Raw genomic sequence first — 70,789 nt, 5'->3', positions numbered from 1 at the left:
CAATAGTAATAAGATAAAGACCATTGAATTCCCCTAAATCTCTTCCACTCCTGCCAGTGTCCCCACAGTCATGTTATACAGCTGTCACCAGCACTCTGGGACCATTTGAGGGACACCTCTTATGGTTTCGGCAAAGCCTACACACAGGTCCGGATGGATTCACGTGGCAGTCTGAGCCCCATGTTTGCTGAAATGCCGAGGGCCTGGGCCAGGAAAGGGAGGTGCTCAGACCCTCAGAGCAGCGGGCCAAGTGCTAGTGGGGAGTCACATGCTCAGGAGATGGGGCACGACTGTGGAACAGGGTGACTGTCATGCCAATGAGTTTGGGAGGATAGGGGACACTTCCCTTTGATGAAACTGAGGTACCCATTGCTGGGTGAGCCAGAGGCCACCTTCTGGGGGGTCTCAAAGCCCATTCTGGGCCTCTTGCCCTCTGCAGCTTTCCCTCCACTAGGTCACCCTGCACCCAGGCCCTTACTGACTCATTTCTGGAAGAGACGTGCCCAGACTGGAGCCCAGTCAAGGAGCTAAAGAGAGGGTCTCGAGGAGGAGGCCCTTCCACAGCAACCCTCGGCACCACTGGCCCCTCCGTGGGGGCAATCCCAGTTTCTGCCCTGAGTCTGGGTCCTCAAGGCTCAGTCTCCATCCCAGGGCCCTAAGGACAGCCAGGTAAGGGCCCAAGAGGGGGGACAGAACACTTATCTTTGCAAATGAACATGTACATGCTTTTCTGCATTTTTCTGAGAGTCTAGGAGCTTGGGTTTCCAGCTGGGCTACTCCATCGACCCTCTGGGGAATCAGGAACCATCAACCTCAGATAATTTTTTAATTCATTAATAAGCACAGTTATTACAATGGGTCTATCTCTATAATGTTTGATTTCCTTTGAGTACAAAATTATACACATACATGCACACATACATGATTTAGAAATTTGAGAAACTAAAAAATATATGTATGTGTATATATATATATGTATGTGTATATATATATAAAGAAGAACTAAAGATTGCCACAATTTCACCACCCACATTCAGGCACCACTAACTCAGGATGAATAACCCACTAGGTTCTTTCTCTGAGGTTACAGTAGAACTGCTATGGGTAGCTTTTATAACCACAGCTGCATTCTTATTAAGACCTTAGCATTTGTTCAGGGAATATGTGTTTAAGCAACAACACTGTTCAATAATCAGGGCCCCACTGCAGCAGTGAGCCCCCTTGCAGGACCCTCTTCTGCATCCCTATTCTTCAGCTGCTCTAACCTGCAGTTTGTGCCAAGTGCTTTACATTCTTATTTCATCGAATCCCTACAACCACCTGAAAATATGTTTTATTATGCCCATTTTATGGATGAAGACACTAAGACTCAAAGAAATTAAAGAGTCTGCCAGAGGCGGCAAGTGGAGAGCCCAGGTCTGTGGGTTCCAAAGCTCATGCCCTTTCCACGGTAGCATGCAGCCTGCTGAAAGCCCTCTGGGGATTGCCCGGGCCGGAGATGAAGAGGCTGAGGGAAGATTCAGGAAACATCTTCTGGTCCATGTGGAGGTTTAAGTGGAGGGGCTAGTGACTATTCTGTCCTGAGAACAAGGCTAAGCATATGGCCAGAGGCATGGCTAAGCATCCCCCATTGGAAAGGGAACTCTATTATAAGCCACGGTCTGTACTGGGAGGCAGCTAGGTGGGTGCTAGAGTAACCCAGATCTGAATTTGGATTCTAGTACCATCTCTATCTGTGATTTTGAAAAATAAAAAATAAAAAATCACCTAACCCTTCTGAGTCTCAGTTTCCTTGTCTGTAAAATGGGACCAATAACATCTAATTTGTGGGTTTATTGTATTAGATGAAATATGGTCTGTGAAGGGCCTCCTGCTTAGTAAATGCTCCATAAAGGTAGTGCTGGTCTCTGAGATGGAGTTTGTGGGTGGTAGGGCTGGGGTCCTTGGGGTGATGCTAATTAAGTAACAGGGCCAATGCAAGTTTTCTAGATGGGGATAAATCCTTGATTGGCCCATGGCTTTCTCCTATTTGTACACCCTCAGGAGTGCGAATCTGAGAGGCAGATCCCCTGTTCTAGTCTGAGGCCTGCTATTTGAGACCCTGAAAGGTAAAAGATGGCAGGTGGATCGGGGAAGGAACCCAGACCCCAAAGTAACAGCGAACCAGCAGCGACACTTACTTTTTTTTCTCCCTCTAGCATCTCCTAGCTTGAAAGACAGCTGAAAACTGGAATTGTGGTCTGGGCGAAGACAGAAGGAGTTCCAAAGAAGCTCTCTACTTCTGGTCCAAGGAATAGAAGAAGGACTCATGGGTCTGAGTGAGGGGAGGAAATCTACACTCGTTGTCGCTCTGTCCCCGCTGCCCAGCAAACCCACACCAGCAGGGACGGCAGCGGCCAGAGAGATAACCACAGCTCCAAGCGAGAGAACTCTGGTCCCTGACCGGATAGCCTGTGGTCCTAGAAGGACGGGGGAAACCTCATTGCTTTGCCCCCTCTCCATTCCCTCTTTGCTTGGTCCCAGGCAGGTGCAGTCATGGGAAGTGACGATAGAGCAGACAAACTCAAGTCCTGGCTGTCACGCCACAGAATCAGAAAGGGGGGTCATGGGAAACAAAAAGGGCCAACGAGGGGTGCCTGGGTGGCTCAGTCAGTTAAGCGTCTGCCTTCAGCTCAGGTCGTGATCCCAGGATCCTGGGATGGAGTCCCACATGGGGCTCCCTGCTCAGCGGGGAGCCTGCTTCTGCCTCTCCCTCTGCAGCTCCCCCTGCTTGTGCTCTCTCTCTCTCTAATAAATAAATAAAACCTTAAAAAAGAAAAGAAAAGAAAAGAAATACACCAGACTAAATGCTAAACACTGAGAGAAGTTGATTAAATAGGAGAAAAATGGGATGTTAAATAGTGGTTGTATTCAAGTGTCAGACTACATCTGAGCTAAAAAGATTTTATTTTCTTATGTTCCAGAAATTCTAAAATGAGAGTGTTCTTGGGGCGCCTGGGTGGCTCAGTCGTTAAGCGTCTGCCTTCTGCTCAGGTCATGGTCCCAGGGTCCTGGGATCGAGCCCCGCATCGGGCTCCCTGCTCCCCGGGAAGCCTGCTTCTCCCTCTCCCACTCCCCCTGCTTGTGTTCCCTCTCTCGCTGTCTCTCTGTCAAATAAATAAATAAAATCTTAAAAAAAAATGAGAGTGTTCTTTTGGCAAAGAAGGAAATGTTTTTTGGGGGAAGGACAAAAAGACCACTCTTTTCCTTTTGGTAGGGGGCGTAGCTGGAACATCTGACGTTAAGCAAATGTCATGCCTGGTAGCGCATTCCCCGTTTTCTCCTGCCTGTACCTAGATCAGTATTAGGTCTATAGTAGGAATGCAGTGTTGGCTGAATAAGTGGATAGATGACATATTTGGAAATATTTGATACTTGACTTTTTAAAATACCTAGTAGAGACATAAAGGAGTTGAAAATAAGAATTATTCCAAATGGGAACTATGTAACTGAGACAAAGAAAAATAAATGCACATGAGAGGAAGCCGTTAGCCTCCTCACCCTAGGGAAACAGAGCGTAAGCATCAGACAAGACACAGCACTCATAACCCCAGGGCTTTGGGCAGCCAAACCACTTCTCCAAAATACAGGCCAGACATGGAGTGCTCGCTTCGGCAGCACATACACAAAATACAGGCCAGACATGGATTTTCTGCAGCTCTGCCATCCCTCTCTGACCAGCTCTCCCTTACCTCCATGGCCAGAGCCTTCCTGGGGTTCTGAGGGGAAGCAGGTAAGTGAGAAAGGTGGGCAGCTGACAGGCCAAGAACAGAGAGGGTGGGAGGCTTCCCCTGAGGCTGAGTCCTTCTGGAGGTCTGCCCCTGACACAGGGGGCTCACTGCGCCCAGGGGCCTCCCTGGTGCTGGCAGGGGAGGAAGGGACTGGGGAGCCAGTGATTTCCCATGATAGACGGGATGTCTTACATTAATACAATTAATGCATCCTAAGTACCTCAGTTCCAACAGGGAGGAAGGGGGAGGAGGGGGGGAAGAAAGGAGGGAGGGAAGGGAGGAGAGAGGGAAGGGCGAGGAGAAGGAGGGAGAGGGGAGGAAAGGAAGGGAGGAAGGGCTGGGAGGGAAGAAGGGAAGGGAAGAAGGAGAGGGGGTTGGAGGGAAGGGAGGGAGAAAGGGAAATGAAATCAAAATGCTAACCTGAAAACAACAAAAGCAAGTAATTGACACACTTTCCTGGAGCACATGAAGAGGAGTAAGCTACAAGTCGGCTCTCTAGAACTTAAAACCTAATCATAGAGACAAAACCATCCCCCGAGGCCACCTTCCAACTCTTTTTTCTGGGCTCTGCCTGCTGCCGGGCACCCTGGTCCAGCCACCATTTCCTACCACTCAAGTGCTTCTGTGATTTCAGATCTTTGTTCCTGCTAAGCTGCCCTTCCTCTCATCACCGAGAGCCCAGAGAGCCTCGTCACTGCGCCAGAGGGCGGCTCGAGGCTACAGGGGACCGCGGGGGGACAAGCGCCGGGCCGCGGGCCGTGCACGCATGCACCGGAGGCTGCCTGGCTCGGAGGGGCTGGGAGACGAGCGGCAGGACTGCAAGCAGTCCCTGGACAGGGGTAGAGGCGGGCTGGTGGGGGATGCCAAGAGACCCGTGCACGGTGCTGCTCCTCCAAGAACAGGCTGATAATTCCCTCAAACAAGAAACAGCCGCGACAGAAGGCGCTAGCGTGTGTGGAGGAAGAGCCAAGCCCGCGCCCCATGCTTGGAGAGAGGAGAAAGGCCGAAAGCAGTATTCCCAGGGCCAGTGAAGCCAGATGGTGAGAGATGAGGCCCAGGTCATGGTATCTGGCAAAAGGGCAGTTAGGACAACAAAACCCAAACAACCCAATTAAGAAATGGAAGACAGGGGCGCCTGGGTGGCTCAGTCGTTGGGCGTCTGCTTTCAGCTCAGGTCATGATTCCAGGTCCTGGGATCGAGCCCCGCATCGGGCTCCCTGCTCAGCGGAAAGCCTGCTTCTCCCTCTCCCACTCCCCCTGCTTGTGTTCCCTCTCTCGCTGTCTCTCTCTCTCTGTCAAATAAATAAATAAATAATCTTTAAAAAAAAAAAAAAAGAAAAAGAAATGGAAGACAGACAAGTGACCACAAGGACATGAAAGATGTTCCACATCACTAATCATAGGGAAATGCAAATCAAAACCACAAGATACCACCTCACGCTCATTAGGATGGCTGCTATTAAAAAAAAAAAAAAGCATAAGTTTTATGGTATGTGTATTTTACCACTATAAAAAATTTGGGGGAAAAAACTGTAACAGGAAGCCATTTTACAGTAGAACAGGATACAGAAGTTAAAAAAAACCCACAATCTCATATCTCAGAAATAATCAATTTTAATGTTAATTGAATATTAGTCAAATACTCTTTTAAGGATTCTTTGATTTGCTGTGTTGATTCCCATTCTGTAGATGAAATAGTTATATTTAACCAATCCCTTATTATGGTACATTTTGATGGTTTCCAATTGTTTACTATTATAAACATGGAATTAAATTCCTTGCATATATTTTTAAGTGAATTATTTATTCAAAAAAGGGCAATTAGGATGGGTGATGGGTCATGGGGGTGGGTGGGTGGGACAAGGCTGGGAGCACAGCCCTGGCCTAAGAGACCAGGGGCTCCTGGCAGCCAAGCAGGGCTACCCAAGGCCCACCAGCTCTTTGGGATTAGAGCAGAGCTGCCTTTAGTTCAAGGCTTTACACACTTGATCATTTCCCCCCCCCCCCCCCCCCCCCCCCGGGAATCTTGGTAGAACTAAGATTCTGGTTCAGTAGGTCTGGGATGGGACTCAGGTTCTGCATGTCTAGCAGGTTTCCAGGTGATGCTGATATGGCCGGACCTCATGCTATCCTTTCAGTAGCAAGGCCTCAGGACAAAGGGTGAACACGGGATGGGGTCCACAACACGGCTGGTGACAGGACTGGAGAGGTTTCCCTCAGGATTTGGTTCTGGGGTTTGTAAAACTCCACCCTGACTCTACCTCACAGAGGCCCGCAAGAGAAGGGGATTCTGAACACTCAGTGCCAGAGCCGCAAGGGCGGAAGTCATGCATCCTGGGGGCCATCCTGGTGGTGTCAGCAGAACAGAGAAACCTGCAAGGGCAACGTCAGAGAAGACAGAGGGCCCAGTGGGAATGTCCCCAGCTGGAGAACACATGCATTTTTGCTTCACTTTCTCTTGTGGAAAGGAACATCCACCATCTTGAGTACAATAACCCCTCATACCCCATCATCACCTTCAACAATTATCAACTCGTGGCTCATTTCCTCCAACCATCCAGACTATTCTCAACAGATCACTTCACTCAAAAATATTTTAAAACATATCTCCAGAATATAAGTCCTCTCTTTACTAACGTATATGCTTTGTTGTTGTTTTTTTTAAGATTTTTATTTATTCATTTGAGACAGAGATAGAGAGAGAGAGAGAGCATGAGCAGGGGGAGATGCAGAGGGAGAGGGAGAAGCAGGCTCCCGGCTGAGCCAGGAGCCCAATGCGGGGCTCAATCCCAGGACCCTGGGATCATGACCTGAGCCGAAGGCAGACGCTTAACCCTCCGAGCCACCCAGGCGCCCTTATGTTTGTTTTAATAAAGAAGAGAAAGCTTTCTGGAAAGCCATTTAGCAGTATTTGGTAAAATAATTTGTCACAAAATAGGAGCGCCTGGGTGGCTCAGTTGGTTGAGTGACTGATTCTTGATTTCAGCTCAGGTTGTGATCTCAGAGTCATGGGATCCAGCCCCACATCAGGATCCCCGCTCAGTGGGGAGTCTGCTTGAGATCCTCTCCTTCTTCCCCTCTCCCAGCTCTCCCAAGCACGCATGCACTCTCTCTCTTTCAAATAAGTAAATAAATCTTTTAAAAAATCATGTTACAAAATAAAAATGTTAACAAAACAATGTATTAAATAACAAAATTTCTGCATTTCATTTCAACAGAATGAAAACCATAGTGTTTTAAAATTTGACATTTAATAACATTTGAGAAAATGAATTCAAGATATAAAAAACTGCCTGTGGTATGAAATATTAAGTAAAAAAGGGTCATAAAACAGTAGAAGCAGGATGACCTTAATTTCATAACACTATAATACACACAACATGTATGTGCACAGGAAAGAAACTGGAAGAAAATATATCAAAGTTCCAAGAGGCTTTCTGGGTAATTTTAATTTTCTCATTGTGCTTTTCTGAATGTTCAATGAACAATGAGAAGGTATGGCAATCGTAAAAACATTAACAAAAGAATCAGTGGTGCCTGAGGCTTCCCAAAGGGCGCTGGTGTCATCCTAGGACTTGTCACTGGTGAGTGAGTGCATGTCCTCCCTTCGCCCGCAGCATCCTCCCAGGCAGCCCCTGGTTTCTTTCCTAGATTTAAGGGTGGTCTTCAGAGCCCCTACCCAGTCCCTTTTCCCTGGCATTAGATCCTAGCTGGCCCCCATCTGGCTCCAGATGGTGGGCGAACCCGTTCCCTCCCCTCCCAGATTCCCTGGGATGAGTCCCCTTAAGCACCCATGGGTCTGGGCCAGCAGCTTTTGGATTTAATGGATTTATTGGGCAATGACTTTACACAATCTTATCTCTCCACGATCTGAAATTTAGCCTGGCTGCAATGTCTCATTGGGCCAATAGGTGGTGCTGCGTAACCCCAAAGCACTAGAGCCTGGCGGTTCTGAAGACGGATTTCAGGGATCCTTAGAATAATTGCTGGGGAGGGCGTGCTGACATAGCATAGCTGCATAAGGGCACGCAAACTTACCACCTGCCACTGCCACTCCCATCATCACACAGGAATAGCCATTGCAGTGTAAATGTAAGAAGACAGAAATCTCAGAATAAAAGCACTTGCTGAACTTGAACGCATTGTACTTTAAGAAGAACTACGTTGTATGTTTCTTATTCTTATCATTTCAACTCAGACCGATGAAAACTTGACCCTAGACCAGCACAACCCTAGACCAGCACTGGCGCTGACCTGGCCTTTCGGAACCCTCCAGCCAAGGATTCCAGGGAGGTCCTTCCATTCCCCAAGGTCAAATTTCCATAAAAATTAATTTGCTTCAAATTAAGAATCCTTTGTGTTCCTTCCCAGTGTGCAGTGAGACACATCTACTAGATCTTTCCTCCACTCATGGTTAAAGTGAAGCAGTGAGCCACTTTTTTTTTTTTTTTTAAAGATTTTATTTATTTATTTGACAGAGACACAGCGAGAGAGGGAACACAAGCAGGGGGAGTGGGAGAGGGAGAAGCAGGCTTCCAGCTGAGCAGAGAGCCCCACGCGGGGCTCGATCCCAGGACCCCGGGATCATGACCTGAGCCGAAGGCAGACGCCTAACGACTGAGCCACCCAGGCGCCCCAGCAGTGAGCCACTTTTAAGCAGAGCTATCTCTCTTAAAAAACACAGGTTGGGGGCGCCTGGGTGGCTCAGCCAGTTAAGTGTCTGCCTTCAGCTCAGGTCATGATCCCAGGGTCCTGGGATCCAGCCCCGCATCGGGCTCCCTGCTCAGCGGGGAGTCTGCTTCTCCCTCTGCCTGCAGCTCCCCCTGCTTGTGCTCTCTCTCTCTGACAAATAAAATCTTTAAAAACAAAAACAAAAAACACAGGTTGACTACATCATTCCTCTGCTTATTCTCCTCTGCTCTCTCCCTTTGCCTACAGTCAAAAGGACTCAAGATATCACACCAGCAGCTTCATGATCCAGGCCTGCCTCACTCACCAGGATCAGGATCGCATAAAAGCTACCTCCAACTCATCCCAGGAACACAACAAAAGGATGGCCTCCAGGCTTACCGAACTTCAGCACTTGAACCCAGTCTGTTCCCTCCAGCTGCAATGTTGGCATGCCCCTCCCCTTCCTGACACATGCCTATTCTTCCCCAACAAGTCATCACAATGTCACCTACTCCAGGAAGCCACCTCCTCTGCTCCCAAGGCACCTGGCACATAATGATCTTAGAGTCCTTATCACCCGGTTATAATGCCACCGTCCTCTGGGCAGACTGTCTGTTCAGCTTGTGTTCCCTCTTCAGGACTTGACTCAGTAAGGTACCCAGCGAATCCTTGCTGATTCATTGATTCTCCTTGTTGGCAAACAAGCCTGGTCAGCTTTTTCAAAAGCCTCCCTTAAGATCTTTTCAATAAACCCAGGAGATGCTGGCTAAAGCTGGCAGGCTGGTTGGAGTGAGAAAAACAGCAGGAATCCCTGTGACTTAGGGAACTGGGGATCTGGCAAAAGTACATTGTGTTTCCTGATACTCTGAGGAGCCCCCAATCCTCTGGCGTCACCCTTGCGAAGTGTCTTCCTGAAATGTACTACCTCTGCCGTTGCTTACCAAGAAACAGCATTTTAAGAAATGGAGTTGAAAATGTCCATGATCAGGGCACCTGGGTGGCTCAGTCGTTAAGCATCTGCCTTCGGCTCAGGTCATGATCCCGGGGTCCTGGGATCAAGCCCCGCGTCGGGCTCCCTGCTCTGCGGGGGGCCTGCTTCTCCCTCTCCCACTCCCCCTGCTTGTGTTCTCTCTCTGGCTGTGTCTCTGTCAAATAAACAAAAAATTTTTTTAAATCTTTAAATAAAAAGTGTCCATGATCTATAAAAAGGAATGAGTCTGTAGCCAAAGAACAAGCTATTTTTTTAAAAAGATTTTATTTATTTGACAGAGACACAGCGAGAGAAGGAACATAAGCAGGGGGAGAGAGTGAGGGAGAAGCAGGTTTCCCGCTGAACAGGGAGCCCGATGCGGGGCTCGATCCCAGGACCCTGGGATCATGACCCGAGCCAAAGGGAGACACCCAACAACTGAGCCACCCAGGCGCCCCAAAGAACACGCTATTTAAAAAATAAAATGAAATTAAGGGAAATGGGAAGAGAAGACAAGTGTGCACAGAGTTGTGGTCAGTGAGTAATGTGAGCTACTGATAGAAACGGCAGGAACATGAAAAAATAAAATGTATAATGATTACAGTTTATTGGGTACTTGTCATGGTCCACGCACTAAGCAAAATACTTGATCTGTGCAACCTCATTTAATCCACACAACCGTTCTAAAAAAGCAGGGATGACTGTCCCCCAGCTTATAGGCTCAGAAAATTTAACTTTTCCAAGATCAAGCGCAACTAGAATGGAATCCAGGTCTAACAGCAAAGCCCAAAATGAACTTAATATTACCTTCTTTTCTTTGGTGATATATTGTGACCAAATATTTTTTAGGGGCGCCTGGGTGGCTTATTCAGTTGAGCGTCTGCCTTTCGCTCAGCTCATGATCCCGGAGTCCTGGGATCAAGGCCCCCCCCCCCCCCCCCCCCGCCTGGGGTCAGGCTCCCTGCTCAGCGGGGAGTCTGCTTCTCCCTCTCCCTCCCCCCACTTGTGCTCACACACTCACACATTCTCTAATAAGATCTTTAAAAATAAGTATTTTTTAATTGCAGTTAAATATAATTGAACTCTTGACTTAGTACACAGGGTACGCAGAACACTCTAGATCTGAAGGCTCCAGACCTCCCAGGCCTCAGGGCCAGCTTGGAGTAGCAGACAGACAGCGCCCAGGCCCATCCGAAATGGTCTTTGTGTTGTTTTTAACAAACCTAAACCATCAACTTCCTCTCTCATGATTTAGCTCTCTTCCTGCTCAGAGGCATGGTGAAGCTCAAAGGGCTAATTCCCTTAATCCAGTCATTTTCTAAAAACCACTAACAGACTAGTCATTTACTTTTTAAACGAGCCAAGGGTATTAATAGGTGGCTCACAGAAGAGGAAATATAAATGGCCCAAATCATTTTTTATGCATATTCACTCACTGGAGAAATGCAAATTAAAGCTAGGGAGACCTGTCTCACTGGTAAAAATCGGAAAGCCTGCAACACATGGAAAGCTCTCCCGTGCTGGTGTCTGTGGCTGCCGAACCACCCCCACCACCCCGCCCCCAGTGGACAGCCGTTCAGCAAGGCCCATCGTGAGAGCACATACTCTGACTGTGGAGCTCCACTCCGGGGAACACAGCCTTCAGACTGACTTGCAAGTGAAAAATAGTCCACATGCGCCATTTATTGCAAGAATGGTTGTAACTGTAAAGGACTGGAAACAACCCAAAGACCCTCCAATCAAAAGGGGCCTGGTTAAATAGAACCAGGAACCCCAAACAAGAATGACTAGGAACTCTTCAAAATACTGTAAGCAAAAAACAAAACAAAACAAAACAAGACTGATGCTGAAGGCAGCCTCTGGGCAGCTGCCCCCTCCCCTGCCCAGAGACTTCACTATACACGCCTCGATACCTTCTGAGTTTTGTACCATATGAAATATTCAGAAAAACAAAATTAAAGTATACATTGAAGCTTTCCTTGTTACAGAAGTTTCTGGCTTAGCTCCAGCTCTCTCCTGCAGTACACCCTGCCTCCTGGGAACTCGAGAGCAAGAACATGGGCACTGTGAGACTCAGCCCCTCTACCAGCCCTGAAGGGCAGGGGGAGCCCTGAGGGTCACCCCGGCCGCACTTCCGCCCTCTGCCCACAGGTGGCGCCCCAAGGCCGGCTGCCTGACAGATGGTGGCCTGGGAAGCCCTGGGGCCTCGGGCTGCTGACCAGGAGGCAAAGAAACAGGCAGGCACAAGTAAGTAACATAAAATAGAAACGAGCTTTATTTCTCTGGAAGAAGCAGGGAGCCACAGCTGGGGCAGCAACTTTAGCGGCAGGGGCTGGCAGGAAAACAGGGAACAGCACAGGGGAGGGGCTGGGTCAGAGAGGAAGCTCTGGTGTCCCTCCAGGGCAGCTGCCCCCCTTGGTCTCCTGCCAACCCTGGGGCCTTGGGCCCTGGTCCCTGCCACAGAACAATCTGGCACCCTTGCTCTGCTTCCAGAGCCACTTAGGGCTATTTCCAGGCACAAGATCCTAAGACCAGCCAAGTCCCAGAACGAACGTATCCACAGTGAGGTCACAAATCACATTCTCTCCGACACCCCAACGGCCCACCAGGGGATCCCTGGAGAAGGGCGCTCCCCTGGGGAGGGCCTGCTGGGTGCTGGTCCACCTTTCTGTGCGGCCAACACAACCTCCCTGCGCGGGTCAAGCCTGGCTTCCCTGCGGGCAAGAGCCTGGGGACACGCTCCAGCCACAGGCCCCACACCAGGGGTTGGAGCCCGAGGCAGGCCGGCTGCAGGGCCTGCTGGGGCCACCACCAGGCCTGCCTTCACAGGGCTTCTTCCCATCCCTTGGCTGAGGGCACCAAGGGCTGATCCAAAGCTGCAGGGACAGCACTGGGTGAGGGAGGGACGGCAAGGCGGGGCTCCCAGTCTCCTGCTGCCTTGGCCTTGCTCGGCCACTAGGCACAGCGAGTGGCAGCAGGTCCTCCAGACCCAGATGGGGTGTCTCCTCGCCCTTGTCAGATGGACAGGCTCAAGTGATTCCTTCAAGGCAGACCCTCTGGCTCTCCGGACATCTCAGCGCCTAAAGATGGGAAACAACCAGAGAGCCCCTCTATCAACAGAGTAAGGAGCGTCTAAGGTGAGTGGGCACAAGAGGGCCTCTTGATGCTAGGCTAATCAGTTGAAAAGTCGGCAATAATTTTGGAATTTATCATCCTGGGATGCCTTTAATCTTTAATAATAATAATAAAGAGAACAGTATTGCTCATTAGACTATCAGAGGGTGACAGGCATGGTAAACAACCCCACCACTCATCAGTTCGTTTGAACCAAGGGGCTAAAAAGTCTGATGCACTTAGGAGAAACAGTGTCCCCCCAGAACTATCTGCATCCCGGCATCGGGGCTGGGGAGCCCCATGTTCCCTGGCCGTGCGTGGCCCGCGAGGTGCCGGGCTACCCCCTAGCACAGTATACTCCGGGACATGGCTCCTCGGGCCCGGGACTCACTCACTTGTGGTGGGCGGGGCCGCAGGAGCCTAGGAGGTGGCAGCCGGCTTGCTCCAGGTTCCAGTCACACATCTCCAGCACTTTGTGGCACTCACTTCGCGGCCGCAGACCCAACCCGAAGAGCTGCTCCACCTGAGGAGCAGAGGGGGGGCGCCATGGGACACACTGGGGCCAAAGGGCACGGGCCACGGGTGGGGGCAGAGGAGAGCCAGAGGCAGGCTGGCGGGGAGGGGCGAGGGGAGGTGAGAGCAGCGGAACCAGTCCTCAGGGTCCCTGAAAGCCAGAGCGGGCAGGAGGTGGCGGTACCTTCAGATACTGGGCAGCCCGCTGCACGCTCCAGCTGTGGCTCTGCAGGGCCGCCTGGCACTCCTCTGTGGTCACCCCATGCACCATGGCCTGCAGCTGGGCACACCCGCCCACCGACCCGTCAGCACCACTTGGGCCCGCTCCTCTGGGGCCCTGGGGGGGCCCTGCCCCTCCGTCCGGCAGCCAGGCCCGGTCCTCACCATCTGGATCTTGTCTGCCGGCCGTCCAGCCTCTGGCCCGTCCCCAGGGCAGCCCCTCTGTGGCAGCCGCGCCGTGGCCCTCGGGGCTGGTGGCCGGGCCCCTGGGTTGCTGTTGTTGGCGGAGAAGTTGGCCTTGGGGTCTGGGGCGGCCTGGGGCATCGGTCGGACAGTGGCCGTGGGGGCGGCAGGGGCTGGGGTGCTGGGCGGGGGCAGCAGCAGGGGCACAGGCAGGGGGGCCGGCTCTTCAGGGCTCTGGGCCTCACGCAGGAAGCGCTGATAGCGGTCCAGGTAGGGCGGGCGCTCGGGCAGCAGGTAGTAGTGGGTGTTGCTGACCTTCTTGCCGTCGCGGACAATGGGTAGGATGCAGGGACCAGCCCGAGGGCCGGGTGCCTGGATCACTTGGGGCGTGGCGTACTTGGGGTCGGAGGCAAAGCTCTGGGTGGTGGGCATGGTCTTTCCCGGTGAGCTGGAGAGCCGGGGTGGCAGCGGGGAGCTTCCAGGTGGTACCAGGGGGCTAGGGGTCCTCGAGCCTTGAGGGGACAGGGGCTCTCGGGGAGGCACCCGGGGAGGAGAGGCAGGTCGAGGCCACCGCCCTACCTCCTCCTCGCCTGAGGGGGCCGGAGACAGCTCGCCACGTGGGCGAGTGGGCCTCGGGGGGATGGGCACGCGGGGGGGCACCTGGGGCTTGTCCTCACCCGCTGGGGCCGGGCCAGGAGAAGGGCCCAGGGAGCCCGCCGGGACCTGCAGCTGCCGCATGCACTCCTGCTGCAGCGCCTGGAAGATCTCTGCGGTCTGGGCCGAGCTGGGCGGCTTGCCCCCACCCTGGGGTGGGAGGAACAGATTGTCCTCCAGGGGAGGGAGCAGCTGTGCCTGCTCAGGCACAAAGGCGTAATTGGTTTCACCCTGGCTGGGCCCAGCACAGACCCCTGCACCCACCAGGGTGCTGTTGATGGAGCAGACCTCAAAGTCCTCCTCATCCTGGGCCACATCGTCGTAGGCAGGAGGCGGGGGCAGCGGGCGTGCGTCCCAGTCCACCACAGGCGTGGGGTGCAGGGGCCGGGGCAGGGCCCGCGTGGGGCTCTGCGGCGGGGTCTTGTCCAGTAAGGAGCAGGCGTCCATGGCCAGCTGCGCCAGCGAGGGTGCGCAGGGCCGTGGGGTGGGCACGATGGGCTCCTCGCCAAAGTCAATGAGCGTGACCTCGCCCCCGCCACCACGACCCGCCTTGGTGCCCGGCACCCGAGCGGAGGGCTTCGCTAGCCACAGCCCACGGGTCAGGGCTGGTTTCCGGAGGCCCAGCCTCTTGAAGTCGCTGGACAAGGGGTCCTGGTCCTCACTCACGGGGTCGTAGGTTGGCTCTAGGATAGAAAGGAAGACCCCGACAGGAAGGCAGTGTCAGGCAGGGGGACAGGGGAAGAGGGGCAAGTATCTTCCACCAACTCCCCACTCCCACTGCCCCCAGAGGTTAGCCCCCGGCTGCCAAAATTCTCAATGCACACCAACCCTATTCAAACAGGAGGACAGAACCTGCTCCGGACACTGTCAGCTCTCCACGGGGGCTGATGAGCCCCTGCCTCCATCTCAGCTACAGCAAGCAACACCCCACAGCTGCCCGACACACAAGACCCCAAAAAGCTCGGGCTCCTGGGCCCCGGTTAGTCATCGCTTCTCCCCACCCCATTACAGCACACCATTAGTGCAGGCTGGGGGCCATGGGCAATCGCCCACCGTCCAGGGCAGCAGGCGCTGTCCTTGCAGAGCACAGAACTCCTGACCAAGCACCACGAAGGCCCAGCCACAGCCTCCGCGGGTCCCAAAGGGAGTGGGGCAGGGCCAGGTGATGGCGGAGAGGTGGGCGCTCGGACCACACCCTTGGTCCAGAAGCCCAGGCTTTTGGGGGCCAGGGGGAGAGGCAGGCATGCTGGGCCAGGTCAGCGGCAAAAGCTCACAGCAACACACCCCACGTCCCCTCCCACCCAGCCAGCCCACCAGGGCTCTGTACCTTCCAGGAGAGGAGGAATGAGAGGAGAGAGGGGACGGGGGCAGGGGCCAAGGCATCGCGAGCAGCCCCACTTACTCTGAGCGAAGATGGCAGGCTGAGGTGGGCGAGGTGGAGGCTCCCCTGCAAGAAAGGCCATGCGGAGAGTAGAAGGGGCAGAGCAGGAGAGACAGAGGACAGGGGAGGGAAGACAGCCAGACGAGAGGGCAGAGTGTGGAGAGAGACAGAGAGAGGGCAGTGAATAGGGGTGCGTGAATGTACAAACCCAACAGCAAGGGGAAGCAGTAGGGCGGCAGGATGGGGGGAACCGTGTTCCGGAACGACAGGCACAGGATCCGGGAGATGGATGAGGCCCCTGGCCAGCGTGCAGCCCGTGGGGTGGTTTTGGCTCGGGAGAGGACAGCAGGATTAGGGGGAGTGAGGAAAGCCAGGATCTGAGCATGGCGGGGAGGAGGGAGGAGGGAAGCTGAGGTGGGCAGGCCAACACAGGACTGGCCGAGGATGCCCACCTCGGCGGATACAGCTGCCTCTCATCTTCCACCCCACAGCCAGCCGGAGCCAGGGCACAGCTGTCCCCCTGCGGCCCTGACCCAACTGTCCCTGAGCCAGAGCAGCCGGCTCGGCGCGCCCAGAGGGGACAGTGCCTCTTCCTGGGCAGCTGACAAACTTGGGGGGAGCTGGGCTCTTACTTTTCACCCTTCCTAGATGCTGGGTGGGTCGGGAGGTGCTCAGTTCCACGCTCAGCAGGTCAGGGGGATCCATGGGGTTTCCCAGGTACAGTCTGTGGGGGAGACAACCGGGTCAGGGGGGGAGGCTGGGGGAAGGGTGTGCAGTGATGACAGCTGGGAAACCTCAGGAGGAGAGACCCAGGGCCAGGCAGAGAATAAAAACCCGAGTGCGTGCAGGGAATCATCTTGTCCAAGCCCCCACAGAGCTGGGTCGGGAGCATAGGCCTTCCAACTCCCCACAGCTCCCCGAAGACCATATGCAGGGGACGTGTCATGGAGAGAGGGCAGGGCAGAAGTCCTTACTGCAGGCTGAAAGGCCCGGGCCGAAGGGGCTCCGAGAATACCCCCCAGGAGCAGCGCTGGCCGTCTGCAACTGTCAGGGCCCCCCCGCCGCACCTGCAGCCACCTGCCGGCACTCTCCTTGGCCGCACCGGGCCGCACTACCCTGTCACGGTGGGCAGGAGGCACGCTCTAGCCCCACTGCCAGGTGGGAAGGGGCTGGGCCACCTGGCCTGCTCCCGATTCACCCTCTCCAGCCCTGTGCTGATTGTCAGGCCCCAGGACTTAGTCACTCGGCTGATTAAAGCCTGGAGGAATGGGGCTGGGCTGGCCACAGCACGCCAGGAGCAGGGCAGAGGGCGCCGGGCCTCCTTCTGGAGGGCGTCTACATACCTCGCCCCAATTCCCTCAGGCCCTTGCCTGGCTCTTGGGAGGTGAGAGCCACCAGCTGCTCTCCCAAGGCTTTGCGTTCTGGTGTGTGAGGGCAAGGGGGAAGGCCTGCTTCACGGTGCCTCTCAGGGCAGAACCGAACGTCCGAAGTCAGAGGAGAAAGGGCTGCCTGCAAGCCCCCTGGGGCCAGCAGAAAGGGGAGCTGCCAGGTGGCTCGCCGGGGCAGGGCGCTCAGGAAGTGACTAATTCTTCGCCATGTCCTCCCCAGATGCCCCCCAGTGACCTCATCCTTTCGCTTAAAGGGGACTGAACCCCCCTGCCAGGTACAGAGTGAGCAGGCAGGTGGGCGTGCTGCCTAACCTCCCTTCTGGAGTCTCCCCGCAGGGAGCTCTTTCTCTGCGCCCCCGGGTCCGAGAACACCAGCTCCCATGGCCGCTGGGCCAGCAGGCTCAGTCTCCAGGATTCCAGCAGCCGAGCGGAGAAGCTACTACACAAACACCAGGGAGCATGACCGCTCTCCTGCTGAACTCCTTCCAGAAGCTGTTCCCAAGTCCCAAGCAGTCCAAGGCTGCTGCGCCGGGGGGGGCATTCCACCAAACAGAAGTGGGTCTCCATCCTCCGAAGCTCCTAACCCCAGTTCTGCCTGCAGGGAGCTTCTGGGCAGTAAAAGACCCTCTGCCCCACTGTTGTGACAAGGACGTTGGAAGCCAGCGAGAGCCTGTGTGCCCAGGGAGGGGCTGCTGACTCTGGAGCCACAGGTGACCGTCCCATCCCCAATCGCACTCACTCGTCAATCTTGTCGGGGAAACCCCAGCAGTGGCGGGGGTCACTGTCGCCATGTCCCGTGTGGATGAAGCTATTCTGCAGGGGTTGACTGATGTCCTGGGCCGACAGGCCAGCCACGGAGGTCACCACATTGCGCGGGAAAGGCCCCACACACAGCGTCCGCGTGTTCTGCCCACGCCACCAGTAATTCTCGGCCCTGCTCAAGAGAGATGACATGGTGAATGCTAGGGCATGGTGGGGGAGCCCCAGGGAGCAGGACCCTTTCCATACCAAGCTCTCTAGCCATGATATCTGACCACCTTGGCAGAAAGGGGCCCAAGGACTACGGCCCTGAGACCAAGGGGGTGTGCCATGAGCCCGCCTGTCCCGCGACCGGTCACTCCCCGGGTACAGGACCCAGCTGTTTGCACACACCTTACCCCAAGATACCTAGGTGGGTCAGACAGCTTTTCCTGCAGTTTACAAATAAGGAAACAGGTTCAAAAAAGTGACAGGACTTGCCTACAGTTCCCAGACAGATCATAGCAGACCCAGGATTCAAACTCAGTTGTTACTCTGCAAGCCCTGCACCCTTACTATAAAGCTGCCTCACCTCCTTCCTCCTGGCAAGGCCTGGACCCCCCACCCTCTGGCCACCGGACGTTGCTCTTCAGCCCAGTTTCCTGGCATCCTGAGCTGCAGGGTCCAAAGGAGCACCACGGCCTGAGCACTGGACTTGGAGCCAAGCCCTCCAACCACACTATATCTCCTGCACGCAGCCCCTCGTGCATTTGGAAGCACTCAAAGCAATCCATGCCATCCCATCAGCCCTTCTGTATCTCCAGTGCCTTCCACAACCTCTAGGCAGGGCTGTGGGCCCACCAGCCCCTCACTCTGATCTCAGACAGGAAACCTCTGCTGGTGTAGCCTAAGCCCGAGCCTGGGTTGGGGGTCAGGGCAGGAGGGGACCCTCCCGGACACTTCGAATGGCAAGCTGCGGCTTCTGCATCTGCCACTGGGATCACTCACACCTGACAATGAGGGCAGAATCTGAGCCAAGGCAGACGGAATGACAGCCTCATGCCGCTGTGGCAGATATGCGTGCGTACCCAGTCAACCCCCATCCGTGCAGCCAGGAGCATAAAGGTCTCCTCCAAACTGGAGTCAGACCGCAGGAGCCAAGGCGGGATGGAGGCTGAGCTCCTGGACCCTCCTCCAAAAGGGGACGTGACCCACTGGGAGCAGCATGACCTCAAACCGCCTGCTCTGGAGATCACAAGTCGAACCCCATGAGTACAGCAGCGCTTGGGAAGCCAAGAGGTGGGGCAGGGAAGGGCTGGGAGCCCAGCCTCCCTATAAACAGGGCCGCTGACCAGCCCACCACCACACACAGCAACCCTGTGATTACACCCTGCCCTGGGGTGGGAAGGGCAGGAGAGGAAGGAAGAAGAGAGGACAACACCCAAGAAAGGACAAAGCCCATCGGAAAACAGCAGGGCCATTCCCAGGAGAGAAACGCCCCCCAGCACCGCAGCCCCTGGGGGCCGGTTGTGGTGGATGTCCTCCCATGAAGCAGGGGACCTTGTTGCTGCTCTCTCCCTCCCCCCTGTACCCACTGGCTCCCAGGGGTCCGCGTGCCTCTCCACGGACTTTCTCAGACACCCACCCCAGGCTGGACGTTGGACTCTGCTCTCCACCCATGTTCAGAGGCGCTCATTAACCTGGGTGAGAGAGGCGGCCAAGGTAGAGAGCTAGTTCAGCGGAGAACAGACTCATGTCCAAGGCCAGGTCCACCCTGTGACCATGTCCTCCCTGTGGACCCTGAGCAAGGCCAGACTGCCAGGAGGTCACTCCCTCCCTCCACCCCTTTCCTTTTGCCAGCACAGCCCAAGTCCTCACATAGTGGCTCCCTTGGACTGGCTTCGGAGAGCGAGAGACGCCAGTCCCCCTCCCTTTATTACAGGGACAGCCGAGGCAAGAGCCCCCATGCCTGCTGGGAATCCTGACATCATTTCCCACAAACACTGTGCTCCTGGGGGAGGTGAGCTGGGAATGCAGGGCACGTGTAAGAGAGAGAGACACCCTCGGGAGTCACATCCCAAGCACACTCAGAAGCAGCGTCCTCCCGACGAGGCTCAAATGTAACTCCTGAGATGGCCGATGCCCTACTGCGCTGCCCGCCTACCCCCTCTGAGGTTTGGTGGGACCTAGGTGTCGGCAGCTCAGAAAGGGAGCCCACCCTTCTCCCCCGGCCTGCCCTGGCCACACCCGCTCCCCCCACAAACAGACCAGAGTCCACAGCAACGGGAGGCTCAGGCCCACCATGGGCAGACGCTGCGGCGCAGGCAGAAGTCCCTGCGGGAAGAGAAAAGGGCCCAGCACCTCCAGCGTGAACTTCCTATTTCCTGCTGCCTGTCAGCATCCTGGGACAGGTAAGGAGTGGAGTGGCACCTGGGAAACCAAGGCCTGAGCTGAGAACTGCCTAAGGCTGCCCCTGCTCTATTTGGGACCAGCTTCTGGAAATTGCAGCCCCCCTGTCCCAGTCCTGGCCCAAGGTAGTCCAGTCCAGAAAGGGCTGATAAATGTTGCTTAAACATTCTGCTCAAAACATGGCCCCACTAACTTCTCTCTGAGCGACCCAGGCAGCCCTGGTTTCGAGGGACAACCCAGGCCCCTGCTTCCCCCTCCCCTACCTGCCACCGGAGGAAGAGGCTCCGGGGACCAGGCCAGGCCAAGGCCCCAAGATGGATTTCAAAACCTGTCTCCCGTCTCTGGTTCTATAAAATCGGAACATGAAAGTGCTGCTGGCCATCCCAGCTTCCAAGCAAGGCCCCCCCCGGAAAAGACCCATTCATCATTTGTCCCTCCATCTCGACAGCACCTCACAAGCTCGACAGAACATCTGGGTGTCCACTCTCTGCCCAATGCCTGGCGCCCCGAGAAGCACGGAGCCAGGGACGAGGGGATCCCAGACTCGACCTGGAAACGAACACCAGCACTGCTTCCACAAGGGGAATCCACGGTTGACAGAGGAGCAGACATAGAGCAGAGAGCCAGGCTAAGAGACGGGGAAGCAGAGACCCACACGTACAAGCCCAGAACCCAGAAGGCACAGGTGAACAGAGAGCCCCTCCACCCGGAGACATGGAGACAGCCAAACAAACACAGAGACATTTGGGCACCAAGAAAACAAGGGGGCAGAGCGAAAGCACACAGGCCCACCCCCAAAGCCTCACCAGCCGTTGTGGCCTCCTGCCCCTCACCTCCCACCTCCTGAGCAGCTCCAGGAACCACCAGCAGGCACTGTGGTCCAAGTGGGCCGTGGCCCTGGAGGAGGAGCCCAGCGAGCCCACACTGGCAGGCAGCAGCAGGGCCTGGGACGCAAGGGTGGGGCAGGGCACGGCCACGGTGCCTCCCAAGAGGAGTGGCTCCCCCAGGGCCCCACCTGCTGCCCGCCTAGCTCTGGTGGTAACCCAGGGCACCAGCTCCAGAGACACACAGCCCAGAACACAAGGAGCAACTGAGTCACCCCCTGGGGAACACTGGGCCCCCACTGACAGCAAGGGATGGGGGGAAATAAAGACCCGAGGGCTACGGTGCACAAGAAGGATCAGGTCCAAGGTCCTCGGGCTCCTGGAGGTGGGAATAGGTATAGGTCCAGACTTTTGACTTAAGGCCCTGCCATGCCCCCCCCCCAGACAGGCCCTCATCCTAACCTTCCTATTTCCAAGAATGTTCCCCAGACAGCCATGCCTATAGTCCCGTCTGGTCCCCAGCCCCAAACTCACAGACTATCTTCCTTCCTGACCCCTGTGCCTCTCTCCTCCTAGAAGCTTTCTGCTTTTCTGCACTAACTCCCCAAACCTCCACCCCCACAACTCATTGCTATGTCCTTTGTATTCCCAGATACTGGGCCCAAAGGCTAGGGGAGCCCTGGTCTGGGGAAGAGGTGCTGGGGCCACAATGAGGGCAGGTCATGTTCCTCCAGAACCACCCTGGGCTCCAAGGCCTACTCCATCACTCTGACTCAACCTAGAGCTCTCCTCTCTTACCAACCCCCATGAGGCACAGGATTTAACTAAAAGCCCCAGACCCCCAAACCTGAGGCCCGGGTAGAAAGGGCTCTGTGGGAAGCGACCCCTGCCCCTATCCCTGCCTGGCTCTGAGTCACAGAAGCTGGGAGCACAGGGGATTTCCTCTGCCTTGCTCCTCTTCCTGGTCCTCCATGCTCACCCCCTACCCCAAAGGCACCTCAAGCCTGCCCTGCCCCAACCAGTTTCTCAGCCACCCTGGGGATCAGATAACAGAGGGTGGGGTGAGTGGTGGGTAGGGCCTCCTGGGCAGAAGGGCTTCAACAGGGGCTGCAGGAAGGAGACATGACTCAGGGCCTGGAGGCAGAGACAAGCATCGGAGGTGTCTGGCAGGGGGAGGGGTCAGGAACAGAGGGCCCTGGGAGGGGGACTGGGGGCGAAGGAGCCCAGGTGGGCAGCCCAGCAGAGAACAGAGGGGAGCCCCCGAGGGGGCAGTGGGGCTCAGTGGGAGGACAGAGGCTGCCAGGAAGATGGTGGGTTGCTCTGGGGTACTCATAGGCACCCAGGTGGGCAGTCAAGAGTCCCTGGAGGAGGAGGCGGGAAGGGAAGGGAGAGAAGATGAGAGGAATGTTCAGGAGCTCCAGAGTCCCTAGTCGTGGCCCTGAGGCCCAGCTGAGCCACTTCCTAGGCCTCACCATATGGCAGCTTGGCTCTGACCCACACAGCCAGGGCCGGAGCCGAGTGGGAAAAGGGTAAAGGAGGTGGTGCTGGGCAGGGAAATTCCCTTGGAGCAGAGGCATCTGGTACTTAACCCCAGGCGCTCCAGAGTGAAGCCAGGCCCGTCCTCCCCTTACTGCACGGCCTGCGACGTCATGGGAACCCTGGAGGCAGAAGAGCGCTCAGCCAGCAGGCCTCTCCATCCCCACCCTGCACCCTTCAAGGCAGTGCAGGCGTGGCCCCGCACTCCCTACCTTCCCTCGATGACGGTGATGACGTCGTTCATCTGGATGTGCAGTTTGTCTGGTTCCTCAAAGTCCTGAAGGGCCCGCATGTCCGTGGGCTGGGCCTGGGGGCAGAGACAGGTCCAGCCTGGGACTGACGCCTGCCTAGATATCCCAGCCCCGGGGCGCAGACGGGCCCTCACCTCCAACAGGAAGTCCCGCAGGGCCACAAAGGTGGGCCTGTCCTCGGGCTTGTGGGCCCAGCACTGCACCATGACATTGTAGACATCCTGGGGGCAGTCCTCCGGCCTCGGCAGACGCTCTCCCTCCTTGTCAATCTTATGCAGAATCTGGCGGTGGGGCGGTGCAGTTTGAGCACGAGCAGAGCACCCAGCTCTTCACTTCCCACCTGCCCTCCAGCCCATGGAACCACTGGAGCTGTGGGCTACCATGCCTGCACCCCAAAGAACAGGTGTGTCTCCAGGAACCTATCCCGGGGCCTCTGACCTTTAGCCCCTGGTTGGGGCCTCCGGGTAGGTGGCCATGGCAAGGAAAAGAATGAGAGCAAGCCCCAATCTGTCCCTCTCCTCACCACTGGGGGCCCCTCTCTCTGCTCAGCTATCTGAGCCGTCATGTGCCGACCCAGGGCAAGGGGGATGGGGATCCTAGCAAGTAAGAGCCAGTTCTGACAGTGGCAGGTTGGGAGCCAGGAATCCAATCAACCCCCACCCGTCCTGTAGGGAGCGCATCTCCAGCCCCTCACCTGACTGCCATTGAGGCCAATCCAGGGCTCCTGGCCATAGGTGAACATCTCCCACAGTGTGACCCCAAACATCCAGGTGTCACTGGCATGGGAGAAGGTGCGTGTCTTCAGGCTCTCAGGAGCACACCTGGCAGAAGCAGGGGTCAAACGGAAGGCCTCTCAGAGCATGCCCACCCACATCAGCCCAACGGACAGAAAACACTCACTCAACAACATGTTGGGAGCCTGTGGGCCAGGCTCAACAGTAGGTATTGGTGACACGTGTGAAGTGAACAGGGACAGGACTTACTGTGCGATGCACAGACTGGGAGAAAATCATCTATGCTCATGTCTTTATTCCCATGGAGGCTGGGCAGGACGAGGGTGAAGTCTGGTAGGTCAGGGAAGCAGTGGGGGCAGAGGTCAGAGGCTCCAGGAGTTGGTGAGGGAGAGGACAGGGGATAAAATCTCGGGCTGTTTTCTAATCGTGGTGGGAGGATGACAATTTCCGGATTTGGGGCAGGATCCTGGGACTTGGGTCATTTCAGCAGGAAGGCGTGGGTGGGAAATTTGGATAGGGCCTGGGGAAGAACCGAAATGGCTGGAAACAGTTACACCGGCTTCACCCAAATACCCCACACTCCCTCTGGGACTCCCTTTTGGGTGAGACAGAGAACCGCCACCGCAGTGAAGCCAGCAGGGGTATTCCCAGGGGTCTAAGGTGTGGAGTGACAGGGAAGCCGACCGAATGGAGAACCAGAGACTCTCTCCTGGGACTGGAAACCTGGCCCTGCCACTCGAAGGGGATGGGATCCAGGGACAGTCACTCAAGATCCCCAAGCCTCATGTTCTCATCTGTGAAACTCGAGTAACAATCATCTGCTCATCACACAGTGCTGTTGTAAGGGGACTTTATCATTTACCACCCAAACCAGGATGCTTGGGTATGAAGGGGGTGCTAATAATTGCTCCAGAATAACAGGCATAATCCGGAATGTGTGGTCACCCGACATATAAAATCAGTTATTAATTGGGGGGGGTGCATCCTGGGTTAGAAGGATTTTCTGGCAAGAACTAGACCTATTCCTCGCACCCCAAAGCAAGGGACCACACTCCTTCCGGTACGTCCAGAACCAATGGACCACAATGGTCTCAGCACAGGAGAAACTCACACAGGGGCCAGGGTGGGGCCAGGTACCCCCTTAGCATTCAGGTGAATGTCCCTGGTCAGCCTGCCAGGCCCGGCATGGTCCAGCCCTGCCTGTGGCTAGCTCTACATGGAACATACTTGCCAACCAGTCTGCCTGGCTAACTGCTGATATTTCAGGAGCTTCCCATGGAGTCCTCTAGGAAGCCTTTCCAAGCTCCCACAGCACGCATCCCTGTGCATTGCAGTATCCGGCACATGGGCCCAGAGAATTCCTAGATGGATGAGTGGATGAACTGCACACAAGGGCACCCCAGGCCCAGAAAAGACAAAGGCTATGTGGTGAGACTCTGAGGCCTGGGGCACGCAGGGACTGGGATGGGGCAGGATGGGGTCCAGGCCCTATGAGGCGGCAGCACCTGTCCCTCACCAGGCAAAGGGCACCTTGCGATGCTCTTGCATGACATAGTGGTCATCATTCTGGGGTAGCGCACGCATCAACCCGAAGTCCCCAATCTTGACCAGGTCACGGGTGGCCAACAGCAGATTTCGGGCAGCCAGGTCACGGTGAATAAAGCGCTTGGACTCCAGGTAGCCCATGCCCTCAGCCACCTGCACAGCATAGCGGCTCAGAGTACCCAGGAGGAAGTGGCCCTGGTGCTTTCGCAGCCGGTCCAACAGCGATCCAAGCGGTGCCAGCTCTGTCACCTGAGGCCACAGGGGAGGCAGGAGGAGTAAATGTGGCTGAGCCCTGCCCCTCCCTCAGTGCCCCATGCTCGGCTCCCAGTCCCTCTCCTGAAGGCCTGAGCCATGCTCCATGCTCCTTCCTGGCCTGTACTCTGGGGACCTCTAGGACTTCTCCAGCTTCCCCAAGCCTCTCCCTCCAGGTAATATGGGAACGGAGGCCCAGAGAGAAGCAACCCACAGAGGCTCAGATTAGAAATTCTAAAAATGAAACTCTAAGGCCAGCCCCTCCTATGAGTACAACTCTCTGCCAATGAGCACAAACAAAATCCAAAGATGGACCTGGGCTCCAGTGGACATGGTACCAGGCTAGGCCCCTAGGAGCCACTCTGCCATATCAGTGAGGGACCAAAGCGTCCTTCATCAGAATGGAGGGACGAAGCACAGCATAGGCGGGGGGATGGGCAGATCTGGGGCCCCAGAGACCCTGCCTGAGCACCCGTCCACCACCCGCAGCACTCACCATCTTCATGGGCGGCGTGAGCACCACACCATAGAGGCGAATGAGGTTGCGATGGTCAAGCGAGTGCATGGCGTTAACCTCCCGGATGAAGTCGTCCATGGCCTCAGGCTGGCTCAGCACGTCAGGCTTCAGGCACTTCACAGCCACACTCACCTGCCCAGAGTGGGGATGGAAAGGAGTCAGGACAGGCCCCTGGCCCCAACACTTGGAGGCCACCTGCTCCTCCCTCCAACTCAGTCCCAACAGCCCTGTCTCGGGTCTGCTCGTCTGGATAGGTGAGCACGTCACAGGGGCCTGTGGCCCGGCTGGAGCAGGGCAGCTTACTGACCTACCCTGGACCTCCCCTTCCTGGGACAATGCCCAGGTTAAATAGCAAACCTACAATAAGAGATGATCAGTGTGATGCGAGAATATTAAAATGTTGTCATAAAATGCAATACTAGAAATGTTTTCGGTGTGGAAGGAAAATGTTGTAAATAGAATGCCAAAAGGGGCACCTGGGTAGCTGGCTCAGATGGTTAAGCATCTGCCTTCGGCTCAGGTCATGATCTCCAGGTCCTGGGATCGAGCCCCACATCTGCTTTTCCCTCTCCCTCTGCCTCTCCACCCCCCACCCCCGCTTGTGCTCTCTCTCAAATGAATAGTCTTTAAAAAAAAAAAAACCATATATATACATATATATGTATATATACACACTACATACATATATATAGCCCAAAAACGAACCTATGGTGAGAGAAATCAAAAGAGTGCTTCCCTTGGAGGAAGATACACTCAGTGGAAGGGGCAAGAGGGAGTCTTCTGGGGTGCTGGGACCGTTCTCTATCATGACTGGGGCAGCGGTTACATAGGCCCATGCATACGTAAAAATTCACTAGGCTGAAATAACTCTGCTTCCTCTGAGCGGGGGGATTACAAACCATTGTTTTCTTATTTTTAAAAAATTTCCAGTTTTATGATAAGTAAATTTTTATAATTGAAAAAAAAAAAGAAACAGACATGTCAAGTTAAAGCTGAGCGTGGAATCCGGAGCACGCCCCTTTCGACCTGTGCCCAGCCCCATTCACATCCCAGTAGAGGGGAAAGATCTGCCTCAGAGGCAGAGTGAGGGGGACTCTGCCAGAGTCTCTTCGAGGCCTGTCCCTCCACCACACCCCACAGGACCCAGAAGCTCACCGTCTTCCCCGAGGGGGCGTCCCACTCGCCCCTGCGCACCACGCCAAAGGAGCCATCTCCTAGCTTCTCGAATAGATGCAGGTCCTTCTCCCCAATGAGGCAGGTGAGGCTCTGCAGGGGCCCCTCCCCTGCCGGGCCCCCTGGGGTGGGTGAGGTCTTCCGGAAGGTGCTCTGAGAGTGATGAGGGGGGAACTCAGCCTCCAATCGCTTTCCACTGAACACCTGTTTGAAAGCAGCCAGGGGCCAGACGGAAGCCTCAGGCGCCGGAGCTGGTCACTCAGTCCTGCCCCATAGGATCCTCGGCTAGGCCTCCAGAGGTCCTGGCTTTGCCAAAGTGCCAGGGGGCAGCCTGGCTGGAGGCCCTCCCCTCTTCCAGACCACACCCTCAAATGGGAATCCACAGTCTCAGTGTGGCCTCGGGGTATGTGCCAGAAATGGACTGACAGGCATGTGGCTTGTGACTGCTGTGGCCCCACACCCAGCTGCGGGGTCAGGGAGAGCCCAAAGCCACTCCAGACCCATCTACTGCACCACTTGTCCCTCCCTGTCCCCCTACCCAACACAGACTCCGGCCCCTAACCCGAGCAGATGGGCAGGAGCCCGAGGGGCCCTCCACAAACACCTCCCTTTCCATTTTTAGCCCTGGCCCCCTCTCTGGGGTGCCCATTTGGCGCTGTTTGTCTCCACCCTCCCTGGGGAGCTGACTGCCCTTCATCCTGCCAGGGGGAGAGGATAATTTGAGCCTGAGGTTGGACCGTGAATGTGTGTATGTGGCGGGAGCGGGGGGAGGGGGGGGTAGCGCAGATGAAGCAAGGTCTTGCTGGGGAAGGGCCTGGGAAGACAGCTGGGCTTCTGGAGGGGTGCCTAGAGCTGAGAGCTGAGAAAAGAAGGCTGGAGGGGACTCTGCAGCCTGGGCTATGGAGGGAAGGGGCCAAAGGTCAGGCCCTGAGTAGCAGAGTTGGCCCCGTCGATCTGACTTGGCCACCACCACTGGGGCATCCAAAGCCTTGGCCTCAGGCCACAGACTCTGTCCATTTGAGCCCCTGCCCCCCAAAGGTTGGCAGGGTCTTATCTGCATGGGGTAGGGGGTGTCTCCACTCTGAGGGCCTCTTCTAGCCACTGCTTTCCTCCCAGTAACTAAACTCCCTTATGTTTGCAAGCAGTGCTCAGCTAGCAAGGCCCTTCACAGCCTTTATCTCAAGGGACCTTCTCTACCACCCAGTGAGGTGAGCTGGACAAGTGCCACCAGCACTCTTGCTGAAGACCCTCAGGTCTAGAGAGGTTCACCGACCGACCTGAAGACTGCCTATGTGGTGGGTCCACGACCCCTGAATCCCGGCGCGCTGCACAGCTCTTCCCTCCTGCCTTCATCCGCCCAACAAACCCAGCCTTCCCTAAAACCTGGGCAAGGGACCAGGAGAGTGTCCCCAGAAAAGGCCACAGGCTCCCAAGAGACAGCCCCTTGGCCAGACCAGAGCCAGGAAATCTCTGCTGCCCAATCCTGGTCCAGCTGTTCTGCCCTGCCCACTCCCCTCACCCCCCACCCAGCCCTGAGGCCAGAAGCAGGGAGGGAAGGCCCTGGCTGGTTCACTTCCTCTCGCATTGTCTTCCAGACAATGGGCAAAGTTCCACTGAGTCAGAACAGGGACTCACCACTCACAGACCTAAATTAGGGCAAAGGGAGAAGGGGGGCAGGCTGTGGGGAAGGAAGCTGTGAGCAGGGCCAGATGACCAGAGAAACCCCTGCAGACTAGGGAGGGTGGGGGAGGAGGGGAGCGAGGCAAAGATGTCCCAGGTCCAGACAGTCCCCACCACTCTGCCCTGGACACTGGCCCCAACAGTCAGAGCAAGGGCTCAGGTTACGGCGCACCTGTCAGCGAGCGCCTGTTCCACGCCCAGCACGACTGCACAGCGGGAGGGGATGGGAAGCCACCGCGGTGCACAGGCTACTCACGTGCCATCTCTGGTGGGGATGAGACACTTAGCCGGGCAGTTCTACAAGCACCCTGCCCAGGAAGACCCTGGAGGAGGGAGGTCTGGACCAGGTACAGATTACACCTGCCTGGGAATGGGGGAGTTTCCCAGGACTGACATCACAGGGAGGCCTGCGAGGCTGCCCACCCCATCTTGCACCTCGTCCACGCACCTTGCTCATCCAAGACTTGCGTTTGCACATGGCCTTTCTCCTCTTCACCGCCTCCCATAACCGCCGCTGGCCTGTGGGGAAGGAAGGGGTTCAAATGTTAAGGTAGCTCACATCCCCCAGAGAAGCTGCCCGCCTGCATGCTTCCTTGGTCACCCTGGGGTGGTCCACTGCAAGGTACTGCCCAGCACAATGACACCAAGGAAACAGACCATTCCAACCCACCAGGGGCCACAGTTAACCAGACGGCACTCCACGTCTAGGCAGTGGTTCTTGAACTAGATGGAGGTGTTTAACCACCAAAATTGAACAGCAGTGGTCTTTTTCCAACTCTCAAGGAAAAAAAAAAAAAAATCAAGGTAATGGGTAGAATTTGCCCACTTTTGAGTTTTTTTCTCCCATAAAATTTTTTTATGTTCCTGACATCAGATACCAACTATCCAAGCCAAAACTAGCATATGTCGATGTCTAATTTAGCATGTTATTATTTAGCTATTTTAAGTTGAATGTACTAGTAAGTTTCTAATGCTCTACAAGGAATACCATGGCTTCTAGATGTTACAATCAGTACTTTTAGGATAAATACATAGAAAAAAAATGAGTTCAGCTGATACAGCAGATCTTGGTGCACGGGAACGAGACAGAAGGAGCTCAGTCTACAGCAGATCTTTGAGAGACAGAGACAGATTAAGAGAAAATTAGCAAACCCTCTGAGGGTTTTTATCTTCTCGTGTTCATACGGGGCTCTCTGGACACGGACCCTGGCGTTCAGAATGATGAACCGGGCCGACTCAATGCCACAATCACAGCAGAGGAGGAGATGGAGGAAATGCATCCTCCAAATGTCTGAACAAGCCAAAAGGGGTGTGTGTTTAATCCTGAGTATCCAGAGCTAGAAGACTTCATTCTCCTCCAACTCCAGGTCACCCTTCCGACTGCCAACTGTCCTCCTGCGCTCATGGCGTGCGGCATCTACTGACGCCCCCTACCCCACCTTGGGGGCTCCTGGGCAGGCCACGGCCTCCCACCCGATGGAATAAGGGGGAGGGCTCTTCCATGCAGTTGGCAGTCCTAATGACAGAGGAGGTAAATGGTCAGTGGGGAAGCAACCGGCAAGGCCAATGGCCCCACCTACCGGGCCGGCCCATGCCAATCTTCTCCAGGTCCTCATTCTTGACATACTCAAAGTGGGACAGGCGGGTCACGTTGAGGTCATCGCGGAGCCGCAGGAAGTACTGTTGCAGCTGCACCTCGGACAGCAGCTCCAGCAGCCAGCCCGTGCCCTCCTCTGGCTGCATGCTGCTGCCCCCCAGCCTCTGTGGGGAGGGAAGAACAGCTCAGGGACCAAGGCGTGCAGGGAGGTAGCAGGCGAGCCCGCCCTAAGTGCCCTGGGCTCACCCACATCCTACTACGCTGCTTCAACGAAGGGCTCGAATCACCTTCTTGCTCCCCCAAACTGTACAGAATGCCCTGTACCCCTGGGCCCCTCTTCCCAGCAGCAACAAGGATGGAACTGGGCCAGTTGCAATACAGCCCAAGCCCTGGCGTCGGGGTCTTAAGCCCAAACTTTGTAGTGACCAGAGATCAACCTCTCTGTTCTCAGAGCCACAAACCCTTTGAGAACCACAAAAACTACCGACTGTGCCTCCAGGAAAACAGACACATTCTTACTCATAAAGTTTGCATTAAAAAATTGGGGAGGAGTAGCAGGCTGGCTCAGTCCGTAGAACATGTGACTCTTGATCAGGGTTGTGAGTGGGAGCCCCACACTGGGTGTAAATATTACTTAAAAATAAAACATTTTTAGGGGCGCCGGGGTGGCTCAGTTGGTTAAGTGTCCAACTCTTGATCTCAGCTCAGGTCTTGATCTTAGGGTTGTGCGTTCAAGCCCCACACTGGGCTCCATGCTGGGTGTGGCACCTACTTAAAACAGATACATATTTTTAGTTGGGGGGTGGTGGTGCAGGGTCCCTTGAGACCCATCCATAGGTTCCCCAGACCTGATGGACCCCAGAGAAAGCACTGTGGACCAGATGAGCTCTAAGTTCCACCCAATACCTGACATCACCAGAGCCTCTCCCCCCAGATCCAAAGACCATCCCACAGGAGACCGCTCGAGTGCCGTCAGGACCACACGAGTGGAAGACAAAAGGGGCGCAGACGCTGGGGTGGGCTTTTATTTTTTTTTAAAGATTTTATTTATTTATTTGATTGATAGAGCACACACAAACAGGGGGAGCGGCAGGCAGAGGGAGAGGGAGAAGCAGGCTTCCCGCCGAGCAGGGAGCCTGATGCAGGGCTCGATCCCATGACCTGAGCCCAAGACAGACGCTTAACGACTGAGCCAGCCAGGCGCCCCTGGGGTGGGCGTTTAGATGCTGGCTCAAAGAGGCAGCCTTGCTTACCTCCCTCGACAGCTGTCACCGCAGACCGCTGCCCTGTGTTGTTAAAGCTTTCAATTTTTTCGGGCGCCTGGGTGGCTCAGTTGGTTAAGCGACTGCCTTCAGCTCAGGTCATGATCCCAGGGTCCTGGGATCGAGTCCCGCATCGGGCTCCCTGCTCTGCGGGGAGCCTGCTTCTCCCTCTCCCACTCCCCCTGCTTGTGTTCCCTCTCTCGCTGTGTCTCTCTCTGTCAAATAAATAAATAAATAAAATCTACAAAAAAAAAAAGCTTTCAATTTTTTCAAGAAATGCTGGAAATCTGAATCTAGATGTGAAATCTCGCCATTAAAATTCTTTTTGAAAAGGTAATATATGCACATGATAAAATATTCAAAAGGCACACAGGAGCCATGAAGTCTCATTCCCTGCCCTATTGCAGAGCCCCCTAGCCCCCCATCCCCAGAGTCAGCTGCCATAAAGGACTTCTAAATATCCTTCCAGACTGTTTTTCCCCCACACAAACATTCACCCATCAAGCACACCATTCTGTTCCTTGTTTTCACTTAACATTCTCCTGACTTTTTTAATTATGTCAACCAATTCAAGTTTGAAATACACACACACACACACACACACGTTCTGTGCTGGCCAAGCAAAACACAAGTGCAGGCTATCATCAGCCAATGGGCCACCAGTGAGCGACCTCTGACCTACACTCTCTGCGGCCCAGAGAAAGAGGACACAGGGGCACCCCTGAAACGAAGCAGCCTGACCCGCTGGACCCGAACCCATCCTTGTCCAAGTCAGACACCTCAGAGCTGAGGGCTGACCCGCATTCAGTCCCCCACCAAAGAAGACCCACAAGAGGGAAGAGGCCAGCAACCCCTCAACGCCCCCCCAACAAGTCAGAGGCGGTCTCGGCCCCCGGCTCTGATCACAGTGCGCACTCAGAGAAGCAGACTCTTGCAGCTCAGGCCTAGCATGCGCCACCTGCCCCGACAGCTCCTGGCGGCCAGTGCCAGGACTTCAGACCTTCCCAGGCAGCTCAGGACAGTACAAAGAGTGACACACGGGAGTGGGAGGCCCTCAGTTCAAACCCTGGCTCCTCCACCAAGGCAGCTGGGCTACAGGGGGGGTTTCCAAATTTCAAGCTGTGACCCTTTACCCAGACGGTTCTCACAAGGGCTGTACGGCCCCCTAGGGGACATTCTTGGTTGTCATCATGTTGGGGGACCTCGAGTGGCATTTAGTGAGTGGCTGGGAGACAAGAACACAAGTTATCCTGTAATGTACAGAGCAATCTCACCCACTGTCCCAAATCCCACACAACTTAGTTCATGCAGGTGAAAAATTGGTTTACAATCACCTGACCCTAGAACTGAATTCCATCTTACATATGAACAAAAAAGTATTTTGCAGTCTAGATACACAGTGAATCCTCCTAGAGTGGAACTAATACGTACACTGAGGGAAAACTGGCCTTTGTTTTGTTCAGAACTTACCAAAAGCTGTTTGCTAGTCCGAAAAACGTCACGGAAGGCAACCCACCTTTATGATTTCCAAACTCCCCTATCAGTCAGCACTTGCAGGCGCTGCCTCCACGGTGGTTCTGCTGGAGGGCTCCGCACTGACTACTTCATGTCAGAACGTCCTGACATATCAGAATACCTGAAATGTTATCCTCACTTTCCTTTCATTTCCCCTTCATACGATAGGTGACATCATGTTGACTGACTATATACACACACAGTAAAAAGGACATATTTCTATTAATTTTATTTAAGAAGAACAATAAAAATAACTCTAACACTTGATACTTACTATACGCCAGGCATGGTTCTAAGCATCTGGCTGTATTAACTCACTTATCCTCAACAAAACTATCTGTTCCGCACAAAGCAGTGTAGACATAAGAGGGCAGGACACTGCTGCTTTCCAGAAGGCGGCCCCAAGGGCGCACTGTGAAAATCACCGACCCAGGCTGGAGCTCTCGGCAGCCTGGCCATGCAGGGCCGGCCAGGACTTCCATCATCACGGCCCTGTCTCTGAGGCAAAGAGACCGCACCCCCTGCATGCCCTAAGTTGTGCCTGCCAGTGGGGCAAAAGCAGTCCACAGACCCCCTCCTCTTCTTGACCAGTCTCCAAGTCTCAGGGCTCCAGGCTCCCCACTCCCACCCTGCTCTGGAGGCAGCGGCTCCTCAGAGCAGCTCAAAGCCATGTACCGGGTGGTCAGGACTGGGGGAGACACAGAGCCCTTCCCCTGAAGCTGCTCAGAAAGCACAGTCTGGCCTGTTTCTTTTCCCCAAGACAACAGCGAACAGATCTCCCTGCTCAGCTGGACACTCCCCTCCCCGCTCTCCAGCCCCAGGAACAGGCTTGCTCTGCGGAGGGGTGTGCAGGGAACTGGAAGAACACCGGGATCCCAGTGAGAAGCAAGCAATCAGGGTCTCAGTCTTGTCTCTACCGCCTGGCCCCGGGTGAGCCAGGACAAACCCCCCCCCCCTCTGCTAACTGCCCCTTCCACAGCCAGTTTCTTTGTCTGTGGAGCACAGGGAGGGCACTGCCCCGGCTTCTCCCCAACCCTGCTCACACTCTCCAGTTGTGGGTGTGCCTGGCCCCCGGCACACCCGCAGTCCCACACCTGTGTCTGACGCCTGGCGTGGGGCTCTCCTGGTGTGCACACTTCCTGCGTACATTCTCCTAACACACTCACCAACCAGAATGCAGCAGCCGAGGGGAGAGGCCCCGAGCCCAGAACCCCTATCAAGCCCTCAGCCATTGCCAGTCCTGTACTCTGCCCCTCAGTGAACTGCTGGCTCTGGGGGGCTGGAGGGGGGGTTGCTGACCCAGTCCCCGGTCAGTCCTACTCACACCCCCAGCCCCCACTCACTGTGTACAGGCGTCGCCGTAGTCTGGCCAGGAGAGGGAAGGAGAGCTCTAGGCCAGGGAAGCGACGAGCCGCCGGCATCTCCACGGAGCTGGACCCCCTGACCAGGTCACTGGGGCTCTGGCCCAAGAAGTAGGAGGAGCAGGGGCTTTAGCTCCTGAATTCAAGGTTCTGCCCAGGATGGAAGCTGACCACAGGTCTGGCCCAGGAGTCCCCCAAATCCCACACCAGGGGTGGGAAATGGGACAGAAAGAACAGGGTGGGCCCCCTTTCTCGGCTGCACAGCTGTTTCCACAGCTGGCTAGTCTGGCAGGAGCGGGTTAGCTCTTTTCCCGGCTGCAGCCCAGATCCTCTGTCCTGTTTCTCTGACTTCTCTTCAGTGCAGTGGTCACAGCTCAGCCCTACTCCCGGGCTCCCCCGCCTGACCGCCCTCCCTCCCTCCCTCCCTCCCTCCTCCCTCCCTCCCCAGCTGAGCAGCTCTGACACTGGCTGAAAAAGGACCTTTCTGAATCACTGCCAAGAGGGTGGCGGGAATGGGGGGACTCTTCCTCCCAGCCACCCGCGCTGGCCCCCCTGCCTCCCCATACACAAGGCCCCCTGTCTCTGGCTTCCACCCCAGCCCCCATAGTTGCAGACAACTCCTGGGATTTTAGGGTGGGGGTTATGTGAATCAAGCAGTAATGCACAAAGAGGGGCTACAGGCTCCCACATGGGCTTGTCTGGGGCTGTGGGGGCTAGAACACCGCCTGAGTTGGGGGCTTGGGCCCCGGACAGTCATTCCTGGGCCCTGTAGGCAGACCCTTCAGAGACCCTCTCCCATCACCAAGTCCAAGCCTTGGCTGGGCGTCTGCTGGCTCAGGCCCTAATGTGGCCCTGTTACCCTGGTGCCCGACGGAAATAGGAGGCCGGCAGCCTGCCAGAGTGGGGCAGTCCAGCCAAGAGTGAGGGGGGGCTGTGGGGGTGAGGAATCTCCACCCCCTCCCCTGGGGTTGCCTTGCACTGCCCACAACATCCAGGGTGCCTCCTCCCCCAGACCAGCTGGCTAAGATCCAAAACCCCCTCAAAATAAACAAATATGTCCCTAGACCCTGCTGGGATGCCCCCACCCCAGAGCAAGGATTCCAGACTATAGGATGCTTCTTGTATAGCACCCCCACGCACAGACAACAGCCTCAGCTAAAAGGAACTGGAGACACTCCATCAAGCCCCCATAGGCCCCCCATGTTCCTGCAGCTGACAAATGATCCTTCTGCCCCCCCTCAAGAGAGCCAGCTGCCCTTACACTCCCCTCACTACAGCCCCCAGACACACCTGACAGCTGCAGGAAGTCCTCGCAGTCTCCCTCAGCAACCCCCCCCCCCCAGCAGCCATGCCCAGGGAGCCCACTTCTTGTACACTGCTCTCTTGTCCCTATCCAGCTGGCTACTGGCTCTGGGAACCCCAGCCGGCTGATGGGGCAGGCAGCTGGGTGACAGTTTTGGGGAGTTAGCACATAGGCTCTCTTTCCAAGACCTCTCTTAGTACTCGACCTTCCTCGCAGAAAGGTTACCTGAAAGGTCAGCCATTTCCTGCTCTGACCCCATGGCGGGGGGGGGGGGGGGGAGACAAGAAGGTAGGTAGGGGGTGTGGGTATTGGTGGGCACTCCCAGCACTCAGTCCCTCTTACCCAGTGCTGTGTCACCCACCACCCAAAGCGTGTGGAGCCAGCCAGGTACAGCCTCCCCTTGGTCCAGTGAATCACCAGTCTGAGGCTGGGGTCAGAGCTAATGGACAAGATGAAGTCAGGATGAGGTCACACTGGAAATGACTTTTCTCAAAACCTGGCAGACAATGCCCACGGCTCAGAGAAGCCTACTGCCTACTTCCCACCAGGCACCACTCTGAAGGAGCCCCGAAGACCTGACTTTAGGGAACAATTTAAGAAAATTACTCCCTCTACTGTAAGATAGGGACTGCTGGATCAGAATGGCCAAAATAAAAATTCTAGCTACCCCCAAAAGATGTGCCCCAAATCTATCAGAACCCCATGCCTAACTCTTCCCTTAGATGTCGGGTAAGAACAAGCCTCAGCAGCTTGTTCAGCAATCCAGCTGGAAAAGGCTGTGCGGAAAAGCAAAGCATGGTCAGAGGTCAGAGCTCAGGCCAGTTCTTGGACCCCTTCTCCTAGCCCTGGAAAACACCCTCCACCTATTCTGGCCCCCTTTGTCCTGTCAGTTACCGCCCTCTGCCGACCAAGAGAGAAAGTGCTTGATCTCCAAGAAGGGAAGCGGCCCCATAAATACAGTGATCATCTTTTCTAAAGCAAACAAGGACATTTAGCTTGATATGCATATTCGGAAAGTAAGCAGTAATGTCCAGGGAACAAGGACTCAGTGCCCATAAAAGACTACACCCAAATCCTGGCAGGCACTGCTCCTGGGGGCTCCCATGGAGAGTTGAAGAAAAGCCCAAAAGGCCATTTAATTGGGTCCCAGAGAACCCAGAGACACTGAAGCAGGTGGCAGCATCAGTAATTCACCACCACTGACTTGCCCCTCACCCATCGCACACACACACAAATACCTCTTCACCCAGCCTCTCAGCCCCCCCAGGATCTGTCCTGGGGCCCAGAAGCACAGACACCCCTCACTCCTGAGAGGCTGCTGCGGAGCAGGGCTGGGCCCTCAGCTCATTGGCAGATGATGGGGTCTAGGACCCGGGTACCTGGCTAACCCCCAGGCTTCTCCCATTACCTGCTGTCCCTCCTCACCCCGAGCCAGGCGCTGATATGCAGATCTCTCCCCCATGGCACCCAAACTCCCGGCGGTCGTGCCAGGGAGGGGAGCAGAGCCCTCCCGCAGCCCCCGCCCCTCCGGCGGTACCGGCAGCGGCAGCGTCACTGCCCTGCGTCCTGAGGGGCCGGGCCTCCAGCATCCTCCAGAAGGAGGGGCGCCTCAACGGGGGAGGCCGGTCCACGGCCCCCCCGCGCACCCGCCCACAGCCCCTCATCCGCCACTGGCTGGCCGGCCGGCCAGAGCCCCAGCCCAGCCCGGACGGTCGCGGTCTCCTGCGGTCTCCTGCGCCGGGCCCGCGGCCGGCCCCTCCCCCAACCCGGTCCCCAGCCTCCATTCCGAGGAGCCGCCGCCTCCCGCCGCCTCTCCGCAGCACCACCACCACCACCGGCTGACCCCCGGAAAGCGCCAGGTGCCGCAGCACGGCCCCACCGCCAATGACCGCAGGGCCACAGCTCCCCTCAGCCCCTGGGCCACCTCCAGGACCCCAGAGCTCCACCGCCACCAATTAGGTCCTGGGGATTCATAAAGGAGGCCCCTATTCCATAAGGAGGTCCGTCCAAGAAGCTCACGTAAGAGGAGCCCCATCCTGACTTGACCTGAGACCCCTCCCCTCCTTGGGGCCTGATGCCTATCCCTCCACCTGCCCGGCTTCCACACCACCAGGCTCCAAGCATGCGCCCACCTGCCGGGCTCCCTGCCGCTCCACTCCGCACTCCACTCCCTCAGCGCCCGCGAACCTGCCCAGCCATGGAAGCCACGCCTCCAGCACCCGGAGCGAGACCACAGCCCGCCCCAGCCCCACGCCTCCTCCCAGCCCGGCCTTGACATCTCCCTGCCGGCCCCCCCCCACCCCCCCAAGACTGCACAGGCTGTGTGCCTGGGAGCTCAGGGCAGGGCACAGGGCTGGGGCTGACCTCTGGCCTCAGAAGGGTACCTCGAGTGCCCACACTCCCCGTGGGAGAAGGTGCTCCAACACGTGCCCACACAGGGCTCTGCCACCCAGCACTGGGGTGAGGTCAGTGCTAGCAGAGGAAGTCCCACGGCAGAGGCTCCTCCTCTCCCGCCAGCCCTGAGGGCCCCAAGGTGCCCCACGCACACCCTCTCATTCTGCCGGCATCTGAAGCATCCACTGACTCCTTAGTACCAGGTATTTAGGGCTGAGCTCAGGGAACCCTCCCCTTCCGGGGTTGGGGCAGAGGAGGAGGGAGATGCTGAGATACCTGCCCCCCCCTTCCGCCCACCCCCAACAAACTCAACCTCAAAACTGAGGAAAGAGACCCCAGAAGGATACTAGATGAGTTCCTACAAGGCTCACTCTCCTCACAAGCTCCTTCTCTGCCTTGAAGCATGCTGGGGTGGGGGATGACCCAGCCAGGCAGGGGATCTATTCCAGGCAGAAGTTCCTGGGCATCTTACCGCAGCTCTAACAGAAACTAGGTTTGTGGGAGGCTGTAAGAACCCAAAGTCAGGAGGCTGTACTGACCCAAAGTTAGAGAAAAAAAGGCTGAAAATGCCAGGCCCATCGCTGGATGAAGGATCTGATCCAAATCATTCCTCCTTCCTGCTTTCTCCTTACCTCCTCCATCCATAACTCCCCTGCTTCCTAATGGCATTCTGCTGTAAGATATCCGCATGATCCAAACTGCCTCTAGGATTTGGGGAATCCACCCTACATGTATACCCCTTCGGTCTATAACCTGCCCTCTTATCTCTAAAGGGAGCTGGGAGTGGCCAGGAACCAGCTTGCCTCTGCTGTCCACTCCCTTCCCCCAGCCTCTCCAGCAGCATCAGTGAAGTGACAAATCCACACTGAGGAGCAGACATGACATGTAATTTCCGGCCAAGAGATTTTTCCAAAACAATCTACCGTATTCATGGGAATATATGCCAACCTCACCTCCAAGCCAGCCCTCTCCCACCCCTGCCCTCCTTCTTAAGACCTGGAGGGAAAACAATATATTGGGGAAGAGGAGGGGGACTTATAGTTCCTCTCCCAGTCAGAGGATTATCTTGCTTCCACATGCCAGCCCCACCAAGCCCAGTCAGCCTCAACTCACCCCTCTGTACGTAGGCCCCAAGCTTCTGGACCAAAGCCAGGCTGGCTCCCCTTGGGACCTCATCCCAGAGGGAACTGCACCAGGCAACCCCACACCTTCAGGTCAGCCCAGGTCTGACATCACACTGGTCTGGGGAGGAGGCTGGCCTGGGGCCAACGGAGAGAGGGGGTGATTCAGACACACACCATGGCTGTCCACACCCTCTCCATCTCCAGGACGCAGGGGCCCAGCCCCTCCCAGGAGAGCTTGGCAAGCTGCAGTTCTGAGGAGAGGCAAAGCCGAGGCATACTGGCTTAGTGGTGCTGGGCCCCCAGGCCCCAAGTCCAGCCCTGGAGCCCCTTCACCCTTCTCCTTAACTGCTGACATTTCCCAAAGGCTTCTGAACTAGCCCTTCCTTCTCCTCTCAGTGCATGCTCTGCTCTCTGGGTGTCACTTCCTCTCCTCCCCTGGAGCTGCAATTACCACGTGCTCTGTCTCCATTTCTAACCCCCTGAAGCTCTAGGCCCACGTTTCCAGACAGTTCCAGGGCAGTTCCACCAGGAGGATGCATAGGTACCAAACTCAGCTCATGAGCACCCCCTTAAAGCTAGCTAACACATGCCCCTATATCCTGACTGAAAATATCACAAGCCAACACTGGCCACCCAGGCTAGAAACCTCACCCCCACCCCAACCGTAACTTCCTACCTTCCCCACTAGGCAGGCCACAAAATCTTGTTTCTGCCTCCTTTTTATTCCTCTGATCAATACCAATGGGATCAAGAATCAGACAGACCTGAGCTGAAATCTTGGCTCTGTCACTTTCTAGTTGGGCAACTTTTGGGCAAATGACTTAACCTCTAAGACTCAATTTCCTCATCTGTAAAATGGGAGTAAACAGCACCTCCTTCGTAGAGTGCAGATTCAATGAGATAATGAATAGGACACTTAGCACAGCACCTGGTACATAGCTGCCTATTGCTATTATTGTCATCTGAAGTCCCTCCCCTGCTTATATCCTTCTGTAACTCCTCAGTAAGCCAAATACAAGGCCCTTCCGGATCTACTCCTTGCCTCTTTGTCCACCTCCATACCTTATCATTTTCTTCAAATGTCTCCATGTTCCAACCAAATCAGATACATGCCCTTCCCGATATAAAATCCATGCACAGAAATGAGTTGCATTTCTATACACTAATTATGAGACAGAAGAAAGAGAAATTGAAGAGTCAATCCCACTTACAACTGCACCCAAAAGTATAAGATACCTAGGAATAAACCTAACCAGGTTTAGGCAAAGGATCTGTACTCAGAAAACTATAGAACACTCATGAAAGAAATTGAGGAAGACACAAAGAACTGGAAAAACGTTCCATGCTCATGGATTGGAAGAACAAATATTGTTAAAATAGTCTATGCTACCTAGAGCAATCTTAACATTCAATGCAATCCTTATCAAAATACCATCAACTTTTTTCACAGAGCTAGAACAAAAAATTCTAAGATTTGTATGGAACCAAAAAAGACCCCAAACAGCTAAAGGAATGTTAAAAAAGAAAACCAAAGCTGGTGGTATCACAATTCCAGGCTTCCAACTCTATTACAAAGCTGTAATCATCAAGACAGTATGGTACTGGCACAAAACAGACACATAGATCAATGGAACAGAATAGAGAGCCCAGAAATGGAGCCTCAACTCTATGGTCAACTAATCTTTGACAAAGCAGGAAAGAATATCCAATGGAAAAAAGTCTCTTCAACAAATGGTGTTGGGAAAATTGGACAGCTACATGCAGAAGAATTAAACTGGACCATTTCCTTATACCACACATAAAAATAGACTTAAAATGCACGAAAGACCTAAATGTGAGACAGGAATCCATCAAAATCCTAGAGGAGAACACAGGCAGCAACCTTTGTGACCTCGGCCGCAGCAACTTCTTCCTAGACACATTTCCAAAGGCAAAAATGAACTACTGAGACTTCATCAGGATAAAAAGTTTTTGCACAGCAAAGGAAACAGTCAACAAAACCAAGAGACAACCTACTGAATGGGGGGAAGATATTTGCAAATGACATATCAGATGAAGGGCTAGTATCCAAAATCTATAAAGAACCTACCAAACTTAAAGCCCAAAGAACAAATAATCCAATCAAGAAATGGGCAGAAGACATGAACAGACATTTCTACAAAGAAGACATACAAATGTCCAACAGACACATGAAAAAATGCTCAACATCACTCGGCATCAGGGAAATCCAAATCAAAACCACAATGAGGGCGCCTGGGTGGCTCAGTTGGTTAAGTGACTGCCTTCGGCTCAGGTCATGATCCCAGGGTCCTGGGATCGAGTCCCACATCGGGCTCCCTGCTCTGCGGGGAGCCTGCTTCTCCCTCTCCCACTCCCCCTGCTTGTGTTCCCTCTCTCGCTGTGTCTCCCTCTGTCAAATAAATAAATAAAATCTTTAAAAAAAAAAAAAAAACCCACAATGAGATACCACCTCACACCAGTCAGAAGGGCTAAAATTAACAAGTCAGGAAATGACAGATGTTGGCGGGGATGCGGAGAAAGGGGAACCCTCCTACACTGTTGGTGGGAATGCAAGCTGGTGCAGCCACTCTGGAAAACAGTATGAAGGTTCCTCAAAAACTTGAAAACAGAGCTATGACCCAGCAACTGCACTACTGGGTATCTACACTAAAGATACAAATGTAGTGATCCAAAGGGGCATCTGCACCCCGATGTATAGCACCCCGATGTTTATAGCAATGTCCACAATAGCCAAAGTATGGAAAGAGCCCACATGTTCACCGACAGATGAATGAATAAGGAAGATGACATATATATATATATATATATACACACATATACACACACACATACATATATATAATATATATATTATATATACAATGGAATATTACTCAGCCATCAAAAAAATGTAATCTTGCCATTTGCAACGATGTGGATGGAACTAGAGGGTATTATGCTAAGCAAAGTAAGTCAATCCGAGAAAGACAATTATCCTATGATCTCACTGATTTGTGGAATTTAAGAAAACAGAGGATCATAGGGGAAGAGAGGAAAAAATAAAACAAGATGAAATCAGAGAGGGAGACAAACCATAAGAGACTTTTTAAAAATTATTTTAAAGATTTTATTTATTTATTTGACAGAGAGTGAGACAGCGAGAGCAGGAACACAGGCAGGGGGAGTGGGAGAGGGAGAAGCAGGATTCCCGCCAAGCAGGGAGCCTGATGTGGGACTTGATCCCAGAACCTGGGATCATGACCCGAGCCGAAGGCAGATGTTTAACGACTAAACCACCCAGGCACCCCAAGAGACTGTTAATCATGGGAAACAAACAGGGTTGCTGGAGGGGAGGGAGGTGGAGGGATGGGGTAACTGGGTGATGGACATTAAGGAGGGCACATGATATAATGAGCACTAGGTGTTATATAGGACTGATGAATCACTGACCTCTACCTCTGAAACTAATAATGCACTGTAAGTTAATTAATTGAATTTAAATTTAAAAAAAGATACTTGCCCTTCCCTAGACACACTCCCTTTATTTTTTTTTTAAAGATTTTTATTTATTTATATGAGAGAGAGAGAGAGAGAGCACATGAGAGAGGGGAGGGTCAGAGGGAGAAGCAGACTCCCCGCCAAGCAGGGAGCCCGATGCAGGACTCGATCCCGGGACTCCAGGATCATGACCTGAGCTGAAGGCAGTCGCTTAACCAACTGAGCCACCCAGGCGCCCCAACTCCCTTCTTTAAATGTCTCTGAGCTATTCTCTTTGTGATGGTCCTTCTCTTTGTCTACATGATGAACTCCTACACATCCCTCAAGACCCATGTCATCTCCTCTGTAAACCATTTCCTACCCCCAAATGGTTACTTTTACCACTCCTTCCATGTTATTGTTAAAATAATATTTGAAAACAGGAATGGTATAAACACATAATATAGTTAACCCTTGGACAACATGGGTTTGAATAAAATCCACTTATATGTGGATTTTTTTCGATAAATACAGTACGGTACTGGAAATGTTATTTTCTCTTCCTTATGATTTTTAATAACATTTTCTTTTCTCCAGCTTACTTTGTTGTAAGAATACAGTATTTAATACACATAACATATAAAATATGTGCTGACTGCTGATGTTATTGGTTAAGTTTTCCAGCCAATAGTAGGCTATCAGTAGTTAAGTTTTTGGGGAGTCAAAAGTTATGTGCAGATTTTCAACTGTGTGAGAGGGGTCAGCAGCCCTAACCCCAATGTTGTGCAAGAGTCAACTATAGTATAGTACATGTGGAAAATAGCCAAATGAATTTAAAAATTTTTAATTATCCATCATGCTCTGATCCTTAATGGGTCACTATTCTTATAACAATCTGCAATCTGTATCAATACATAATTCTACTGAGAGAGTTCTATACACAAACCTCTACTGTGGTTTCTACCTTGTAAAGTAACCATCTGTTTTTATCTATCAACTTGAATGCAGAAGCTGGCAAGGTACCTGGTCAAGAGAGTTTGCCGAAAGGGACTTCAAACCTGTAAGATGGACCCTGCAGAAAGGAGGGCTGCCCTACTTCCAGCAGATACCAGGACTAAGCCTCACTGCCTCCCCTGCCTCCGCCTGCCCTGGCTTTGCTCCCTCCCGGTATTTCTAATCCAGAAAAGCAAGCACCTTTGTGGAGAGAGGGGCTGCCAATCTCAGTACAGCCACTCCTGTCCCAGACCCATAAGCTGCTTTGCTCCCACAAAGCCGGTTCAGCACCAGGGACGAAACGGCCAGTCTCTCAGGCAGAGAGAGCGAGCCCGCAACTGGCCTGCTGCAGAAGGCTGCATTCTCACTGGACTCTGCAGGGAGAGCTGGAGTACACGACACGGAAGCGTTGATGGGAAGGAAGTCCAGTGTGTCAGGCATCCCAGCCTCAGCAGGCGACGGGGGGGCGGCGCGAGGGAGTGACAGGCTGGGAAGGCAGGGCACAGAAGCAGGGACCCAGATCAGATACAGGGACCTGCTATGCCTCATCTTTGACTGCAGCAGAGAAGGAGGTATGACTTTCAAAGAAAGGAAAGAATCTGACTAAACCCCACTGCACAGACCACACTGAACTCAACTCCTCCCCACACGTACCAACTTGGTGTTGAAGTATTCTGCAGCTGTTTCGTGCTCCAGCAGCTCAAGACTGGCCCGCCAACCTTGACACCCAGAGACAGGACCCCAAGAGCCCTACACATTCCTGGAGCTTTCCTCCCACCAACAGAACACCAGAGGATAAATTCCAGCAGCTGTCCGGGCTTTGTGCACATGCACACCAGGCATGTCCTGGTGCCAGGGCTGGGATGCAGGGTTCTGCAGACAGCTGCCTCTTGCCAATCCTCTGGCCCAGGCATCATCATCACAGCACCCACTGATGCAGTAACTCCCGGGAAGAAGGAGGCAGTCCAGCTGCCGGCAGCCAGCCACTCCCAGAGCTCTTCCAGGGCTGGGCAGGGGCTGCCGGGCTGGTGCTCTGCCTGGTGCTCTGCCTGCTGGCTCAGGCCCCGCCCCACCCCCACCCCTTCAGCAAGAGCCTAGAGCTGAAGGGGCCTATTGTTGAGCCCTGGAGGTGGGGTGGGGAAAGAAGCCAGAGCTGTGACTGGTAGAGTCACATTCATTCTGCAAGAGGGACTGCTCATCCCCTCTGGACCACGTCCAGAACCAGAACCCCAGGAGCTAGCAACATCCAGTACAGGACAGGCTACAGGGCCCAGGAGATGAAGGGTCTGAACCTGGGACTACTTCCCACCCACTATATCCTGCCTCTCCATTTTAGCAATAAGGAAACCCAGACCTTGAAAGGGGAAGGGACTTGCCTGGTCCAACGCACTTACAGACTATCATCCAGACTTGGGGGGAGATCAGCAGTTCAGAGCGGTGGTGATTCTTTTCTAGCCACAGACGGGCAGACACGCCAAGGTCAGAGACGAGTAGAGTAAAGGTAAGGGGCCAGGAGAGGAGACGCTGCCTTATCAAGAGACACAGCAATTAGGAGACAGGCAGAGACAGGAAGGACCCGGTGTTCTCACACCCAGCTGAGGCCCTTGGCTCCAGGTCTCCCAGGACGCACCACTGCTGAAGGAAGAGACCAGGCCAAAACTCTCGCGCCAATCCTCTCCTCAGTCACTCACTATGTACCTACAATGTGCTCACCCTGTGCTAGGCTTTTGGGGAAATAGGAAGGAGAAGTTACAGTCTGGGCCTTCAAGAAGACACTATGTACAGGTTCTTTTTTTGTTTTTTTAATGGAAAGCAATGGGGTTTTTAATTAATTAATTTGTGTGTTTGTTTATTTTTAGTAATCTCTATGCCCAATATGGGGCTCAAACTCAAGACCCTGAGATCAAGAGTCACAGGCTTGACCGACTGAGCCACCCAGGTGCCCCTATGTGCAGGTTCTTTAAAAGCTTTGGGGCACCTGGGTGGCTCAGTTAAGCGTCTGCCTTCGGCTCAGGTCATGATCCCAGCGTCCTGGGATTGAGCCCCGCATCAGGAAGCCTGCTTCTCTCTCTCCCGTTCCCCCTGCTTGTGTTTCCTCTCTCACTGTGTCTCTCCCTGTCAAATAAATAAATAAAATCTTTAAAAAAATAAATAAATAAAAGCTTTATCTAGGGGCGCCTGGGTGGCTCAGTGGGTTAAGCACCTGACTCTTGATCTCAGCTCAGGTCTTGATCTAATTATTAATTAGATCTAATGATCTTGATCTAATTATTAATTAATTTAAAAACAAAAAAGGCTTTATCCTTTTTTTCTTTTTTTTTTTTGGTGGGCAGGAAAGCAGTTTATTGAGAGATAGAATACAAAGCTCCCAAAGAGGGAGGGGACCCGAGAGGGTCGCCCAAGCTTTATCTTCATTGACTGATTACAAACCTCCCCTTACTACCCTGCATTATCCCTGTTTTACAGATGAGAAAACGGAGGTTTGAAAACGGAGGTTTAAAGAGGTGACCAGGGTAACGCAGAGAGTAAGAGAGGAAGCCAGGACTCAGCCCATATACAACTGCACACTGAATTTCTTGGCTCAGAGATGCGGGCCCACAGAGGGCAGAGCTGGAGTCCTATCATTAAATATATACTGAATGAATTCAGGGATTCTGTGAGGAAGTTTAAAGAGAGGATAGAGGTTCCAGGAAAAGACAGCAGACTGCACACATAGACATAATTCCACTCCTTCCTGAAACCCGACCAAAACTACAATTTTAAAAAGAGAAAAAAAAAAATTTAAGAGAAACTTTTTGAATGGCAGAAGTCCCTAAGGATGGGAAGAACAGCAGAGGAAATGACCACAGCAAAACTGTGGAAGCTGGAAAGCAGCTGGGCCAGTGACAAGGGGTAGGAGAGCTGAGAAAAATCACAACCCCCAAGGTGAGAAGCACCTAACTGACCCCACGGAATCCTCCAACAGCCTGGGAAATGGAAGCCCCAAAAACCTCTACGAGAAGAAGAGGTGGCAGAGGGAAATGCTAAAAATATAGCGTATTACTTAAAAGCTATTTAAGAAGCAGTAAGACCACCTATACCCCTCCCCCCATACAAAGCCACTGGGTGACTGTCCCTCTACCAACCTGCAAAGGGCAGAGAGTTCCCTATAGGGGTAATGGAATGTCTGGACTGGCACAGTGGGCCTGGTGGAGAATGAGGGGCAGGGGCGGGAGGGAGGGGTATGTGTGTGCTGCACATCCCAAACAAGGAAAGTTCGCAGAGATGGTGAGATCCTGGTCCCCTTCACCACTTGCTCCTGGAACATGGAGCCAGGCTTCCACCTCTCGGCAGCAGACAAGAGTGTCTCTTCTGGTGACTCTGACCAGGCTGAGGAAGGCAGAAAGATACCAACACCAGGAGTTCCCAACAAATGGCCCATCCAGGTCACCACACAAAGAAGCTCCACCAACAAGACCATCCAGTGCTGTAGCTTCCCACCCTTAGCTGAGAGCAGACAACACAAAATTACCAGACACCAGGGCAAGCCTCTAACATGGAAGAGAGAGAGCAAAATACACAAGAAAAAGTGACCAAGAGGAAACAGACTACGCAGGAGAAGAAAATTTCAGACTTCAAACTTTAATGCAGATTCAGATTCCATGGATATGGGGTGGGACCTAAGATTCTCCATTTCTTTTTTTTTTTTTAATTTTTTTTTTTATTTATTCATGAAAGTCAGAGAGAGAGAGAGAGAGAGGCAGAGGCAGAGGCAGAGAAGCAGGCTCCCCGCCCAGCAGGGAGCCCGATGCGGGACTCGATCCCAGGACCCCGGGATCATGGCCTGAGCCGAAGGCAGACGCTTAGCCATCTGAGCCACCCAGGCGCCCCTAAGATTCTCCATTTCTAACAAGCTCCTAAGTGACATATGTTTTGGTCCAGTAGACCACACTCTGGGAAGCAAGGGTCTTCTGGAGTTATTATTTGTACTGGCTAGGCATTAAAATCACTTGGAGCTAGCAGAGTGTCCATGTGGAAGCCCCACCCACTGAGCTTCTAATCAACTTGGCCTAGGTGAGACTGAGGCATCATATCTTAAAGTCTCTTCAGATGAATCCAGATGGGGAGTTGAGAGCCACTGCTCTGGAGAAAGCCTGTAATTGTGCCAATCATTTGACTTAGCCAGAACAGTCCTGTTCGCACATATTCTCTCCCATTGTTGACACTGACCACTCTTTCTGAAGGCCCTTTTCACCATGGCCATGAGCATCAGTTTATAGGGCGACTTATTATACCGATGATGCTTCTCAATTCTGTGTAAGTCCCGTTAATGCCAGTGGATGGAGAAATCATTCTACTGAATTCCCAAGAAATTCATTCTGAGAATGTTCTCCTGATTAGATTCTCACACTTCTCCTAACCTTCCTAATATCTTTCTTACTTTGGACCTTAAAACGTTCAGGTTAAGCCCTTTTGGGGAGGAGTTTTTTGTTTGTTTTAGTGAAATGTGGGTATTTCCCTAATCAAAAATCCTAATCCATTCTCCCAATGTTCCTATCACTAAAGTTGAATTTAGTAGTTTTGTGTCTATCTCATGCATGCCACACATGGGATAAAGTATCAATAGACATTTACTGCTATCAAAATAGCTAAAATTACAATAGAAGGGATGGAGGATAAAGTTCAGGTCTTCCACAATAAAGAGCAAAAGACATAAAGATGGCAAACAGAAGAGAAAGAAATAAGAAAACCAGATGATCAGTATAAGAAGGTCCAACATCTAAACAAAAGGAGTACAGGGGAGAGCAGGGAAGGAGGGAAATGACCAAAATAAAACAAGAAAACTTCCCAGACCTGAAATACAAGTTGCCAAATTAAAAGGGTTCACTGAACATACAGTGCAAGATGAAAACAGACCCACAATGAGCTACATAATTAGGAAATCATTAGGAACAGAATACTGGAGATAAAGAGTATCTCCAGTATCCAGTATCCAGATCCATATCCATATGGATCCAGTATCCATATCTCCAATATCCAGTATCCGGAATACTGGAGATAAGAAAAGATCCTACACACTCCTGGGAAAGGGAGAGGGTACGACACAGGTCCCACAGAGGATGTAGAGTGACTTTAGACTTCAGTGTTAACTCTAGAACCTAAATGCAATATCCTCAAGATGCCAAAGGAAGGCAATTTCCAACCTAGATCTTTATATTCAGTTGATTATCAGGCTGGCAAGGTCTCCAAATAATCTCCTGCCCATATACCCTCCTCTCAGGAAGGTACTAAAGGACAGGCTCTACCAAAACCAGACAGTAAACCAACAAAGAGGAAGACATGGACACAGGTGATCCAACACAGAAAAGCAGTGAAGGAGATGCCCAGGATGCTGAAAGGAGGTCCCAGGAGGATAGCTAAGCATCTGTGATAGACAGCAACCAGGCCATGCTGCTGCAGGGCACAAGGCTCTGACGGAGACTTCTTCAGAAAGATCCATTCAATAGAACACCTAATGGAATTGACATCTTGAGGAATTTAGACAGCTACTGGAATTTGGCTAATTGAAAGGTGCATAGAAGCCTAAGCAAACAAACAAAAGCAACTCCAGGGAGAACAAAAAGGTGTGCAGGAAAGGAAAAGTCATCACAATTTACTACACGGTAACAATGTGAACACAGACAGGAGACTGAAGGAAAAATGAGATACTTCAAGAGTGGACAGACTGAAAAATGGGGAGGGTGGAAGGGTGGCAGTGAGGGAAATAAACTCAAATTCTCATCTTTGGCCAAGATGGAATAACAAGGCTCAGATTCACCCTCCTGACTGCAAGAAAAAAATGGACAAAATATACAAAATGGTTTTGAAGACACCAGATATCAGGAAACAAACGAAAGTGATACATATAACAAAAGAGGTCAGCCCTGTGGTTGAGTTTTCAGGCTACAGCACAGAGAAGGGAACCAGTCAGATCCCAAAAGACTCCATGAGTTGAGGAGATGGAGCTGAGAGTCTGGGGAGTCTCAAGGGGCCAGAGTTCACAGAGCAGAGCATCAGAGACAAGAGAGTAGCACAGAAGGCTGTAAAGGGACCGCCTTAAGTATTTAGCTAAATACTAATCATCACATGAATGTGCAGAAATTACCCAAGGCTGAGGAAAATAACTACCCAAAACAACTAGAAGTAACAATGCCTGGTACTCACTAGGCTGGGAAAAGTGCCTGTCTCCACCAGACAAACTGGAAAAGCTAGGCATTGGGTAGAATTCACAGATGGGTCTTGCCTCAGCAGGAGAATCAGTAGCCCGAGACTGAGCATAGCTCTGGTCCTACCTAACAAGTCTTAAAAACAAGACGTAAGATAATGAAACTGTTTCCAAGTCACTGCATCCTAGAATAAAGCTCAAGAATAATTACAGGAATACAAAAGTACCCAGCAACAAATCAGGTAAAATTTATATTGTCTGGCATCCAACAAAAAATTATTAGGCAGGCAAAAAAGCCAGGAACTATGATCCATAATGAGGAGATAAAGCAATTAAACAAAACCAACCCAGAACTGACACATGTGTTAGAATTAGCAGACAAGGAAATTAAAATAATTAAACATTTAGAAATTATTACTATAAAACTATATTACTATTAAAATATTTATTTATTTAATTTTTTTTTTCTTAAGTAGGCTCCACACCCAGCATGGAGCCCAACACAGGGCTTGAACTCATGACCTTCACATCAAGACCTGAGTTAAGATCAAGAGTCCAATGTTTAACTGACCGAGCTACCCAGGCACTCCTAAAAATATATTTCTAAAGAGAGTATAATTGAACTTCTAGAATAAAAACTACTACATTGCATGAGGGGCGCCTGGGTGGCTCAACTGGTTAAGCGTCTGCCTTTGGCTCATCATGATCCCAGGGTCCTGGGATTGAGCCCCACGTCAGGCTCTCTACTCAGCAGAGAGTCTGCTTCTCCCTCTTATTCTCCCTTTGTGCTCTCCCTCTCTCTCTCAAATAAATAAATAAATAACTACATTGCATGAGATGAAAAAATAAACTGAATGGAATTAAAGGCAGACTGGACACTGCAGACAAAAAACCTGGTGAATTTGAAGACACGGTAATAGAAACTGTGGAGAGGAAAAATAAAATTCTTTTTTAAATAAACAAAGCATCAGTGAGCAGTGGGACAATTTCAAGTGGCCTAACATTTGCATCATTGGAGTTCCCTGAGGAAAGGAGAAAGAGCTGTAAATAGAAACATATTTGAAGAATAGCCAAAATATTTCCACATTTGACAAAGACTATAAGCCCGCAGACTCAAAAAGTTCAATGAACTCCAAGCACAAGACACATGAAGAAAACTATACCAACACACCTCATAATCAAATTGTTCAAAATCAGTTATAAAGAGAAAATCTTAAAGTGTACCTAGGGAGGGCAAAGGAGATAGGTTATAGACAGAGAGCTAAGATAACAATAACAGCAGAGAGGGCGCCTGGCCGGCGCAGTTGGTGGAGCATGTGACTCTTGATCTCAGGGTCTTGAGTTCAAGCCCCACAATGGGCATAGAGCTTACTTAAAAAAAAAAAAAGATGACAGCAAATTTCATACAGAAATGGAAATGAGAAGACAGTAGCACAACATTATTTAAGTACTGAAAGAATAAACTAATGACCTAGAATTCTAGTCCAATGGAAATATCTTAAAAAAAAAAAAAAAAAAGACTAGGGATCCCTGGATGGCTCAGTTGGTTAGGCCTCTGCCTTTGGTTCAGGTCATGATCCCAGGGTCCTGGGATCAAGCCCCACATCAGGTTTTCTGCTCAGCAGGGAGTCTGCTTCTCTCTCTGCCCTTCACCCTGCTCATGCTTGCTCACTCTCTCTCTCAAATAAATAAAATCTTTTTAAAAAAGTAAAATAAAGACTAAATAAGCTTTTTAAACATACAAAAGCTGAAAGAATTAACACCAGCAGACCTGCACTACCATAAAGTCCTTCAGACAGAAGAAAAATAATACCATATAGATATATGGATCTATGCAAAGAAATGAAGCACTGGAGGGGCGCCTGGGTGGCTCAGTCGGTTGAGCATCCAACTCTTGGTTTCCGTTCAGGTCATGATCTCAGGGTTGTGAGATCAAGTCCCAGGTCAGGCTCCACACTCAACACAGAGTCTGCTTGAGATTCTTTCCCCCTCCCTCGCCCTGTCCCCCCCCAGCTCCTCCCCTTGCTCATGCTTTCTCTCTCTCTCTAAGTAAATAAATAAAATCTTAAAAAAGAAAAGGGGGAACTTGGGTGACTCAGTTGGTTAAGCATCTCCCTTTGGCTCAGGTCATGATCTCAGGGTCCTGGGATCGAGCCCAGCGTCAGGCTCTGCACTCAGCGGGTAGTTTGTTTCTCCCTCTCCCTCTGCCCCTCCTCTCCTCCTCCCACTTGTGCACGCTCTCTAATAAATAAAATCTTAAAAAAAAAAAAAAAAGAGGGGCGCCTAGGTGGCTCAGTCAGTTAATTGCCAGCCTTCAGCTCAGGTCATGATCTCAAGGTCTTGGGATTGAGCCCCACAACGGGCTCCCTGCTCAGCGGGGAGTCTGCTTCTCCCGCTCCCTCTGCTCCCTCCCCCACTCCTTCTCTCTCTCTCTCTCAAATAAATAATAAATAAATAAATCTTTTGAAAAAAAATGAAGCACTGGAAATAGCAACTACATGGGTAAAGTTAAGATGTTTTTATTATTTAATTACTTTAAAAGATAAATTGACTGTTTAAACAAAAATAAGACCAGTATAGTGTGGATTTACAACGTGTATAAGAGTAATTTTTGACAGTAATAGCATAAACAGAGGAAATAAAAATATAGGTTTTTTATACTATTATCTATTTACACTATTACTAATAAAAATATAGATATTTATACTTGAACACAGACTATAAGATAAAGAAGTATAATATGAATCCCATAGACAGTATAAGAAAACTGTCTTCATAAACATAAATATACTTTTAACTATAGGAAACAAACTGAGGGTTGCTGGAGGGGAGGTGGAAGGGGGATGGAGTAACTGGGTGATGGGCATTAAAGAGGGCACATGATGTAATGAGCACTGGGTATTATAGGCAACTGAAGAATTACTGAACTTTACATCTGAAACTAATGATACATTATATGTTAGCTAATTGAATTTAAATAAGATTTTTAAAAAGATGCAAAATTCTTAACAAGTTCTTTAGCAAATAGAATCCAACAATACAGTTAAAGAATAATATACTATGATAGGGCGCCTGGGTGGCTCAGTTGGTTAAGCGACTGCCTTCGGCTCAGGTCATGATCCTGGAGTCCCGGGATTGAGTCCCGCATCGGGCTCCCTGCTCAGCAGGGAGTCTGCTTCTCCCTCTGACCCTCCCCCCTCTCATGCTCTATCTCATTCTCTCTCTCAAATAAATAAATAAAATCTTTAAAAAAAAAAAAAAAAAGAATAATATACTATGACCAAGTAGAGTTTGTCCTCAGAATGCAAGGATGGTTTAACATTTGAAAACCAGTTTTAACAAATCAGTTAATTCAACATATTAACAAACTAAAAAAAAAATCCTACAGTCACAGGAAAAAAATATTTGACAAAAGCAAAATAGGAATAGAGGGAGCACAACCTGATAAAGACCATATATGAAAAACCTACAGCTAACATCATGCGTAATGGTGAGAGACTGAATGTCTTCCCCTGAAAATCAGGAACAAGTAATCTCATCTTCTATTCAACCTTATACCAGAGGACATAGCCAGCGCAATCAGACAAGAACAAGAAATAATTATCAGGCATAAGGATCAGAAAGGAAGAAGTAAAACTGACTTTATTACAAATGACATGGCAGTCTATGTATAAAATCCAATGGAAGCTAAAAAAAAGCTACTAGAATACATTTAACAGGTGGTAGGATTCAAGGTCAATATACAAAAATCAGTTGTGTTTATATACACACTAACAACAAGCAACAGGAAATTGAAATTTAAAAACAATACCATTTTATAGCAGCATTACTGACAACAGCCAAAAGGTGAAAGCAACCACCAGCGGATGAATAGAGAAACAAAATGTGGTATATTCTTACAATGGATTATTATTCAGCCTTAAAAGAGAAGGAAATTCTAACACATGGCACAACATGGATGAACCTTGAGTACACTGTGTATGGTAAGTGAAAAAAGCCAGTCACCAAAGGACAAATACTGTATGATTCTATTCCTATGAGGTATTTAGAATAGTCAAATTCATAAAGATAAAGTACAACGTGGCTTCGAGGGCTGGGGGGGAGGGGGAATGGAGAGCTATTGTTCAATAGGTACAGTTTCAATTTTGCAAGATGAAAAAGTTCTGGAGATAGGTGGCGGTCATAGTGCACAACAATGTGAATGTACCTGACACTACTGAACTATACCCTGAAAGATGCTTAAAATGGTGTATTTTACATTATATATATTTTACCACAATTAAAATAAAAAAGCCAAACACCATGTAAAAATACCATTTACAATAGCATAAAAAATACTTAAGTATATCTGACAAAAAATGTGAAAGATCTGTATACCTAAACTACAAAACATTGGTGAAATTCTTAAAAATCCAGATAAATACAGACATAAACATTGTTTATGGGTCTGAAGGTCAGATATTGCTAAGATAATGGACATCTCCCCAAATTCATCTATAGATCCAATGTAATCCTAACCAAAATCCTGGTGAGCTTTCTTGTAGAAATTACCAAATTGATTCTAAAATGCATATGAAAGTGCAAAGAATGTGGAGTAACTAAAAGAATTTTGAAAAGGAAGAACAAAGTTCAAGATCTTATTTCAAGATTTCCCATAATCTACGGTGATCAAGATAGTGTGGTACTAGGATAAAGACAGACAAATTGATCAATGGAACAAAAGAGAGTCCAGAATTACTTCTACACATATACAGACAATTGATTTTTGACAAAAGGTGCAAAGGCAATTCCACGGAAAGACAAGTCTTTTCAACAAATGGGGCTGGAATAGTTGGATCTCCACATGCAAAAAACTGAACTTCAATTCATACCTTGCACCATATACAAGAATTAACCCCAAACGGCTCACAGACCTAAATGTAAAACCCATAACTATAAACCTTCTAGAAGTGGGCACCTGTGTGGCTCAGCCAGTAGAGCATGAGACTCTTGATCTTGGGACTGTGAGTTCAAGCCCCTACGCGGAGTGTAGAGATTACTTAAAAACAAAATCTTAAAAAATAATAATAAATAAAACTTCTAGAAGAAAAATAGGAGAAAACCATTGGCTTTGGCTTAGGCAAAGATTTCTTGGACATGACACCAAAAGCACAAACCATAGGGCGCCTGGGCGGCTCAGTCGTTAAGCGTCTGCCTTCGGCTCAGGTCATGATCTCAGGGTCCTGGGATCGAGCCCCGCATCGGGCTCCCTGCTCGGCAGGAGGCCTGCTTCTCCCTCTCCCACTCCCCCTGCTTGTGTTCCCTCTCTCGCTGTGTCTCTCTCTGTCAAATAAATAAATAAAATCTTAAAAAAAAAAAAAAAAAGCACAAACCATAAAAGAACTAGTTGTTAAACTGGAGTTCATTAAAATTTAAAACTTCTGCTTGTCAAAAGACACTGTGAAAAGAATTAAAATGCAAGCCAAAGACTGGAAGGAAATATGTGCAATCAAACATCCAATCCCAACATATTTGATAAAAGGTTTGTATGCAGAATATATAAAGAACTTGCAAAACTGAATATGAAAAAAACCCCACAACTGAAAAATGGGTAAAGGATTTGTTTTTTCTTGTTTCGTTTTGTTTTTAAAAGATTTTTATTTATTTATTTATTTGACACAGAGAGAGAGCGCACAAGCAGGGGAAGGCGCAGAGGGAGAGGGACAAGCAGGGAGCCCAAAGCAGGGCTCAACCCCAGGGTCCTGGGATCATGACCTGAGCCGATGGCAGATGCTTAACGACTGGGCCATCCAGGCGCCCCTGGGTAAACGATCTGAACAGACACAGCACCAGATATACAAATGGAAAATTAGCACATGAAAAGATGCTCAGTAATACTAGTCATTAGGGAAATGCAAATTAAAATCACAATGAGATAACCACTGCAGACCTATTAGAATGTCTAAAATTTTTTTTTTTTAAGATTTTATTTATTTATTCATGAGAGACAGAGAGAGAGGCAGAGGGAGAAGCAGGCTCCCAAGGAGCAGGGAGCCCAATGTGGGACTCGATTCCAGGACCCTGGGATCATGACCTGAGCCGAAGGCAGACGCTTAACCATCTGAGCCACCCAGGTGCCCAGAATGTCTAAAATTAAAGAGATTGATCACACCAAGTGTTGGCAAAAAAGTGGACAAACTAGAACTTTCATCCACAATTGGCAGGTATGTAAAATAGTACAACCACTTTGGAAAACAGTCTGGCAATTTCCTTAGAAGTTAAATGTATCCCTACTGTCTGACTCACAATTCCAGTCCTAAGGATTTACCCAAGAGAAATAAAATAAGATGTCCATAGAAAAACTTACACATATGTAAGTTTTATTTGTAATAACCAAAAACTAAAAACAACCCATCAACAGGAGAATGGATAGACTGTGGTATATACATATAATGGAATGCTACTCAGCAATCAAAATGAATGAGTTACTGAAATACACAACATGAATGAATCTCAAAATAATTATGCTGAGTGAAAAAAGCCAGGCAAAAAAAGAGCACACTCTGTCTGATTCCATTGACATAAAATTCTAGGCAATGTGGACTAACGTATAGTGACAGAAAGCAGACCAGTCTATTGCCTGGGCAAAAGGGATAGTAAAGGAGGGGCAGGATGAAGGAATTAGGAAGGGGCACAAAAAACTTCGGAAGGTTTGGGAATAATAGGAATGTTCATTATCTTGATTGTGGTGGTGGTTTCACGGATATACACATACGTTAAAACTTACAGTTTTAAGTATGTTCCATTCACTATATATCATTATACCTCAATAAAGCTGTCATTAAAAACAAAAAGAATAAACACTTCATTTTCCAGAATAAAGCACAGGGCAGGGGATAATCTTGGATTTAGGGACCAGAGGACAAGATCTGGGAGCACAGACACCTGCTCCCTGACATCTGCCAGCCAGGGCTCCTGAGAAAGCGGGCACCAGACAGCCGAAGAGGGGTCTGAGCCCTCTACACTCAGGACAGAGTAGGGAAAACCACGGCCCACGGCACAGAAACCGAAGCCCATAGACAGTATCTTGCCCCAGGAGGTTACACAGCTAGGAAGTGGTCTAAACCCGGATCTGTCCAAGTGCTTCTCCTCATCTACCACAAATTCAAACAAGTTGACCTGAACTAGGTTAAAGATATATGCTTGTGTGCATGTGTTTAGAACAGACAATTCTCTCCATTGAAGCCAGAGAGCCAGAACCAGTTTGGCCATCCCAGAAGAGCCAGGTACCATGGACACAGCAGCCGAACTTCCGGTGCATGAGTGTTTGGGGTGGCAGTGTGACGGGCAGGCGTGGGACGAAGCTGACAGTCGGTTTGGGGTTTGCATCAGGAGCAGACTAACCGGCTCCTCCAGCACAGTCCCAGCAGCCGCCTGCCTAAGGCTCTGCCGGGCAGCCACCACCACCACTCCCCCTGCCGGGACAAGAGAGAACTATCCGCAACCACACAGGTTCAGACAAGGGTCTGGGGCCATTTGACTCAGAGACCACGCCTTTAGTTGGGTCAAAGATGGGACCCAGCGGAGGCCCGCAGCAACCCTGCACCCACCCCAACCTGAGGGCCAGAGAAGCAGGAACGCACACGGTGCCAGGTAAGAAGTGAACAACCCTAGGAGGATGAGGCCCACAAACTGGTCAACCAAGCCCCTCTGGGCCAGGAATGAGTAGGCCTGGCACCCAGGCCACGGGGCAGTCCACAAGAAGCCAAATGTAGTCCCCACCCCTGCAAGCCCCACCTCTAGGCTGGGCTAGGAGCTGGCCCTGGCCAGTACAGAACCCATGATGCCACAGCTGCCCCTCTGTCCACCTCCACGGGTAGGGCTGAGCTCTGGGCCACAGAGGATGCCCAGAGTCCAGCAATACAGACACGCCCTCCTCAACCACCCCTTTCAGGTTGGGGTCCTGAGAGCCCACAGCGAGAAGGCCTCACCAGCAGTTCTCTGGCCTTCTGCCCCTATTCATCCTTGGCCCTGGGCCCTGGGTTAGTAATCAGCTGTGACAAGAAGGTGTGATGGGAGCAGGTCAGGTTCTAGCTCAAGTCGCCAGCGGCCACACGCACATCTCAGATCACGTGGCAAACAGGGTTTACTAGATAAGGTCCAGTTAATGCAATGCTGCCCCTTCCCTTTTATGGAATGTGTTTTGAGGACCTGAGAAAACCTGTGCTGCCTGCACCATCCCAGCCCTGGCATGGAGGCACCCCATCAACAGGGGCAGACAGCTGGAGGGGTGGCTACCTCCTCTGCAACCTCAGCCTGGGGCTACCCGGCTCTTCCTTCTGCCCAGGCCTGGGAGCCGCCCAGATAGTCTCATCTCCAGTCTAGACGCTAAGGAAATGCCCCATCACTCCAGTTGGCATTTTTAGTAGTTGGGGGAGGGATCCTGTCTCGCTCTTGAAACTGCACTGCTTCCTCCCTCCCCAGGTTTAAACACAGGAGGGTTAACACCAGTAGCTTGGCGACCACCCTCTCCTGAAACAGCTGCAGCCCCCTGCTTCAAAACACACCAACTCCCGCTGCGAAGATAATTCCGTTTCCTTACCTGCTGCCTTCTGCTGCCTCCCTGCAGACAGTTTCCACGAGGTCCAGGCTGAGGTGGCAGAAGAGGATCCAGCAGGACAACACTGCCTGCTCTCGGGCAGTGGCTTCCAACGCTTCAATCCCCAAACCCCTACATCTTGCGCTCACCTCGGCCCTGGAGCGATCCTCGTGCCGGGCAGCCGGCCTGCAGGTTACCACCTCCTCCTCCGCCGGCGCCTCCGGATCCTGTGCCCCTCAGGGGGCCCCTCTCCCTCCCGGGTCGCCTTCTCGTCCAGGTATGTCTCCTGGACAGCCCGCACCACCTGTCCTTCCTGCACCCCAGGAAGCCAATTTGCTTCCTGCACCCCCAGGCGCCCCTCCCCCTCAGGCCCCTGGGGACCCACAGGCCGGGCCCTCCCCGCTAGCTCGAGTCTCTCCCGGCGTGCTGGGGCCGCTCCCAGGACCACCGCCTCCCGCCTGAGGTGCCCACAGCTCTCCCAGTACTGCCCCCCCTGCTCCCCGGAACTTTCGAGCCCCTCCCCGCGCTCCCTGGAGCGGTCCCCGAACTCGGAGAGCGGCTCGGACTGCTGCAGCAGCCTGCGTGGGCTCCCCTCCCCCTGCTCCTGCACCCCGGCGCGGGCCTCCCCACGCTCCTGCACTGCGGGGCTGCCTCCCCCCTTCTCCTGGTGCTGCTTGCGGGGCCCCAGCCCCTCCTCCTGCACCACAGGCCAGCCAGCCGAGCCCGTCCACGGCGGCGGGCGCCTCCAGTCCGCGCGGTCCGGCAGACCCCACACCACCCCCAGGCTGGGCTCGTGGCCACGGCCGCCCCGCTCCTGCACCCCCGGGCCCACCCCGCCCTCCTCCTGCACGGCCGGACCCACGCCCCCCTGCTCCTCCACGCCGAGCTTCAGCCCGCGAAGCTGCTGCGGGCCCCAGCTGAGAACCCCGACCCGCTGTGGCTGCTGCTCCGGCAGCGCCGGGCTGAGCCCACCGCGCTCCTCCTGCGCTCCCCGCCCGGGGCCCCCTGCCCGCACTGCCCAGCGCACTCGCTTGCCCCCAAGAGGCCGCGCGGTCCCACCCCTCCAGATGGTGCTGCCCTCGGCGACCGCTCACACCGACCCCCGCCCGGCTCCTTCCGCCCGGTCCCCCTGGGAAGGGGGCTGCGGGCTGGCGTCCCCTCCGGTTCCGCGGCCACCCCCCCGTCGCGGGCCCGCCTCCCCGCCCTAGCCTCCCGGCGTCAACGTCCGCCTGCCGGGCGCCGCGCCCAGCGCCGGCCCCCGCAGGTGCTGCGGCCCCGCGCGCCGGCCCGCGAGCCAGGAGCGCCCGCCCTCCCGCCTGAGTTCCTGGAGCCCGCCTGCGCGTGCGCCGCCCCAGGGGGGCGGGGTCCGGCGGTGTTGGCCCTCCCTCTTAAGGGACCAGGTCTCGCTTGCTCCTCCCCTCTCCCCTTTCTTCAGTCCCCCCACCAATCCCCCTTCTTCACCCGACCGGAATCTCCCCACCCTAGATCCACCTTGCGCCTTATGTGCCTACGGGAGGAGAGCCTGAAGCCGAAGGTAGGGAGTTCACACTGAGATTGTGCAGTCAACCGGGCCCAGTGGAGGAGCACTGAAACAGGAGTCTCCAATTCTCAGTAGCAGCAGTTCAGCTCCTGCTGACTTACCTTGTGACAGTGTGAAAAGTCACTTCCATCTGGTCTCAGTTGCTTTGTTTCTAAAATGGGGAGGCTGGATTGGAAAGTTTCCAAGTCCACAATCCAGTGAGTATTTGCAGAGAGGGACTAATCTCTCAGCAGGAGCCATGAGGCCTGGGAACCTGAGACACCCCCATCCTTTGCCTGGGGCCAAAGGAGGACATTTCAACAAGGGAGAGGTGGTTTCAGGCCTGTGACACTTCCTTCTGGGAACACAGGCAGAAAAAGTCTCTGGCAAAGGGACCTTCCTCCCTCCTGCACTGCTCCCTCTTGGGTGCTCTCCTCCTGGCTCCCACAAAGAAGGAAAAAATTCAGAGCTCTTCCTCCCAGTGATAGTACAGCCCTCAGATCCAGACCCTAGCTAGCTGAAGGCAGCCTTGAGCCATGGTGCCTAGAACCCAAAGGCTTAAGGCCACTTGGCCCTGTTACTGACTATCTCATCTATAAAATGGGTACAATAATAAAACAAGTCCAGAGAGAACTGTCCCAAGGATCAGACATCAAAGAACCGTGTAATATGGCTCTTTCAGCACCCCTACGGTCTGGCATTGGACCCAAGGGCCCTGGCCAGAGGGCAGTAGGGCAATGAAAAAGGAATGGGTTCCAGACACATATGGGGGGCTGGACTGGGTGGATTTGCGTCATGGTGTCTTGCCCTGTGAGGTAGGCAGGACAACTTTCCACTAAGTAATTTTTTTTTTTTAAAGATTTATTTGTTTTTGAGAGAGAGAGCTGAACATGAGCAGGGGGAGGGGCTGAGGAAGAGGGAGAGAATCTCAAGCAGACTCCCACTAAGCGCAGAGCCCAACTCAAGTCTTGATCCCATGCTGAGATCATGATGGGAGCCAAAATCAAGAGTCAAGAGTCAGACACTTAACGAACTGAACCACCAGGTGTCCCTCCACTAAATCATTTGATAACATTGTTGTAGCAGCTTCCCTTAATCAGGAAACCAAGCCACCAGGCAGAGAGTGAACTCACACTACCTGATCCAAGAGAGGGTCTAGAGCATGCAGGACTGACAACTTCTGGGTACGGCCAAATTCCCCCTGTTGCCTGATCTCAGAGGGGAAACCCAGAGGGGAAGGAATCTGAGAGAAGTCCCCTCCCAAGCTCCTTCACACTACCTCAGTAATGACCATTGCTAAGGTTTATGGAACCTTCCTATGGGTAAGCCCTGCTTGGCATGTATTCTTATCTACCTGCCACCACAACCGAATAAGGTACACATTACCATCCTCATTTTAAAGATTGTTAAGTAACTTGCTCAGGGTCATACAGCTGGTAGTATTAAAGCCAGAATTCAGGGCACCTGGGTGGCTCAGATGGTTAAGCATCTGCCTTTGGCTCAGGTCATGATCCCAGGGTCCTGGGATCGAGTCCCACATCGAGTCCCACATCGGGCTCCCGGCTCAGCGGGGAGCCTGCTTCTCCCTCTGACCCTCTCCCCTCTCATGCTATTTCTCTCTCGCTTGCTCTCTAAAAAATAAATAAAATCTTAAAAAAAAAAAAAAAGCCAGAATTCAGACCAGTTTTTGACTCCAAAGTCCACTCGGAGCCACGAACACACAAGAAAGCAATGCCGAACCCAGAAGCCTCACCTTGGATGCATTGGGGCTGACTAGATTTGGGGGGTCAAGAGATGCAAACAACTAATTTGGAGCAAGTTTCCTGCCTATAAATCAAGCTCCAAATCAAACAAAGCAAGAGGTCGAGGCACTTGTATCCCGCTAGGTGTTTTTCTTAAGGAGGCCAACTCCCCATTCTTCCACCTCCCCTCCAGTTGCCCATGAGCCAGATCCATGCCTCTTACATCCTTAGTGTAAGGTTATCTGGAGCTTTAGTTTCACAGAAAAGAGGTCTCCTGTTCCCTTCCCCCATCCTGCCTAGTCCCAACTCCTGGATGTCTCCACCACCACCACTGAGCACTGGGGGCTGTACGGAGAGGTCTCTGAGACCGTCAGTCTCCTTCTCTGCATTGTTCTGTGTGAGCCCAGGACTAATAGCCTGGAGACACCTAGGGAGACTGCTCTGCCCCCAGGGAGCTGACAGCTTATGGGAGGAAATGAGACACAGTCTAGAAGCATAAAGCTCAGGAGCTTCAGGAGGTGGCTGTGGGGATAAACCCCAACCCTGTAACGTGCCTGTAGCAGTCTCTTCCAGATCTGGAACTTGAGGAGAGTTGCCCACAGCCGAGTGACTGCAGGGAGAAGGGCTTGTCGGGTCTCGTTCTAAGTAAGTGGAGGCGGACCAAGCTGCCTGAGGGATGCTTGTGGGGGTGCCCTTAAGAATCTCCACCATGAGGGGCGCCTGGGTGGCTCAGTCGTTAAGTGTCTGCCTTTGGCTCAGGTCATGATCCCAGGGTCCTGGGATCAAGCCCCACATGGGGCTCCCTGCTTGGCAGGAAGCCTGCTTCTCCCTCTCCCACTCCCCCTGCTTGTGTTCCCTCTCTCGCTGTGTCTCTCTCTGTCAAATAAATAAATAAAATCTTTAAAAAAAAAAAAAAAGAATCTCCACCGTGAGGACACCTGGGTGGCTCAGTTGGTTGGGCGACTGCCTTCGGCTCAGGTCATGATCCTGGAGTCCCTGGATCAAGTCCTGCATCGGGCTCCCTGCTCAGCAGGGGGTCTGCTTCTCCCTCTGACCCTACCTACCCCCTCTTGTGCTCTCTCTCTCACTCTCTCAAATAAATTAAAAAAATAAATAATAATAATAATAAAAAAGAATCTCCACTGTGAGATGGCTGCACTGGAGGGTATACAGAAGGCCAAGGAAGGCAACTGCGGGGTGGTGACGGGCAGCCTGGCTTATACCTGCAAACAGGTGCTCAGCCAAGATGGTGGATGCTGCTGAGTGATTGGGCTGAAGATTTTTTTTCTTTTTTTTTTAAATAGAGCAATGTTGTTTTAAAGTACTATTGCAGCCTATATGAGTGGGAGGTGAACTGAATTCAATGGGTTCAGTGGGTTTTGACTGGATTTTTTTTTAGTGCAAGAGGACAATAATGCAATATAAAATATCAGAATAATTTTTTGAACTTTTTATTAAAGTATGACATACATCCAGAGAAGTGCAAAAACTTGCACATTTTACAAAGTGAATATACCCAGCACCCAGATCAAGAAACAGGACATATATAACCAGCATCCAGATGTACCTCCAAATTTAATTTTTAAAGTAAATGTTATTATATTAATCTAACATGCCCTCCGTACTCAGGATTTATTTTTAACTCTCTGACAACCCTCCTCCCTCCCCAAACGCACAATGACGGAGAGTTTTGTCTTTGAATAGACTGGCGCAGGCGCCCGGGATAATGCCTACCATGCAGTGGGTGCCAACAATATTAGATGAATTGCATTTACAGGTAGTAAAGGTTTTGGTTTTTTGTGACATTTTTGTTTCATTATATATACACATGTGCTCTACTTCTTGATATAAAATCTATTTCTGTAGGTCACAGTCAAACACTTGTGCTCCAGCTTGAGAAAGTCGTGGTGGCTGTGATTCAGACCTGGTGAGAGTGTGGGGGAAGCAGAACAATGTACTAATTAGATCAGCGCTTCTCAAGCTTCAGGGTCATTCAGCAACTGAATGACCTGGGGATCTTGTTGAAATGCATATTCCTGGGCGCCTGGGTGGCTCAGTTGGTTAAGCGACTGCCTTCGGCTCAGGTCATGATCCTGGAGTCCCGGGATCGAGTCCCGCATCGGGCTCCCTGCTCGGCGGGGAGCCTGCTTCTGCCTCTGACCCTCCCCCCTCTCATGTGCTCTCTCTCATTCTCTCTCTCTCAAATAAATAAATAAAATCTTTAAAAAAAAAAAAAAACAAATGCATATTCCGATTCAGCAAGTAGGGAAAGGGATGCTGAGATCCTACATTTCTATCAAGCTTCTACACTTTGAATAGCAAGGCTTCGGACCCAGAGATTTTCAATAATGCTGCACATAAGAATCACATGAGAAGCTTTTAAAAAACACTGATGCCCATGGGCGCCTGGCTGGCTTGGTCGGTCGGTAGAGCACATGACTCTTGATTTCAGGGTCGTGAGTTCAAGCCCCACATTGGGTGTGGAGCCTACTTAAAAAGCGAAAATTAAACACGGATGCCCAGGCTCCACTCCAGAATAATTAAATTGGAATCTCTGGGGTGAGGCTCAGCATCCATAGTTTTTAAACGCTCCCCAGGTGATTCCAGGATGCAAACAGAAATGGCAGCTCCTTGGTCCCCTGCGCAGCCCCAGTGCCTAGAATAAAGCTTGAGCTGAGGGGAGAGGGGAGTGAGGTGTGGGTCACGTCTGGTATCTGAGCCAACAATCCAATTTGATAAAGGGCAGAAGATTTCTTAGTCAGGAAGGGACCATCTGTCTCTTAGTGGAGGTAAGAGGAGGGATTTCTGAAGGAATTCTTAGGCATGGGGCTATCTGCCAACCCAGGCCATGTCCTCCCAGGACTAAGAACAGACCGTGCCTTTACCCTATCAAGCAAGCCAGAGCTCCCCGGAACTGCTCAGATGGACGGGGCTCACGTGCCCCCAGGCAATTCAGACAGTCTCAAAACCTTACTCGGGCACTGGGAGGGGGTGCTGCCGGTTGTTCCCCCGCGCCTGCCCCCTCTGCCCAGCCACTGAAGAGGCCGAATGAGCCAACAGATTACAAACCCTCCATCAACGGTGGCTATTCACAACGGAGCACCACGGACCTGGGTTCTGACGCCCCCTGGTGGACACCTAGAATTGAAGTTTAGTAACCCACAAACGGACCCGTGGGGACAGGTACTCAGGATTTATCATGTGTCCAGCCAGTGTCCGGCGCAGTCACGTAAGACATGGCCCAACGTGCACAATCCAGAAACTGCTACTGACTAAACATATGAAAGACGGGCTCCTCTTATGCTCTACCTACTCCTTTACGCCCCCGAAATCTGAACTCTGGCTTCCCCTGGAATTCACTGTACTAAGTTTAGAAATGAGGAGCTGTCAGGGCTTACCCTTAAATGGCGAGATATTTTATCACTTTTGTACCTCTCTCCTTCTTTGTTTAAATCTCCCCTTTGGTAGTGTAGACAGCACAGCCCTTTGCTGCCTGTTCTCTCTCCTTCTGCTCCAAAGAGGACCCTCCCCCAGAAGCCCCTCCCAGCTGCTTTTTGAGACACCATCCCAGCTTGGTAAGCTCATGTCCACTAACACACACACATCTGAGTTAATGAGGCCTGCATGGATAGAGCCTCCCGCATCTGTGGCTGCCTCTGGAGGGACGAATGGCCATGTTCATCGACTCCCAGACACTTGGATTTGGTCACACCGATCTGAGGAAGCGGCGACGGAATCCAAACTCTCAAATCCAGCTCTGTCTCCCTTACTGCCCTAGCTTTCTCATTGGCCCAGAAACCAGACTCAGGTCTTTGGCAGCCTCTTTACCCATCTCCGTCAGCACTCTCTGCAGACCCCAAACATTGTAGGCTCCCACCCTCCCTCCTGCCTCCTCTCCTAGTTTCCTCTCAGCCACCACCTCAGCGCAGTTAGGGAGAACCTGGGCCCAGGGCCCAACTTCAGCACATCATTTGACCTCCACATCTACCTACACATTTATTTCCCTGTGAGGTGGGACAAATCCTTTCATCAGTGGGCCTCTGTTTCTCCCTTCCCGGGGAGACTGTGAGGATTTGACAAGATGATACTGTGACACATGTATCCCCTTGAATGGCGTTTTACCATAAATGTCCTTTCATGACCTTATGGACTTCAGTCTTTTTGCCTCCATGTTAATTCTCTATTAACTTTTCTAAAACACCTGTTAATCACATTGCTTCCTTACTCAAGAACTTTTTTTTTTTAAAGATTTTATTTATTTATTTGAGAGAGAATGAGAGAGAGCACATGAGAGGGGGGAGGGTCAGAGGGAGAAGCGGGCTCCCTGCAGGACTCGATCCTGGGACTCCAGGACCATGACCTGAGCCGAAGGCAGTCACTTAACCAACTGAGCCACCCAGGCGCCCCTTACTCAAGAACTTTTCATCGCTCCCCAGTTCCCCCTAAGTAGTCTACAACTCACAGCAGGTGATTCTTCCTGGTAACAGTGGGAAATTGGGTCCTGATGGGCCAACGGGCTAAAACTAGAGGTCAAGACAGGTCTTGGGTTAGAACCCAAGAAAATCCTGTTTCCAGAAGACAAGGCAGTCAGTATGTTGGAAATCAGAGAAGCAGCTAGAACAGCAGATACAAGTCACCAATCAGCAAGGATACTAACCTATAACTCCTACAAGGGTGGGCTTGTCCATAGTAAAAGGGCAAGTTCCTAGAACGTTAGTTTTAGTTGTCCAAGACCCCTCAATATCAACAGCCCCAAAGGAGGTGATGAGATGGTGAGACCAAGGAGAACCCCCAGAGCACCTGAACAAGTGCCTGACGACTGCCTACAAGATAAGTTCAGGTTAACACAGTCACATCGATAGCACAGCTGTACTCTTGGGAAGGGGAAGAAAGGATTATAATGGTACCCTTAAAGGAGAGAATTGAATCTGGGGTTGAAAGAGCAAACGCACATTCTCAGTGGGAGAGGGATTTTATGTGAGAGCTAGAAAGGCTATCAGAGACCATCAGACCTCACCCCCTCATGTAGAAGCGAGAGAACTGAGGGGTATACCAGGTCACCCAAGGACACCCAACAATTTAAAAGTGGTGACTGAACTTGGATTAGAATCTCCATGACCCAGATACGAACTGTGCTAATTTTCTCTCACCTAACTCCCTAACCTCTCTCGCACATACATGTATGCCATGCCAAAGCTGAGCTGCAAAAACAAACCCAAGAGAGTGGAAATATTTTAGTGGAGGGGTACCTGGGTGGCTCGGTCGGTTAAGCATCCGACCCTTGGTCTCAGCTCAGGTCATGATCTCAGGGTCATGAGATCGAGCCCTGCGTCAGACTCCACGCTTATGGTTCTCTCCCTCTCCCTCTGCCCTCCCCAACCCCCCGCTGGCTTGTGCGCACTCTCTCTCCCTCTCTCTCTCAAAAAATAAATAAAATAAGTAAAAATATTTTAATGGAGCTGAGGACTTACATATAAGGATTATATATGGTGGCCCAGTCTCTATACAATTGGTTGGGAGTGTTGAGAAAGCACCTCAAGGGATTTATTGAGGGGACCAGCTGGATATCAAGAAAGGCTGGGACTGGATTCTAGCACAGGGAGAGGTTAGACCGTTAGGGCCTCCCTGTTACCCTCCAACTTGCACATACATGAACATACCCACATACGCTTTCTTCTTGAATACCGGTAGCCGACATAGATAATAGTCACAATTTGAGCTGATGAGGTTCCTGGTCCTTGGTGTGGGCACTTATGTAGGACAAACTTTTCAGCAGGGAGAGGAACAGGAAACAGGGCAGCAAATACAGAAGAAAGGAGGAGCCAGGGGAATGATGTTGTATTATAGAGCCTCTTTAGGTATTAAGGAAAGTTTTTATGTGTGGAGAAAATACTTTTTATTAGTTTGTCAATTGACTTATGATTGGTTTATGCTATTTCTTCACCATGCAATCATGATTTGTATAAAATTGGTTTGGGGCGCCTGGGTGGCTCAGTGGGTTAAGTAGCTGCCTTCGGCTCAGGTCATGATCCCCAGGGTCCTGGGATCGAGCCCCATGTCGGGCTCCCTGCTCAGTGGGGAGCCTGTTTCTCCCTCTCCCCCTCCGCCTTCCCCTCCCCCTGCTTGTGCGCTCTCTCTCTCTGTCAAATAAATAAATAAATAAAATCTTCAAAAAAAAAATAAATAAAATTGGTTTACCCATCTTTGCCCACATGGCACCTATTTTGTTTTTGTTTTTTATTTAAAGTCCATCTTGTCTGATAATAATATAGTCACCCAGCTTTCTTTTGGTTATATTTACATAGCATATTTTTTCCCATTCTTTTACTTTCAACTTTTTTGTGTCCTTAATCTAAAGTGAGTCTTTTGTAGATGGCATATAGATGGATCCTATTTTTTTACTCCAATCTGCCAATCCTGCCTTTTGATGAGAGTTTAATCCACTTACATTTCATGTGATTACTGAAAAAAGAGGATTTTCTTCTGCCATGTATCATGTATTTGGTTTCTATATGTCCTTTATGGTTTTTTGTTCCTCAATTCCCCTATTTCTGCCTTTTTTTGTATTTATTTTTTGTACTGTGACATTTCAATTCCCTTCTTTCATTTTCTGTATATTTTTAAATTATTTTTTTAAGATGTTATTTATTTATTTGAGAGAGAGAGTGCACACAAGTGGGAGTAGGGGCACAGGGAGGGGGACAAGCAGACTCCCCACTGAGCAGGGAGCCTGACATGAGATCCCAGGACCATGCGTTCATGACTTGAGCCAAAGGCAGATGCTTAACCAACTGAGCCACCCAGGCACCCTTTAAATTATTTTCTTAATGGTTGTCTTGGGGATTACAATTAACATCTTAAATTTAGAACAACCTAGTTTAAACACCAATTTAGTTTCAATAGGATACAAACACTCTGCTCCTATACTTTTCCATCCTTCCATCTTTATGCTGTTGTCACAGATTACACCTTTATATATTGTATGCCCATTAACATAGATGTATAATTATTGTTTTATGCATTTGCATATTAAATCATATAGGAAGAAGAGAGCAGTTACATACCATTCCAGAAGCACAATAATACTGGCTTTTATGTTTACCTAGTTACCTTTACCAGTGTCCTTTATTTTTCCTCATGTCTCTCTGTTACTGTCTGGTGTTCTGTCATTTCAGCCTAAATGTCTCCCTTTAGCATTTCTTGTACATCAGGTCTATTGATAATGAAATCCCTCAGTTTTTACCTGCAGTGTCTTTTTTTTTTTTTTTTAAGATTTTATTTATTTATCAAAGAGAGAGAGATCATGAGCAAGGGGAAGGGGTAGAGGGAGAAGCAGAGTCCCTGCTGAGCAGGGACCCCCCCAATGCGGGGCTCGATCCCAGGACCCTGGGATCACGACCTGAGCCAAAGGCAGACACTTAACCAACTGAGCCACCCAGGTGCCTTACAGGCAATGTCTTAATTTCTCCTTCATTCTTGAAAAAAAGTCTTGCCAGACATAGAATTCTTGGTTGACAGTTCTTTCACAACTTTAAATATGCCATCCCATTACCTTCTGACCTTCATAGCTTCCAGAGGGTAATCAGCTGTTAATTTTATTGAGGTTTTCTTGTATGAGATGAGTTACTTCTCTTGCTGCTTTCAAACTTCTCCCTTTTTCTTCTGGTTGTGAAAATTTAAATATAATATGTCCTCTTTTTGAATTTATCTTCTTTGGAGGTCACTGACCTTGGATATGTAGATTTATGTCTTTCCTCAGATTTGGGAAGGGTTTTTTTTGTTGTTTTTTTAAGATTTTTAAGTAACTTCTACACCCGGCATGGGGTTCAAACTTACAACCCAGAGATCAAGAGTTGCATGCTCTATTAAGTCAGCCAGGCATCCCAGATTTGGGAAGCTTTAAACCATCATTTCTTCAAAAATGTTTTCTGCCTCAAAAGTCTCTCTTCCCCTGAGACTCCTGTAATGCCTGTGTTGGTACATTTGATGGTGTCCCATGGGTCCCTCAGGCTCTGTTCATTTTTCTTCATCTTTTTTTCTTTCTGCTCTCATACTGGATAATTTCAATTGTCTTGTCTTTAAGTTCACAGATCCTTTCTTCTACCTGCTCAAATTTGCCATTGAATACCTCTGAGTTTTTCACTTCAGTTATTTTAGGTCTCAGCTCCAGAATGTTTGGCTCCTTTTTATAATTTCTATCTCTTTACTGATATTCTCATTTGTTCTACAGGTTTCCTGATTTCCTTTAGTTCTTTGCCCATGGCATCTGCCTTCGTCTCAGGTCATGATCCCAGGGTCCTGGGATCGAGTCCTGCATCAGGCTCCTTGCTCAGCGGGGAACCTGCTTCTCCCTCTGCCTGCCGTTCCCCCTGCTTGTGATCTCTCTCTCTGACAAATAAATAAAGTTAAAAAAAAAAAAGTGATCAAGAGCAGTGTCAGTCAAAACACACAACTCTTGATATTTAGAGGACAAAATCCTTACTGCCTACTCTGGCTCCAGGAAGCTGCACCAGGAATGTGGGCCACTCTCCTTCCTCCCAGCTGCCTGCTGAGGCTGGGAAGTGGGGGATGGTAGCCACTATGTGAAAGACCAAAACTGACTAGAGTTTATGGAAATTTACTAGCCTCTTCATCAAGCTCTACCCTGGACATTGCAAGTGTTCAACTAGACTCGAATTCCAAAATAGTTAGACAGTTCTTGCCAGCTCAATAGCTACTGAGGTGAAGGAATGGCTTCCTACTCTGCCATCTTCCATATTACTTCAGTTCTTTCCTTTTTATTGCCAAATAATATTCCATTGTATGCTTATACCACATTTTGTTTATTCATTCATGAGGTAATGAACACTATTATGAATAATGCTACTATGATCTCTTGTATAAATTTTTGTGTGGACATATGTTTTCATTTCAGTTATATGCATATATGTATATGTATATATATATAAATAGATTTTTGAGTATTAACCCTACATTCTTTGAATAAATCTTACTTGGTCATGATACATTGGAATGGAATAAATCTTATTTGGTCATAACATATATATATATTATCCTTTTATACATTGTTTACAATTTGCTGGTATTGTTGAGGATTTTTGCATCTATATTTACTATAATATTGGTCTGTAGTTCTTGTAATGTCTGTTAGGCTTTTGGTATGTTGTATTAACCTCAACAGTTTCCTCTTCCTGTTTTCTGAAAAAGTTTCTGTAAGA

General features: G+C 51.5%; 1 protein-coding gene across 16 annotated transcripts; it reads right to left on the bottom strand.

Annotated features, from left to right (window-relative positions):
• Nucleotides 1-11,663: 11,663 nt before the first annotated feature.
• Nucleotides 11,664-58,762, bottom strand: TNK2 (tyrosine kinase non receptor 2). 16 transcript variants are annotated; one of them, XM_034999950.1, is made up of 17 exons: nt 58,314-58,762; nt 30,103-30,283; nt 28,971-29,041; nt 26,825-27,046; nt 25,649-25,801; nt 24,872-25,149; nt 23,316-23,442; nt 22,756-22,902; nt 22,583-22,677; nt 17,603-17,797; nt 16,108-16,199; nt 15,497-15,541; nt 14,383-14,777; nt 13,423-14,292; nt 13,223-13,318; nt 12,921-13,048; nt 11,664-12,491 (listed from the first exon to the last, which is right to left on the bottom strand). In XM_034999950.1, the coding sequence occupies exons 2-17, from the start codon at nt 30,263-30,265 to the stop codon at nt 12,485-12,487; spliced, it is 3,084 nt and encodes a 1,027-aa protein (XP_034855841.1). In that variant the 5' UTR covers nt 30,266-30,283; nt 58,314-58,762; the 3' UTR covers nt 11,664-12,484. The 16 variants fall into 16 exon arrangements, with proteins under 16 accessions (XP_034855841.1, XP_034855832.1, XP_034855831.1 ...); XM_034999941.1 differs by having other exon boundaries at nt 13,423-14,777; nt 15,422-15,541; nt 58,314-58,361; nt 58,460-58,625; XM_034999940.1 differs by lacking the exon at nt 58,314-58,762 and adding an exon at nt 34,240-34,631 and having other exon boundaries at nt 15,422-15,541.
• Nucleotides 58,763-70,789: the final 12,027 nt, after the last annotated feature.

This window comes from Mirounga leonina, unplaced genomic scaffold (genome assembly GCF_011800145.1).
Source record: "Mirounga leonina isolate KUSES-001 unplaced genomic scaffold, KU_Mleo_1.0 Mir_115, whole genome shotgun sequence".
Taxonomy (NCBI): Eukaryota; Metazoa; Chordata; class Mammalia; order Carnivora; family Phocidae; genus Mirounga; species Mirounga leonina.
This window is presented reverse-complemented; position numbering and strand designations above follow the sequence as displayed.

Coding starts and splice junctions, on each gene's coding strand:
- TNK2 (XM_034999934.1), bottom strand. CDS start 34,317: ATGCCGGCGGCTCGTCGCTTCCCTGGCCTAGAGCTCTCCTTCCCTCTC. Junction 22,678..22,755: donor TGCGGGACTTCCTGTTGGAG/GTGAGGGCCCGT, acceptor CTCTGCCCCCAG/GCCCAGCCCACGGACATGCG. Junction 14,778..15,421: donor CATTCCTCCTCTCCTGGAAG/GTACAGAGCCCT, acceptor TTTCTATCCTAG/AGCCAACCTACGACCCCGTG.